The 72,089-nt window shown below is 38.8% G+C and overlaps 1 protein-coding gene across 1 annotated transcript; it reads right to left on the minus strand.

Moving 5' to 3' along the window:
• Positions 1-40,696: 40,696 nt before the first annotated feature.
• On the minus strand, positions 40,697-45,025 carry LOC107830599 (uncharacterized). The gene is made up of 2 exons (XM_016658218.2): positions 44,442-45,025; positions 40,697-42,756 (listed from the first exon to the last, which is right to left on the minus strand). The coding sequence occupies exon 2, from the start codon at positions 42,502-42,504 to the stop codon at positions 41,737-41,739; it is 768 nt and encodes a 255-aa protein (XP_016513704.1). The 5' UTR covers positions 42,505-42,756; positions 44,442-45,025; the 3' UTR covers positions 40,697-41,736.
• Positions 45,026-72,089: the final 27,064 nt, after the last annotated feature.

Raw genomic sequence — 72,089 nt, forward strand, 5'->3', positions numbered from 1 at the left:
CATGGCCAACTGTACCAACGAAGAATGGCAAGAGCATACAAAAAGAAGGTACGTCCAAGGAAATTTGAAGTCGGGCAATTAGTACTGAGGCGGATCTTGCCTCATTGGGCTGAGGCAAAAGGAAAATTTGCCCCAAACTGGCAGGGACCATTTGTAGTAACCAGAGTGTTGTCTAACGGAGCATTGTATTTGACCGATGTGGAAGGAAAATGTGTAGAAATGGCCATCAATTCCGATGCGGTCAAGAGATATTATGTATGATTTCTTTATTTTCTGAATGTATTTGTTTGTATTTGGCATATCTTAAAGATTGAAATGATGAAGGCATTTTGTCCTGCTACCCAAACACTCTTATCCCTTGTTATCCCTGTTGAGCCTTACTTATTTTTCATACCCCTCTTTCGGAATCAGCGGCACTATCAGAGAACACAGGTGCCGAATATAAAGGAAAGAAGAGAAAACAAAAGGAAAGGAAAGAAAAGAAAAGAGAAAAAGAAAAGAAAAGAAAGAAAAGAAAAAAGAAGAAAAGAAAAGAAAAAAAAAAGAGAAAAAGAGAAGAAAAAGGAGAGAAAAGAAAGAAAGAAAATCAACACAACAAAAGTTAAATACAGTGAACTACGTTTGACTTGATCCCGAAAGGGTACGTAGGCAGCCTTACTCCGAGGTTCAGTCATGCCAAAACAAAAATCCAAGAAATCCCCAAGCAAGAAACTGGGGCAGAAGTTGTGATTGTTATAAAAGTTGGATTCCGAAAGTTGTAATTTGAACCCATTCGAATTGTTTTGAGCCTTTTATACCTCTCTTTCTAACCCCATCCAAAAGCCTACATTACGGTCCAAAGAAAGACCTTTTGATCAATCTCTAAGAAATGCCAGGTCGAACAGGTGACAGTAATTCGTATCAGTGGCGACACTCTGGTTCAAACAAGAAAGAACGAAAGCAAAAATGAGAGAGTCTTATCGGTGAAAACCTTCACGGGCACCGTAAGGCGACGGGAGCTGAGAGAAAAATAAACGAGAGAGTCTTATTGGTGAAAACCCTCGTGGGCACCCTGAGGCGAAAGTGAGTTGGAAGATACTTAAAAGGCAAAAGGTTTGTGGGTAGAAGAATGTTTCGAAGTACCGCAGGAGAACAAGGGTAAGGTTTGGGTAATTCAAACAATTGATGGAAGTTTTGGGCAACAAAGTATGGCAATTGAAAGCTGGTTATTTGGACAGATTGGGCCGATTAATCCAAAATGCATGTTATGACCATGGGTACCAGCTGTCTCGCTCAGATAAGTTTCTTTTCCTTCTCTTCTTAAAAAATAGTCATCTGGTTGTGGATTCTTCTTATCCTTAACTCAAAAATCATCGCATTTCATTTTTCTGTTGAGGGCTTTTATTTAGCAGAGATATTCCAGTGCTAGTTTTGGCCAAAGCGGGCAGAAGGGACTTCAGAGCTCACTACCAGCTTCCGGAATTGTAAAGCACAACGTGGTCAGAGCATGTCAAAAACAACATGATGTAAATGGAATAGGGGAAGTCGCCGAAAGTTGCATCGGCAGAATATTTGGGAAATGTTATGGGAAATGTGAAGGTTCAGGCAAAAGGGCCGGAAAGATAAGACAACAGTATGGGTACAAAAGCATTCAGGTAGTCAGAAATTGGGGGAATTAACGGATGTTTCATCGGGGAAATGATTGGGGAATGTCGTGGGAAAGGCAAAGCTCAAACAAAAGGTCAGAAAAGTAAAACAACAGTAGGGGTGTAAAACACTTAGGTCGCTGGATGTCGGGAAATTTAAAAGTTGGTCAGAAAGTCAAGCGGTTCAGAAACAGCATGTGGAAATCGGTCAACACAAAGCAATGCACGGGAAGGATTTTTCAGCAAAAATGCCATCAACTAACCACCATTTTAAACTGACAAAATTTTCTTTGATTGTAACAGGGGCAGAAAGTTAGTCATTGAAAAGGGGAATTGCAAAGTGCGGTTTGATTGAATACAAGATAATCTTGAAGTGCATAAGGAGAATCGAATTTGATTACAAAGTTGGCATGATTAGAACAAGTGTAAGTTGTCAGGACCTTCCTGGATAATAGGATGTAGTTCAGATACCCGAAAGTCAGGAGTCCGCCTGGAAAACAGAGACATACATTTTAATTTTAGCAATCAGGAGTCCGCCTGAAGAACGGAGACATACAGTTTGAATTTTTTTTTAAAAAAAAAACAGTCAGGAGTCCGCCTGGAGAACAGAGACATACTTTTCAAGTTTGGAGTCAGGAGTCCGCCTGGAGAACAGAGACATACTTTTCAAGTTTGAAGTCAGGAGTCCGCCTGGAGAACAGAGACATACTTTTCAAGTTTGAAGTCAGGATGTCCGCCTTGAGAACAGAGATATACTTTTCAAGTTTGAAGTCAGGATGTACGCCTGGAGAACAGAGACATACTTTTCAAGTTTGAAGTCAGGAGTCCGCCTGGAGAACAGAGACATACTTTTCAAGTTTGAAGTCAGGATGTCCGCCTGGAAAATAGAGGCATTCAATTTCAAATTTAGAAATTAGGAGTCCGCTTGGAGAACGGAGACACACAGTTCAAGTTTTTGGAAGTCAGGAGCCCGCCGGAAAATGGAGGTGTTAGATATTTTAAGTAGTCGAAATTGGGAGCCCGCCTGAATAATAGAGGAGTAGTTTCAATTTTAAGTTCGGCAGTCAGGAGCCCGCCTGAATAACAGAGGAATACATTCGAGTTCGAGTTTATTTAAGTTCAGCAGGTTGGAGAGAGAGAAGAACATCTCAGTTAACCAGTTGAAATAGCAACAGGGAATTTTTAGCGAGAAAACACAAGACAATGAGGCAACACAAGACAACAAGGCAACAAGGAAGTACAAGAGCAAGTTTGAAGAATCTAGATAGGACTTTTGTAATTCATAGTTCATAGATTAGTCTAACTTCTTTTAATTTTACACGGTGTAATAAGGGAAGTCAGCAAGCAGCAGCAATAGCAATCGCAGTGAAATCACAACTCCCGGTAGTCCCAGCTACCAGACACTCCCGAACTACACTGACCTGATTCCTGTTTAGCCCAGGATATGTAGGCAACCTTTGAAGCAGGGTGTGGTAAAATTTTTCAAAAATGCTTCACAACGAAATATTCGAACGGGCAAAAATCGCTCGTATTTGCTCACTTATCTTTGCCCGAAAACATTTCATGTTTCCGAGCAAAGAGGGGCAACTGTGAGCACGTGAATTTTGCCCTATATATGAATTATTCCCAAAAATTCAAACAAAAATGATTTTTTCTCTATTTTGCAATTTTTGCGAATTTTGGTGTCATTTTTCTGATAATTATTTGCATTAACTCATATGAAAAATACAAAAATACGTATTTGCATTTAGGATCCAATTTCATATTTTAGGTTAAGTTGTTTTGGAACAAACATGAAAAATAACAAAAATGGTTCACTTTGGCGTTTTTATTGTTTTAATTGTAAATTCATCACGAATTAGCTTTTAAACAATTTTAGGCATTAATTAGTTTATTGTGAAATATATTAGGACTTCGTTTTAATTTTTATTTTTATTTTGCATCTTTATAAAAAATCAAATCAGAAATTAATACCAAGTTACAAAGGAGGGGAGGGTCTTCTTAATAAAAGACACCATTTGGGCTTTTTAAATCAAAATCCCCTGGCCCAATTCAGCCCCTATCCGCTTAACCCACACCCTAACTAGACCCGGCCTGCCTGCCAACCCATCCCTGCAACCCGACCCGTCCCATAACCGATTAAGCATGAAGAAGCAGCGGATGAGCCCTAAGTCCCAAACCCAACGCAACCCTGTTCTTCTTCTCCAAATCACTCGAATCCAACCCCAAATTCCAAGCGAGTGAGCCTGAATACCTAACCTGCGCGTTCATCTATCTCTCCTCCTACCCCAGATAACAGATTTCACACCAAAGATTCTCTTTTCGTTCACTCGCTCGAGTTTGAGAGAAGTAACGCGATTAGAAGGTCCTAGAGATGATACGTTGGATAAATGTGAGGCATCAGATTGATTTCGTTCAATCCGAGCCCTACATTCATCCGGGGTTCGTTTCATAAAAGGACTCAATCCGATTCTTTGAGAGAGAGGAGATTTTGGGAGAAGGAGACGGAGGTTTTAAAAATAGTCTTTCTTCTTCTTCTCTATGGTTAATTTTTAGCTTAGTTCTAGTCTACAAAATATACACAAAAAAATAGTTTGAGTTTTTCTTTTTTCGAGTTAAATTTTATTTTCTCTGTCAAAATTGGAGAGGAACAGTTAGTGGTGAAGCGAGTTTAATTTTCATTCCAGTCTGAACTTTGGTTTTAAAATGGAACTCGTTTGAGAATTGCTGAGTTCGTCGTTGTTCGAACTTCGTACTTCTACTCAGTTGCTACTGATTTGCTGTTCTTCGAGCTTTGATCTGCCATCGGGTTCCTGAGATAGTTTTTTGGAGTCGAAACTATGTAATCATCTTCGATTCTATTATTAAAAGAAATTAGAAATTTCAGGTTCGATCTTCATCTCTCTGTTCTGGCGATTCTGTTTGTTTTAGTGCTTTGAACTATGTGTTTCTGTCTCGAGTGCTCTGTTTGTGCTGGGATCGAATCTCGTGTTGAATGAATTCATTCTCGGCAGTGTGATGTATTTGAGTATTTTCAGCTAGTTGAAGTCGATTTTGAGAGGTCGTTTTCCGCTTATATGGTTTAACTGTTATTATGTTATCGAGTTTTCATTTGAAGTCCAGATTTCGTCGATTCCAAATAGTTGTTATAACTCGGTCAGTTTGACAATGGGAAATCACTCCTGCCTTGTTAAATTTGGAAGATGAATCATAGGTTTTCTTGGTTTTGAACATGACAACATGAATATAAACGTTGCATTTGAGCTGATATTAGTTTCTGTCGAAATAGGATCTCACGAGAAGTCTGCTAGAAATGCCTAAATCATTTTGTCTGTCTATGTACGCTTCCCTGCAGCTGCTTACTTCTGAAACTGTTGTCAGTCATCTATTGGAATTCTTCCCTTGGCATTCGAGTTCTCTGAGATGCTAACCTGTAGGTCATGCGTGTCTATACAAGAATAGGTTAATTAGTCATTGTTCACATTGTCCAGAAATCCATGATACTGCTTTTTGCATGCCTTAAAGTGCTGAAATGTGACGAAATGGGTTTTGCTAGATTCTTTTAAGATATGTTGCAACTCTTGGTTTAGAATGAATTGGAATGAATCGATCATTTCCTTTAGTTTGCAGCCACGAGTCAAGATGTTCAGGTTTAGCTTAAGCTTCAGTTCTCGTTCATAGATTTTTCTTGATGTTGGTTAAGTTCTCTCTGTTTGGTCCTAATTGGGTGCAGAGTTCTTTTTGCCTTGTTTTGCAAAAGGGGTAATGAACCTGGTGTTCTCATGTGCATATGGATAAATTGAAGGCTTCTGTTATAGTTTTAGGGTCATCATTAGCCTGCGTGCAGAAATGCAATTGTTTTGTAATCACTGAAATTTGGGTTTGGGAGTATGGTGACACATTGCTTGCTATTTAAAGTGCATGAGTCATGTTGCTTGTCGTGCTCTCTAAAGTCGTTTTGCCTGATTTGATCCGAATAACTAGTATGAATTGGTATTTGATGATATGCTCCCATGTACTGAAAGTTATGATTCCGCAGGGGCTGGGGTGTTTGAATGAGTGAACTGAATAAAAGTTTGTCCTTACATCTCAGAGAGGAATTATTATGTTAACATCCATGTTAGGAATGGGATGCGAGTCAGATATTGCTAATTGTATTTAGTTTCAGATTTCATCTTGGCTCAAACTTCTGGGAAATCGTGAATTCAAATGGACCGCGGGTCTGCTTGAAATGAATTGCAGACTTTGGTCATACAGACCAGTACGCTAAGCCTAAGGGTTATCTGTTGGGCCTTGGATCGAGATTAGGCCTTTCCTTAAAAACCTTTAGCCTTCATTCTGTTAGTTTCCCATTGTAGACTTGAGTGTCTTTTAGTTAACAAATAGTGGTCTTTGTTCGTTTTCGGGTAATTCGATTTAATAGTTCGGGGTGCGCCGTGCCGAATGAAATCTCAAGTTGCATGGCTCTCATTTAATTAATCTTGTTTATCCTTAGAACTCGAGGTGTGCCATTTAGCAAATTCCATGGCCCTCACAAAGTGCGAACGCATAGTTGCTTTAGACATGCTCTCAATAAAATTACCTTCCTAAACTTGGGTGCGCATTGATGCGACTCAAATCCAAATCTCGACGAAGTCGAAATGTGTTGATAACCACGGGTGCATTGATTGCGACGTGGTTCGAAACACGTTTTCACGACGTCGCAATTCTTTTAAAAAATAATTATAATAAAAGCGGTGTAAAATTAAATAAAAGGCATATAAGCTAACATGTATTAAAATCAGATAAAATCAAATACAACAGTTAAGCGACCGTGTTAGAACCACGGAGCTCGGGAATGCCTAACACCTTCTCCCGGGTTAACAGAATTCCTTACTCGGATTTCTGGTTCGCGGACTGTTAACAGAGTCATGAATTTCCTCGGTTCGGGATTCAACCGGTGACTTGGGACACCATTAATCTCTCAAGTGGCGACTCTGAATAATTAATAATTAAATCCGGTTCCGATTATCCTTTAATTGGAAAAACTCCTTCACGCCCTTCTGCAGGTGTAAAAAAGGAGGTGTGACACCAAGGACTCCCCAGAAAAATGGAGTTGTGGAAAGGAAGAACAGAACCCTTAAGGATATGACAAGAACAATGCTGATCGACAGTGGGATTGCTAAGAACTTCTGGGCTGAAGCTGTCAACACTGCCTGCTACTTGGTTAAAAGGTGCATGATCAGGTCTCTCCTGAACAAAACCCCTATATGAGTTGCTTAATAGAATGAAGCCCAAGCTGACTCACTTAAGAACATTTGGGTGCAAATGTTATGTTCTCAACAATGGAAAGGATCAGCTTGGAAAATTTGATGGGAGAGTGATGAAGGAATCTCTTTGGGGTACTCTTCTCAAAGTAAATCCTACAAGATATACAACAAGCAGACTTAGTGTGTTGAGGAAAGTGTACACGTAATCTTTGACGAGTCCTATACCTCCTATGAGAAAATCAACAAGGATGATCAAGATGGAGATCCTTTTCTAGTTCCAGGTGAAGTCATTGACATGACAAACGAAAAGGCAGACATGATGAGTCAAGTGAAGGAGCCAAATGAAGACAATGCAGTCTCCTCCTCATCAGCCGAAGAGGAACCAGGTACCACAATTACAACCACTGAAGCTGAAGAAAGGGTGGTTGATGCAGTTCAAAGTACTCCACAGGTAGCTGAGAGGAAAATGCAAGGGAATCAGTCAGACTTACCCAGCTCCTCTACAAATGAGGCTCAAGTGCCCAACTGGAAACACAAAAGCTCCCATCCTCTTGATAACAAAACTACCCCTCTGGATTCAGGAGTACAAACCAGATCAAAAGCCAAAAATTCACTTGTCTTCTTAGCTTTTTTCCCAAATAGAACCCAAAAATATCAAGGAAACCTTAAAAGATGCAGACTGAATTACAGCCATGCAAGATGAGTTGCATCAGTTCGAAAGGAACAATGTATGGCACCTGGTACCAAAACCTTCAGATCGAACAATCATAGGAACCAGGCGGGTATCTAGGAATAAGCTTGATGAACATGGAAATACTACAACGAACAAGGCTAGGATAGTTGTTCAAGGTTACAATCAGTAGGAAGGAACTGATTATGATAAGACTTTTGCTCCGGTTGCTTGCATGGAAGCTATCAGAATCCTAATTGCCTTTGCATCACATATGGAATTCACTCTGTTCCAAATGGATGTCAAAAATGCATTTCTAAATGGATTTCTTAAGGAAAAAGTCTATGTAAAGCAACCTCCAGGCTTATGTCATAAACACCCTGAATATGTGTTTAAATTGGATAAGGCACTCTATGTGTCACGACCCGAATTTCCCACCTTCGGGAGTCGTGATGGCGCCTACTAGTGAAAGCTAGGCAAGCCAATTATTCCAATTATTTAACCTTTTTCATTTTTAATCCCTTAACAATTGTGAGTTAACATTTTATAAACAGCGAAAATAATAATGCGAAAGAATGAAATGTAACAATTTAAAATAATACCGATACAAATACATAAACATAGGCTACCCAGAACTGGTGTCACAATCTCACAACCTATCTAAGAATACTACAAATAGGGTCCGAACAAAATAGATACATGTTTGTCTCTAAAATAGTAAAGCATAGAAGAAAAACTAGATAGGAATGGGACACCAAGGGCTGCAGACACCTGCAGGACCACCTCGGGTCGCCTGATGGACTAAAGGCAGTAACCTTACTGTGGTCTAAAAGCTGCAGCACCAGGATCTGCACACAGTGCAGAGTGTAGTATCAGCACAACCGACCCCATGTGCTGGTAAAAGCCTAGCCTAACCTCAGCGAAGTAGTGACAAGGCTATTACAAGACTACAAAATAAACCTGTACAGTTATATTATATACATTAATTAATAATGACAGAAACTAGCAGTTGAAGATGGGAAGGGGAAACATGCTACGGGGAATATCATATACAAACAAAATCTCAATAAAGAAGTGAAAGGAACACGGAAATTCAACTGTAAGCAAGAATAAGGAAATCAAAGACAAGTGCACGACATCACCCTTTGTGCTTTTACTCTCGTCCTCACAATAAGAATCAATATAATCGGCACGACATCACCCTTCGTGATTTTACCTCACATAATCATGACACAAAATTATCCTTCTTGCATTATCACTCATATCATGGCACGACATTTTACATCATGCGGCACGACATCACCCTTCGTGCTTTACACTCTTCCTCACCCAAACAACAATCACAAAGCAATTTGGGAAAGGGAATCAATAATATTACAATAAAATCCCGGGAAGGGAACAATAGCATAACAACAATATCCCGGCAAAAGGAAACACTATCATGAGTAATAACATCCCGGCAAGGGAGATAATATCAATAGCAATAACAATCCGGCAAGGCAAACAATGTCATAAACCTCTTCTCTTTTCCACAATTAGTTCACAACTCAATTCTTAACTTGAGCCAATGCTCTACAATGTTCAATTACCAATAATACTTCCACAAGCCTTGTTCAATAATAGAATTCATCATATAAAGCATGAACAATACGAAACGGAGTCACATTAGTCATAGTATAAGACTCACGGGCATGCTTGACATCGACGAAAAGATACATTGTCACCACACCTATATGTCGTACTCAACAGTTAACACATAGCAAATAAGACACAACTCTTAATCCCTCAAGCTAAGGTTAGATCAAACACTTACCTCAATGCCACGAACACAATTCAAGCCTCAACTACCGCTTTACCTCTTGTTTCCACCACCAATTCGCTTGTATCTAGCCACAATTTACTTAACGATATAAATAAATGCTAAATGAATCAATTCTAATGCATATAAATAGGTTTTCTAATGTTTTTCCCAAAAAGTCAAAAATCGACCCCGGGCCCACATTGTAAAACACCCATTTTCCCCCATGAAAACCCTTGATTTTGAATTGAAATCATGTGAAAAGATGTTATAGATTAAAGAAAACGAATTAGAAATGACTTACAATCGATTTGAAGAAGAACATTTCTTTGGAAAATCGCCCAAGAGAGCTTAGGATTTGAGGAAGTTTGAAAAATGAAGAATTTTTGTCTAAGTTTGATTTTACACAGGCGCAGATATCACATTTCCGATGTCATGTTCGCAAATGTGAACTCGCAATTGAGGCCAAAGCTTCGCAATTGCGAAGGAAGGCCTGTCTCTGCTTTCTTTGTAAATGCGAACAACTGTTCGCAATTGCGGTGCCTGCTAAGGTCGCATTTGCGACATGAGCCTCGCAAATGCGAATCATCGCAATTGCGATGTTTCTTCGCAAATGCGAGATCGCAACTGCAAGCCAGGCTTTGCAATTGCGAAGCCTGTAGACCTGCAACACAACATCAGTTTTCCTAAGTCCAATTTCACTCCGTGGCCTATCCAAAACTCATCCGAGCCCTCGGGGCTCTAAACCAAATATGCACACAAGTCTAAAAACATCATACGGACTTGCTCGTGCGATCAAATCATCAAAATAACATCAATAACTATGAATTAAACCTCAAATTCATGAAATCACTCAAGAACATCAAAAATTCCAATTTCTCAAATAAAGGTCTCATTTATACTAAACGAACTACGATTCTTATCAAACTTCACAGATTCAACTTAATTATTATATAAGACCTATACTGGGCTCCGAAACCAAAATAGGGGCCCGATACCATCAATTTCAAGCCACTTTTCATTTCCAAAAACTCTTATAATTTCAGTTAAACAATTTCTTTTAAAAATTCATTTCTCGGGCTTGGGACCTCAAAATTCGATTTCGGGCATATGCCTGAGTCCCAAATTTTACTACGGACCCTACAAGACCGTCGGATCACGGGTTCGGGTCCGTTTACCAAGAATGTTGATCAAAGTCAACTTTATTCAATTTTAAAATCCATTTTACTTAGTTTTTACATAAAAGATTTCCAGAAATGCGCTCGAACTGTACACGTAAATCGAGGTGAGACAAAAAAGAGGTTTTAAGGCCTCAGAACACAGAATTTTCTTTCAAAACGAGTGCCTTTTGGGTCATCACATTCTCAACCTCTAAAACAACTGTTCGCCCTCGAACGGACATAAGAAAAGTACCTGAGTCGGAGAAAAGATGGGGATATCGGCTCCGCATATCGAACTCGGACTCCCGGGTAGCTGCCTCGTCAAGCTGATCTCTCCACTGAACACGAACTGAAGGGAAACTCTTCGATCTCAACTGACGAAGCTGTCGGTCTAGAATAGCTATCGACTCTTCCTCATAGGACAAGTCATTGTCCAACTGGACAGTGCTAAATTCTAATACGTGGGATGGATCGTCGTGATACTTCCGAAGCATGGACACATGAAATACTGGATGTACGACTGATAAACTCGGCGGCAATGCAAGTATGTAAGCCACCTCTCCCAGTCGATCAAGAATCTCAAACGAACCAATGAATCTAGGGCTAAGCTTGCCCCTCTTCCCAAATCTCATCACACCCTTCATAGGCGACACCCGAAGCAACACCCGCTCGTTGACCATGAATGCTATATCACAAACCATATAGTCGGCATAACTCTTTTGCCTGGACTGAGCTGTACGAAGCCTATCCTGAATGATCCTGACCTTGCCCAAGGCATCCTGTACTAGATCTGTACCCAACAACCGAGCCTCTCCCGGCTCAAACCATCCAATCGGCGACCGACATCACCTACCATATAAACCCTCATAAGGAGCCATATGGATGCTCGACTGGTAGCTATTGTTATAGGCAAACTCCGCTAAAGGAAAGAACTGATCCCATGACCCTCCAAAGTTAATGACACAAGCTCGGAGCATATCCTCCAAAATCTAAATAGTACGCTCGGACTGCTCATCCGTCTGAGGATGAAATGATGTGCTCAACTCGACTCGTGTGCCTAACTCACGCTGAATTGCCCTCCAGAAATGTGAGGTAAACTGCGTACCTCTGTCCGAAATTATAGACACGGGCATGCCATGAAGACGAACAATCTCCCGGATATAGATCTCAACTAACCTCTCAGAAGAATATGAAACTGCCATAGGAATGATATGTGATGACTTGGTCAGCCTATCACAATAACCCACACTATATCGAACTTCCTCTAAGTCCGTGGGAGTCCAACAACGAAGTCCATTGTGATACACTCCCACTTCCACTCAGGAATCTCAATCTTCTAGAACAAACCACTAGGTCTCTGATGCTCGTACTTTACGTGCTGACAATTCAAACACCGAGCCACATATGCAACAATATCCTTCTTCATCCTCCTCCACCAATAATGCTGTCGCAAATCCTAATACATCTTAGTGGCGCCCGGATGAATAGATTATCGGGAACTATGAGCCTTCTCTAAAATTAACTCTCGAAGTCCATCCATATTAGGCACAAAAATACGACCCTGCATCATCAAAAATCCATCATCTCCAACTGTAACCTGCTTGGCACCTCTGTGTCGTACTGTGTCTCTAAGGACAAACAAATAAGGATCATCATACTGCCGATCTCGGATACGCTCAAATAATGAAGAACGAGCGATTGTGCAAGCTAACACACGACTGGGCATAGAAACATCCAACCTCACGAACTGATTGGCCAAAGCTTGAATGTCCAAAGCAAGCAGTCTCTCACCGACCAGAATATACGCAAGACTGCCCTTACTGGATGACTTTCTACTCAAAGCATTGGCCACCATATTAGCCTTTCCCGAATGATATAAGATGGTGATATCATAGTCTTTCAATAGCTCCAACCACCTCATCTGCCTCAAATTTAGCTCCTTCTGCTTGAACAAATACTATAGACTCTTGTGATTTGTGAACACCTCACATGACACGCAATACAGATAATGCCTCCAAATCTTCAACGCGTGAACAATGGCTGCTAACTCCAAATCATGAACTGGAAAATTCTTCTCATGAATCTTCAACTATCGTGAAGCATAAGCAATGACCTTGCCATCCTGCATCAACATCGCACCAAGTCCAATATGAGGTGTGTCATAATAAACTATATATGGCCCTGAACTTGTGGGCAAAACCAACACCAGCGCCGTAGTCAAAACTGTCTTGAGCTTCTGAAAGCTCGCCTCACACTTGTCCGACTACCTGAACTGGGAACCCTTCTGGGTCAACCTGGGCATTGGGGCTGCAATAGATGAAAACCCCTCCACAAATTGATGGTAATAGCCTACCAAACCCAAGAAACTCCGGATCTCTATAGCTGACGCAGGTCTAGGCCAGTTCTTGACTGCCTCTATCTTCTTTGGATCCACTTGAATACCCTCTGCTGATACAACGTGACCCAAGAATGCAACTAAACTCAACCAGAACTCGCACTTCGAAAACTTAGCATACAACTGACTGTCCCATAAAGTCTGAAGAACCACTCTCAAATGCTTCTCATGCTCCTCCCGGCTGCGGGAATAGATCAAAATATCATTAATGAAGACTATCACGAATGAATCCAAGTAAGGCTTGAACACTCGGTTCATCAAATCCATGAAAGCTACTGGGGCATTTATCAACCCAAATGACATCACCAAGAACTCATAATGCCCGTATCGAGTGCGAAAAGCTGTCTTAAGGACATCGGATGCCCTAATCCTCAACTGATGGTAGCCAGATCTCAAGTCAATCTTCGAAAATACCTTGGCACCTTGAAGCTAATCAAACAAATCATCAATCCTCGGCAATGGATACTTATTCTTGATTGTAACCTTGTTTAATTGCCGATAATATATACACATCCTCATCGATCCATCCTCTTTCTTAACAAACAATACCAGTACACCCCAAGGCGAGATACTAGGTCTAATAAAGCCTTTATCAAGCAAGTCTTGCAACAGCTCCTTCAATTTTATCAAATCAGGCCGGGCCATATGATACAATGGAATAGGAATGGGCTGAGTGCCTGGAGCCAAATCAATACAGAAGTCAATATCCCTGTCGGGCAGTATACCCAACAAGTTTGAAGGAAATACCTCAGGAAACTCACGAACAACAGGCATAGAATCCATAGAAGGAACCTCAACACTAGAATCACGAACATATGCCAAATAGGCCAAACATCCCTTCTCGACCATACACCGAGCCTTCATATATGAGATAATCCTACGGGTAGAATGACCAAGAGTCCCTCTCCACTATAAACAAGGTAAACCCGGCAAGGCTAAGGTCACAGTCTTGGCATGATAGTCCAAGATAGCATGGTAAGGTGATAACCAGTCCATCCCTAATATGACATCAAAATCAACCATATCCAGAAGTAACAAATCTACTTGAGTCTCAAGACCCCCAATCACAACTATACATGAATGATGGACATGATCTACCACAATAGAATAACCCACCGGTGTAGACGCATATACAAGAGCACTCAAGAAATCACTAGGCATGACCAGATACAGTGCAAAATAAGATGACACACAGGAGTATGTAGATCCTAGATCAAATAGAACGGAAGCATCTCTACTACAAACCAGAACAATACCTGTGATAACCCCATCGGAAGCCTCAGCCTCAAGCCTGGCTAGAAGAGCGTAACATCGGAGCTAGGCCTACCACTCTGAACTACATCTTTGGGACGACCTCCTACTAGCTGGCCTCCACCTCTAGCGGCCTGACCTCCACCTCTAATACCTATATCTCCACCTCTAGCACCTCTACCTCCACCTCTAGCTGGTTGAGCGGGCGGTGGAGTACTCGGTGCTTGAACCATGGCACGGGAACCCTGATGTTGAGAGCTGCTCGGTGCTCGAGGGTAAAATCTAGCAATATGCCTCGTATCCTCACAAGTATAACAAGCCCTCATCTACTAAGGCTACTGACCCTGACGACCTGAATAACCACTCTAAAAGCTCTGGACCGAAGGTGCACTGATAGAAGCTGGCGGTGCACTGCAGGACAACTGATCTGAATACTGCATACGATAACCACGACCACCTGGAGCACCGTGAGAAGCCTGAAGTGTTGAATGAAACGACCTGGAAGGATGGCCCCTACCAAAAGAATCCCTGTCTCCAGATAAGGCACCACTGAACTTGTACGAATGACGAGGCCTCTTGTAAGACTGCTGACCACTTCCCTGCGATAGAACAATCTCAACTCTCCTGGCCACATTGGCCGCATCCTGAAAAGAAATCTTGATCCCCGTCTCCTTAGCCATCTGCAATCGAATAGGCTGAACGAGTCCCTCAATAAACCTTTTTTCTCTCTCTCAGTAGGAAGTATAAGAAGAGCATGACAGACCAAGTCAATAAATCTGGTCTCGTACTGAGTAACAGTCATATAACCTTGCTGAAAACGCTCAAACTGCCTCTGATAGTTCTCCCTCTAAGTGATAGGAAGAAACTTCTCCAAAAATAGCTGAAAGAACTAATCGCAAGTCAAAGCCAGTGACCCAACTGGTCTAGCCAAACAATAATCTCTCCACCAAGTCTTAGCGGATCCAGACAAATGAAAAGCAGCAAAGTCGACCCCATTGGTCTCCACTATCCCCATGTTCCAAAGAACCTCATGACAGCTATCCAAATAATCCTAGAGATCCTCAGAAGATGTACCACCAAAAGTAGTAGTAAAAAGCTTGGTGAACCTGTCCAATCTCCACAAGGCATCAACAGATATAGCTAGCCCCTCACCGGTCTTTGCCACAACACCAGGCTGAACTACCCTAACTGGCTGAGCTGTTGGAGTCTGAAACTGGGGAGCCATTTGCTCCGGAGTGCGAGTAGTAGGAGTCTTGACTCCTCCTCCAACATGAGAGACGGCTAGTGCTACAGGAAATAAGCATGTCTGGGCGACACTCTCCATAAGGCCCACAAGACAGACCATAGCATCCTAAAGTACCGGGGGGGCGATGAACCCCTCTGGGACCTAAGATGGTCCTGCTGATACTGTCTGGGCTGGAACCTCATCGTCAAACTCAACCTGAGGCTCCGCCGCTGGTGCTGCTGCTCGAACTCTAGGCTGAGCCCTGCCTCTGCCTCGGGACCTAGCACGACCTCGACCTCTGCCTCTCGCAGGAGTTGCTACTGGGGGCTCGGGCTATTGGTTAGCTGATGAAGCGGTACATGTTCTTACCATCTGTGAAAGAACAGAGTGGAAGTTCAATTAGCATTGAAAAATCAAGTCACACGGCAGGAAAGAATAGATGTGAAGTTTTTCCTAACTCTGAAGCCTCTGGGATAATTACAGACATCTCTGTACCGATCCCTCAGACTCTACTAAGCTTGTCTGTAAAAGACCGTTCCATGTATGAAAATAGAGTAAGAATACCTTTTGAAAAGTTAGCTTATTGTAGTACGAAAGTTTTCTAAGTTATAAACAGCTAACATTGGTTATAGTACAAAAGTTTTCTGAGATGTGTAGTTTGGCAAACCGTCCCTTATGGTTTGTTGAAGCCAGCCCCTTTGTAGGAAAGCTTTTGCAATTATAAGCAAATTAATTGTTTGTGTAGCTTGGCAAGCCATCCCTTATGGGTTGTTGAAGCCAACCCCTTTGTGGGGAAACTTTCGTATCTATGATTTAGTTTGCTTTCTTGGAGTCTCTTGCTCTATTCCTTATACAGTGGTATCAGAGCCAGCCCATCCTTTCGGAGGGAGAAACAGTTTACTAGATATGTCTTAGTCATTTCCGTCATCCTCTTCCCTTGCAAAAATGAATATGTACCCTACTCTATATAAAACCTTATCCAAAAAATATGATTACCTCTATGAAGTAGATATCCTACCCGATGAACAAAAAGTATCCTCCACTGAACTACCCGTCATAAACCCCTACTCATCTTTCGCCAAAAAATCATTTGCACCCTAGACCCAAATTCGTTCCTTAGTCCAGCATAGACCAAAAGGAGTCAAAGAATATGTTGCTGCCTCAAAACTTGACCAACATTCTATTCTTGCCACTCGAGAGGAACAATTTATTACCCTTTAAATCCTAGATGATTTTCCTATACAATGGAGAAACCATGGTTTTACCCATATCCATTTTGGTGTTATCCGAATCGCTTTAACATATCACGGAAGAAAAGGTCAACCTGTTGTTGCTCGACTTTCTCTTTCAGATACAAGATACTTAGAGTACCAACATGCAAATTTAGGTACTGCCGAAGTTACCCTAAATGTCGGTACAGTCTTCATAACTATCTTTCCAAATTTTAACATGTCCCTTTATGACCCGTACCTAACCGAAGCCCTAAAAATCCAAGTCCAAATCTAGGGAGCCCCACAAGCCAAAGATTCCATCCAAGATACTCTTCACCACCAAATAGCATGGCGAGTCCAAAATCATGCCATGGATCTCTGCCTTCCTGGAGGAAAAAAGGCTTTACTATTGAATATTGATGCTATCCAAGGAAACACCATGTGCACACAAATACCCAGATAAATTTCCAGAGATGAGCTTGTCAAAATCCTTCATGATTCCTGGATCACAAATTATGAAAAGTTAAGGTAACTGGAAGAATCTCTACAATCTGGTGAGCCAACTTTTACCAAAAGAAAAGACAAAACCGTTTCCATAAGCTTTGACCATTCCCATCTCAAAAAACCCAATAAAACCATCTTCTCTTTCCAAATGATTCAACCTAAAGATACAACAGATACATACCCTGGACTTGACAGAGAGTTCTTTTGGATTATACAAAGCATCATGGAAGAACATGACTGGTGTCAACAATTTGACAAAGAAGGAAAAAGAGTTTGGTGGTTCAAATGCCCCTTGACGAGACACTGCCCTTGGGATCTTGGTTGCGACTGCCAAGACTGTTTAGAAGATCCAATTGGAGAATATGATGAACACCACCAGTGTCATTGGGAAAGGTTCGGCCTCAACGAAACCAAACCAAAATCCAAGAAAAAGGGAAAAACCACTGAAAAACAATTTCGAGCCAAATATGAAAATAAAGATCCTTCAATTAGCTCATTAACCCGTCCAGGCAAATATGAATTTCTTGTCAGTTACAAACCCCAAGAATGGACAAAATTACCTGAAAAATTCACTCCAAGTTGGGAGGATAGTGAAACCATGCCTAAACCCAGATCACCATCAGCTCATACCCAAGAATCCAAAAAGCCACATGAACACAAAATTTCACCAACTCAAAAAACCTCAAATACCACACAACCACATATATTCATGCTAAGTCCTTCAAGCTCCAGTCATACCCAAGATTTTCCTTTCACTTCAACCTTTTGAAAAAGAGGGTATAAGTCATGCTCCAAAAATTTCCAAGAAAAATATAGTGCTACCTACTGGAGAAAAATTCCCAATAAGTCGCATCGAAACAACAATGAACTGGCAATCAGAAAACTCCATCTTCCAAAACAAGGTGCTGAACAACATTGGCAACACCATAAAGAACGTGGCCCATACACAAAACAAAATGATGAGCAAAATGGAAACAATTGAGAAAAAGATGGAGCAGACATCGCCTCACCATGCCGGACTAATCAAAGCCTTGGAACTGATGTTGGTAAATTTACAATATGAGATTTGTCCGCTGGGAACTTCACTTTTCCAATTTTTTCAACAACAACAAAAGGAGACGATTTCCATTAGAGAACAAAGTCAACTTTTGAGAAATGACCACTTTGAGCCGCAAAAGACCCCAGTTTTCCCCTCAAAACCCACCGTCTTCCCTATGTCTCCATAAGCATATTCCCTACCTAAATTAGACAACACCTTGTCTACTTTTCCATCGACCTCACAAAACCCAATCTCTTTCACCCAACCCTGAAAAGAAGAACATGATTTTGATATCGCAAAAATGGTTTGGGAAAGGAAAAATGCCCCTGCAGCCCAGAAACAAACCAAGAAAAGGTGAGACCAAGGAGAAAGTTCAAGAGGATCGAACCCCGAAAATTTGATGATTTCTGATTAGAAGGCTCCAAACCTCTATGTCTCCCAACCAAGATACATATCAGAAGAAGATACTTCATGGTCGGAATCTTTAAATTCATCAGACGATGAAACAATGGAAGATAGTTCTCAATCAAGCAATGGATCCACAACAAACTCTTCCGAAGACGACGATCCCCCAATATTTGTAAACCAGCCAAGAGACCTATAAATTTCTGTAGTAGATGAGGAACAAGAAGGCATGAAAGATGAACCAATCCCAGAAAGAAGATATGAGCCCATGGCGTCAAAACCAGTTGGAACTAGTTTCCACACTTTCACCTTAGATGACGTCAAGGTTTCAAAATGGCCTCAAAGGATCCAAGACTTCTATACTTGGATGGTGACCAAAAATTTGGTGGAATGGGAAAAGTATATCATCCTTTCAGAACTCACTTCATGGTTTACAGGAATCCTCAAAGATTGGTGGAACTCACTTGGATTCAAGACAAAAATATTTTTCTTACTTTCCAAGATTTTTCCTTCAACATCAGGATCCTACATGAAGTTTTCTGCGGAGATACTGGCCAAAGACAAGAGAAAATGCGAAGACAACTCTTCGAGATAAAGTGTGTCATTCGACAAAAATGACATTGACAGGCATTTTCAAAAAATGGCGAAGATATACTTCGAGATCGGTGGAGACATCAATCTAAAGAAAGCCTTTGTCTCTTCCCTTCCAAAGTTGTTGGCAAGCCAAACCATGACCATCATTGAAGAAAAGGTTCAGTCCATAACAATCCCACAAATTGGTTACATAAGGCAAACCATTTTCGTCGCATTGGATAACATTTGTCCGAAGCGCTCTACCCTAAAACAAATTATCCAACACAATCTAGCGTTTGACAAAGCATGCCGCAGATCTGATCTAATCACCAGATCAGGAAGTTTCTGCCACACATCTAGGCGACGGAGAGAGTTCAGGAGGTTTAGATGGCCAAGAATTCTAGATGGGAAATCAAGGTCCAAGAGACGCAGAAAATATTTTAGACGTAGAAGGCTAGGAAATTTTCACAAGAAAAATAAATGTTTTATTTTCCACAAGATTGGACATTTCGCTAAAAACTGCCCCCAATCGAGAAGATCTGTTAAACTCCTTGAAGAGATTGAAGATTACACAGGCATACGTCTCGGAAAAGAGGAGGACCTTGAATCCATATTCTCTGTAGATGATGAACCTAGTGAAGAAACTTTATTCTCTCTTGATATCTATGAAGATCAAGGCAATGATCACTACCAAATTTTAGAACCAGTGATCGAAGCCCGAGAGGAGATCAACACTCTCGTAGTCATTGCTCAAGTAGAACTCAAAGTCTATTCATCCAAATGGGATAAACCAACTCGAGTTATTGCTTTCATCGACACCGGAGCTGCTTCATCACTCATAAATCCTGTTGTTCTCCCTGAAGATCAATAGGTGCCACACTTTAAGGATTTTAACACTACATCAAAGGGAATCCTGACTACCACTGTCATCACAAAACATCCCCTCACAATTGAGTTCTTTCTAGGATTGAAGTACAGAACCAAGCCGATAGGGTCTGATGTACCAGAAAAAGATCTTATTGTTAGATTTGACATTTACAGACAACTTAAAGATCAACTCCATATCAAGGCTAACGGGATAGCTTTTAAGAAGCAATTCAAACCCTATTCTGAGATTCCAAGGCTATTCCAAATCACCAATGGCGAACAAATCAAAGAGATTGAGCAAAATCTCATTGAGCATTCATGTGTTGAATCCCACAAGGATTTCATGAAGAAAGGGAATTCCCATTATGGAAAAACAAAGAGTTTTTATCAAGCTCCCTTTCAAGAAAAATGAAAACATCAATCCAATAAAGGCCAGTCATTCAGGCATGAATCCAGATCATCTTCAGCTTGCAAAGAAAGAATGTGAAGAACTTTTGGTATTTATCTAATAGAGCCATCAGATTCACAATGGGCATGCGAAGCATTTTATGTCAACAAAAGAGCTGAGCAGACAAGAGGAAAACTCAGGTTAGTCATTAATTACCAGCCACTTAACCATTTCCTCCAAGATGATAAATTCCCCATCCCAAATAAACTCACTCTTTTCTCCTACACCAAGGCCAAATATTTTTCCAAGTTTGATTTAAAATTTGGATTTTGGCAATTGGGAATCCACCCTGAAGAAAGACCCAAAACGGGATTTTGCATCCCCGATCATCACTTCCAAATGAAAGTCATGCTCTTTGGGTTAAAAAATGCACCCTCCTTGTTCCAAAAAGCCATGATAAAAATATTCCAGCCTATCCTCCATACCTCTTTAGTTTACATTGATGATATTCCAGCCAAATTTGCTTCGTCAATTTGAGGCATTGGTAATACAGTACGGAATCATGCTCTCAGCAAAAAGATGGCTCTTGCTCAAAAAGAGATTGATTTTCTTGGAATGCATTTCGTCTAAGGTGCATACAGTCCAGGACCACATATATGTCAAGAACTACTCAAGTTCCCCCATACCAACCTCATAACAAAGCAGATCCAACAATTCTTAGGTGTCGTAAAATATGTAAGAGATTTCATCCCAAATATCTCTACATATATTTCTCCGCTCACAGAGATGATCAAGAAAAATGCTCCATCATGGGGAAAGAAACAAGATCAAGTAGTTAGGGAAATAAAGGAGATATCTAAAAATTTCAGGTCCCTCTACATCCCTGCATATGGAAAGAAGATACTGCAAACTAATGCCAGCAATGAATATTGGAGTGCTGTTCTATTTAAAGAAAAAGATGGCCAGAGGAAAATATGCGGATACGCCAGTAGAAAGTTCAAAGATGCCGAGCAACATTATCACTCCACTTTTAAGGAAATTCTTGCAGTAAAGAATGGAATTACGAAATTCAATTTCTTTCTTATTCATACAGAATTTCTAATAGAGATGGATATGAAGGCCTTCCCAAAGATGATCCAGATAAATGCAAAAATTATTTCCAATCCTCAGATGGGCTCAATGGTTCTCTCCATACAAGTTTCAAGTCAAGCACCTGAAAGGAAATGATAATATTCTTGCAGATTTTCTATCCCAACCGGAAGAATTCTCAAAGAGATTTTCCCCAGCGAAGATGATGTCAAAGCAAAAATTAATCAGCCACATCTTCATGTTTTCAAATGTACTAGGAACAAGCTCATTGAAACTAACAGATCATCTACCGGAGTTGTTCAACATCATGGATCCCTTTGATCCATCAATTTTAATAGAAATAAGAACTTATTATGAGCTCCAAGTTTTCTGACAATATGGAGGATCCATTCTTAAGCCTTATGGAGTCAATCTAGAATATCCGTTCTGCCATATATTCATAGCTCAAGCCAAGGATTTTTGACAAGAACTATTATGGTTTTTCTGGAACCTATGCCATCAGTATTATATTTTCATGGAATTCAAATGCAACGTCTTCAAGGATTTTGATAACATTGCGCCAACTCTTAAAGTATTTTTACTATGGTTCAAACCTAGAAGATATTGGATAAAATGTTTCAACGATTCCTACACTGCAAAGGTATTCATGTTCCATAGGCCAGTGAAGATTATTAAAGGAAAAGTCCAGGTGCAAGCAGAGGCATCATTCTGGTGGAAATTTCCTATGTCCATTTTATCAATGGAAGAAGAATATAGCGAGGTACAAAGAATCCTTTTCTAACAAAATAGGTGCATCCTGAGAGAGATATGGCCAAAAGATTGGGCATGCTGGAATTATACCAACACTCATCCTCACTGGGAAAGAGTCCGGGAAGTAGCAAAAGAATATCAAACCCCATACTAAGTCATCCGAGAAAAGATCACTCACGACATTTCCATAATAAGGTTGCGAATTACATATCTCAATCCAAAGGAGAAAGAACATAGCGAAGAAGGACCATCAAGTTCCAGGCGTTACTATACAAGGTCTTTGAAAAGATGCCTAGAAGACAACCCTAAAATCAATGAAGGATATTTATTTTCATATTTGGCTCGAAATTGTTTTTCAGAGATTTTCCCCTTTTTCTTGGATTTTGGTTTGGTTTCATTGAGGCTGAACCTTTCCCAATGACGCTGGTAGTGTTCATCATATTCTCCAATTGGATCTTCCAAATAGTCTAGGTAGTTGAAACCAAGATCCCAAGAGTAGTGTCCCATAAAGGGGCATTTGGACCATCAAACTCTTTTTCCTTCTTTGTCAAAGTGTTGACACCAGTTATGTTCTTCCATGATGCTTTGTATATTCCAAAAGAACTCTCCCTCAGGTTCAGGGTATGTATCTGTTGTATCTTTGGGTTGAATCATTTGGCAATAGAAGATGGTTTTATTGGGGATTTTGAGATGGGAATGGTCCAAGCTTATGGAAACGGTTTTGCCTTTTCTTTTGGTAAAAGCTGGCTCACCAGATTGCAGAGATTCTTCCGGTTCCCTTAACTTTTCATAATTTGTGATCCAGGAATCAGGAAGGATTTTGACAAGCTCATCTCTAGAAATTTGTCTGGGTATTTGTGTGCACATGGTGTTTCCTTGGGTAGCATCAATATTTAAGAGTAAAGCATTCTCCTCCAGGACGGTAGAGATCCATGGCATGATTTTGGACTCGCCATGCTATTTGGTGGTGAAGAGTAGCTTGGATGGAATCTTTGGCTTGTGGGGCTCCCTGGATTTGGACTTGGATTTGTAGGGCTTCAGTTAGGTACGGGTCATAAAGGGACATGTTGAAATTTGGAAAGATAATTATGAAGACTGTCCCGACATTTAGGGTAACTTCAGCAGTACCCAAATTTGCATGTTGGTACTCTAAGTATCTTGTATCTAGAAGACAAAGTCAAGCAACAACAGGTTGACCTTTTCTTCCATGATATATTAAAGCGATTCGGATATCACCAAAATGGATATGGATAAAACCATTGTTTCTCCATTGTCTAGGAAAATCATCTGGGATTTGAAGGGTAATAAATTGTTCCTCTTGAGTGGAAAGAATAGGATGTTGGTCAAGTTTTGAGGCAACAACATATTCTTTGACTCCTTTTGGTCTGTGTTGGACTAAGGAACGAATTTGGGTCCAGGGTACAAATGATTTTTTTGGCGAAAGCTGAGTAGGGGTTTATGAGGGGTAGTTTAGTGGAGGATATATTTTGTTCATCGGGTAGGATATCTACTTCATAGAGGTAATCATATTTTTTGGACAAGATTTTATATAGAGTATGGGATTATTCATTTTTCCAAGGGAAGAGGATGACGGAAATGACTCAGACATATTTAGTAAACTGTTCCTCCCTCCGAAAGGATGGGCTGGCTCTGATACCACTCTATAAGGAACAGAGAAAGAGACTCCAAGAAAGCAAACTAAATTATAGATACGAAAATTTCCCTACAAAGGGGCTGGCTTCAACAACCCATAAGGGACGGCTTGCCAAGCTACACAAAGAGTTAATTTTCATATAGTCGCAAAAGTTTTCCTACAAAGGGACTGGCTTCAACAACCCATAAGGGACGGTTTTCCAAGCTATACAACTCAGAAAACTTTTGTACTATAAGCAACCTAGAGCTCTGATACCAACTTGTCACGACCCGGATTTTTCACCCTCGGGAGCCGTGATGGCGCCTACTAGTGAAAGATAGACAAGCCAATTATTCCAATTATTTAACCCTTTTCATTTTTAATCCCTTAACAATTGTGAGTTAACATTTTATAAACTGCAGAAATAATAAAGCGGAAGAATGAAATGTAAAAATTTAAAATAATACCGATACAAATCCATAAACATAGGCTAACTAGAACTGGTGTCACAATCTCATAGACTATCTAAGAATCCTACAAATAGGGTGCGAACAAAATAGATGCATGTTTGTCTCTGAAATAGTAAAGCATAGAAGAAAAGCTAGATAGGAAGGGGACGCCAAGGCCTGTGGACGCCTGCAGGAGTACCTCGGGTCGCCTGATGGACTGAAGGCAGCAACCATACTGTGGTCCAAAAGCTGCAGCATTGGGATCTGCACACAGTGCAGAGTGTAGTATCAGTACAACCGACCTCAAGTGTTGGTAAAAGCCTAGCCTAACCTCAGCGAAGTAGTGACGAGGCTAGGACAAGACTACAAAATAAACCTATGCAGTTATATATTATACATCAAGTAATAATGACAGAAACTAGCAGTTAAAGATGGGAAGGGAAAACATGCTACAGGGAATATCATATACAAACAAAATCTCAGTAAAGAAGTGAAAGGAACACGAAAATCCAAATGTAAGCATGAATAAGGAAATCAAAGATAAGTGCATGGCATCACCCTTCGTGCTTTTACTCTTGTCCTCACCATAAGAATCAATATAATCGGCACGGCATTACCCTTCATGCTTTTACCTCACATAATCATGACACAGAATTATTCTTCGTGCATTATCACTCATATCATGTCACGACATTTTACATTGTGCAGCATGGCATCACCTTTTGTGCTTTACCTCACAATATCAACACGGAATCACCCTTCGTGCATTAACACTCTCAAAATCATGCACGGAATTACCCTTCGTGCTTTACACTCTTCCCCACCAAACAACAATCACAAAGCAATTTGGGAAAGAGAATCAATAATATCACAATAAAATTTCGGCAAGGAAACAATAGCATAACAACAATATCCCGACAAACAGAAACAATATCACGAGTAATAACATCCTGGGAAGGGAGAAAATATCAAAAGCAATAACATATCGGCAAGGGAAACAATATCATAAACCTTTTTTTGTTTTCCACAATTAGTTCACAACTCAATTCTCAACTTGAGCCAACGCTCTACAATGTTCAATTACCAATAATACTTCCACAAGCCTTGTTCAACAATAGAATTCATCATATAAAGCATGAACAATACGAAACGAAGTCACATTAATCATAGTATAAGACTCACGGGCATGCTTGACACCGACGTATAGATACTCATCACCACACCTATACGTCGTACTCAACAGTTAACATATAGCAAATAAGACACAACTCCTAATCCCTCAAGCTAAGGTTAGACCAAACACTTACCTCAATGCCACGAACACAATTCAAGCCTCAACTACCGCTTTACCTCTTGTTTCCACCACCAATTCACTTGTATCTAGCCACAATTTACTTGACGATATCAATAAATGCTAAATGAATCAATTCTAATGCATGAAAATAGGTTTTCTAATGTTTTCCCCAAAAAGTCAAAAATTTACCTCGGGCCACATGGTCAAAATCCGATTACCCATTTACCCATGAACTCAAATATATAATTTGTTTTGAAATTGGACCTCAAATCGAGGTCTAAATCCCCAAAATTTGAAAATCCTAAGTTCTATCCAAAACACCCATTTTCCCCCATGAAAAACCTTGATTTTGAATTGAAATCATGTGAAAAGATGTTATAGAATAAACAAAATGAGTTAAAATGACTTACAATCGATTTGGAGAAGAACTTTTCTTTGGAAAATCGCCCAAGAGAGCTTAGGGTTTGAGGAAGTTTGAAAAATGAAGAATTTTCGTCTAAGTTTGATTTTACATAGGCGCAGATATCGCATTTGTGATGTCATGTTCGCAAATGCGAACTCGCAACTATGGCCAAAGCTTCACAATTGAGAAGGAAGGACTGCCTCTGCTTTCTTTGCAAATGCGAACAACTGTTCGCAATTGCGGTGCCTGCTAAGGTCGCATTTGCGACATGAGCCTCGCAAGTGCGAAAGTCTCCCTGTACCAGCACTCAATCGCAATTGCGATGTTTCTTCGCAAATGCGAGCTCGCATTTGCGAGCCAAGCTTCGCATTTGCGAAGCCTGCAGACCTGCAACACAACAACAGTTTTCCTAAGTCCAATTTCTCTCAGTGGCCTATCCAAAATTCACCCGAGCCCTCGGGGCTCCAAACCAAACATGCACGCAAGTCTTAAAACATCATATGGACTTGTGCATGCGATAAAATCATCAAAATAACAATAACTATGAATTAAACCTCAAATTCATGAAATCACTCAAGAACATCAAAATTTCTAATTTCTCAAATAAAGGTCCGATTTATACTAAACGAACTTTTATTCTTACCAAACTTCACAAATTCAACTTAATTATTATATAAGACTTGTACCGGGTTCCGAAACCAAAATACGGGCCGGATACCATCAATTTCAAACCTCTTTTGTATTTTTGAGAACTCTTATAATTTCACTTAAACAATTTCTTTCAAAAATTTATTTCTCGGGCTTGGGACCTCGGAATTCAATTCCGGGAATATGACCATATTCCAAATTTTACTACGGACCCTACAAGACCATCGGATCACGGGTCCGAGTCCGTTTACCAAGAATGTTGACCAAAGTCAACTTTATTTAATTTAAAAGGCCAATTTCCTTATTTTACTTAATTTTCACATAAAAACTTTCCGGAAATGTGCCCGACTGCGCACACAAATCGATGTGAGATAAAAAGAGGTTTTAAGGCCTCGGAACACAAAATTTTCTTCCAAAACGAGTGATGACCTTTTGGGTCATCGTAGTATGGGTTGAAACAGGCTCCTCGAGCTTGGTATGAAAGACTGTCAAAGTTTCTCTTAGAAAATGGTTTTACAATAGGAAAAATTGATAACACCTTGTTCCTGAAGAAATAAGGGAGGAACTTGCTCATCGTTCAGGTATATGTTGATGGTATCATTTTTGGGGCAACAGCTGATTCACTGTGTGAAGAATTTGCAAAACTCATGGGAAGTGAGTTTAAAATGAGCATGATGGGTGAGCTGAATTTCTTCTTGGGTCTTCAAGTGAAGCAGTCCACAAAGGGTACATTTATCATCCAGCAGAAATACATCAAGGAACTCCTGAAGATGTTTGATATGGAAGCATCAAAAGTAATTGACACTCCTATTACTACTACTACTCAACTGGTTATAGATGAATCTGGATCTCCTATTAATCAAACCATGTATAGAGGCATTATTGGGTCTCTTCTCTACCTTACTACCAGCAGACCTGATATTGTATTTAGGATGGGGCTATGTGCAAGGTTTCAGTCAAATCTCAAGGAATCTCATCTGAAGACTGCCAAAAGAATTTTTAGATATCTTAAGGGAATACATGACCTGGTCCTTTACTACCCTTCAGGTGATAATTTTAATCTTATTGGGTATGCTGATGCTGACTACGCAGGTTATCTTGTGGACAGGAAAAGTACTTCTTGAATGGCTCACTTTCTAGGATCATGTCTCATCTCATGGGGCACGAGGAAGCAAAACTCAATGGCTCTTTCAACAACTGAAATAGAATATGTTGTTGAAGCTTCTTGCCGTGCTCAGCTCCTATGGATCAAACAAAAATTGGAAGATTTTGGTGTCTACATTAACTGTGTGCCCCTTCTATGTGACAACTCCAATGCACTCAACATGGCCAAGAACCCGGTTCAACATAAAAGAACCAAGCACATTGATGTGAGACATCATTTTTAGAGAGACAATATGGAGAAAGGGCTTATTTGTATGAAGTTCTGTAGTACAGAAGACCAAATTGCAGATATATTCACCAAAGCACTAAGTAGAGAGTATTTTGAGAAAAATAAGGCTGGAGCTGGGGCTAATAAAGCCTAATTGAGAACCTGATTCCCATCAGTTGGCTATGAAAGTAACTTTCAGGTAACATTAGCTAAAGTGTTTTCCGACCAAGTCTAACTCACTTCAATACCGTTGCAAGTAGACACGCATGATGATTATAGAAGCTGTAGATGCACTGCATGGGTGGCTAAAGAGGATTGAAATTTTCAAAGACAGGTCAAGAACCTGGTTCTTGTACCACATGTTAGCAGTCTTGTGCTTTTTCATACATATCTTAAAAGGATGCAAAAAACCGAGTGCCAAGTCATTAACCTTTTCAGACCCTGTATGTCACGTCTTTTTATTTCAAATCCATTCATCTCCCTCTGAAACGTTGCAACTCCCCACAAAACCACTGTTGTTTTAGAATCGATTTCTCTCTCTCCCTCATAATTATCTCTTTTTCCATTAAAACTCACTCTTTTTTTTAAACGATCATATCCTTCTCTTCAGTCTTTCTCCAAAACTCTCAACTTCATCTCAGCCATGGCTGAAGATCAACCAATAATCCCCTCCTTAGGTGAAAACCCTAGAGAAAACCCTTGATTCCACTCTTCTAGTGAAACACCTCTCACCATACCCTTTACAACCACCACTGTAGAGGATACTCATAAACCTGACTCTCCTACACCCTCTATTTCTCCAGTCACTCTCTCAAACCTCTCTCCCCCTCCAAATGTTGAGAACTCAGAAACCCCAAAACTCGATAACCCTTCATCTTTGATGGAGAATAGAGTAAAGTTCCATAGGTAGTAGAGGTCTTAGAAGTTAGTATTGATCAGTCTATAGTTGTTCCCGTGTCTGCGTTTGTGGCATCCATGGAGTTTCAAGAGAAAGAGGCCATAGAAAACATATTGCCCATATCTGGTGATGGAAGAGTGTATGGGGTGATTTCTTCTATGCCAGAGCCTCAGAGGAATGAGACACAGTGGTCAGTGGAAGAAGTAGATGTGGTGCTCTTTGAAAACTCTATACTAGTAGAAACTACTGGGACCTCTCGTGAAGGACCCGACCCCTCTCCTGAGGAAATAGGTCAAAGACCCTCTTCCCAGGTCAGTTTCGACCCTGCTCCTTCTCCACACTTTGATGTTGAGCCCTTGGAAATTTTGGCTCCTGGTATGAGGTCTAGTGATGAAGAAAATCAATATAATGTTGCTTTGGATGTGTTCATTGCCAAGAGGAGGCCAGTAACCACTCTTGAGCCCTCTCCTAAGCGACCTACCACTAGGTTGCAGGCAAATGTGGCTTTTGAGTCTGCCTTGCAAAAGAGCAAAAAGAGTAGTAAGAAGAAGAAGAAGAAAAGGCTGGTGAAAAATGGAGAAGTGGTATGTGACAAGATCATTCCTGTGGTGGAAGTGGATGAGGAAGCAATAGAGGAACCTAGTTCCTTGGTTAAAAGGTCTCAGAAAAAGAAGCAATTTGCTTTAGAGAAAGGTGTTGCAACGCCAAGTTCAAAGTCAGTGAGAAATTGAAACACGTAGTGGATGAACAGTCCTTGTTTGATGAGGATGTTTTAGTAAAGTCAAGTGGAAAAGGAAATCGAGTGTGAAGTCTGGGAAAAGAAAAGTGGAAACTGTGAGGAACCTGATTCTGCAAAAAGAGTGAAGCATGAGAGTATGTCTGTTAGGGAACGATTGAGGTGCCAAAAGGTACCGTGGGGTCGCACTTTTGACCCAGAAATCTTTGAAATGGCCGGAATGAGACAAATAATATACATGGTCGAGTTTCAATAGTGGGGCCATCTATTCAAGGTAGATGTGCCTAAAGTCTATAAGGATGAGGTCCAAAGTTTCTATGCAACCCTCTTTCCTGTTGAAACTGATCATGTTTGTGCTTTGGTCAATGGAGTTGATATTGTGTTGGATGCTGCTTTGCTTGGGGATATACTTAAGGTCCCCGTTGATGGTATGTCCTCTGTCAAAAATGTGTGTGGGTCAAATTTTAGGATTTCTATTGTGAAAGAAGGCGTAGTCCAGCGAGGGTAATGGGTCCACAAGAAAGCTCTGCTTCCCGTTTATCAGCTGTTATTTGAGTTGGTAAACAAGGTTCTTTTACCCCGTGTTGAGAGAAGGTCCATCACTTCCAAGTCTGACTTGTATTTGATGGAAGCACTGGATGGGTTCAAAGTTGTAAACTTGCCAGCCATCATGATTGAGCACATGCAAAATGTGGCAACTTTCAAAGATGGAAACCATGGTCTTCCTTATGGATTCCTTCTCACACATGTCTTTAAGTTCTTCGATGTGCCTTTGGGAAAGCCTAGGATAGGGACTAAGAAGCAGACCTTCTCCCATACTACCTTGGAGGAATGTAAATGTGTTGAGAAAGGAGAAGGGGTAGGAAGCACTTCGACAATCTCTCAGCTTATCAATGCTCAAAACAGTGTTACAGAGAAGACTCGAAAGTTGAAGGCAAGGAATGCCATACTGGAGAGTCAGTAGGCCCAAGGGGCACCAGGGTCAAATGAGGAGATTACTCAACTCACCAGAGAAAATGCAGATCTCATGCAACAAGTGGAGAACCTGAAGGAGAAACTGCTCGCAGAGCAAATGTCTGCCAATGCCTGAATTGATCTCGTTCTCAACACCCTTGCAACAGCCTCTAAGCCCTCTCCTTCTAGTGTCCCCTAGGGAAACCTTTCAGTGACCAGTTTTTTGATAATCTTTTTTTTTGCTTTTGATGACTATGGAATTTGTTTCTTTTTGTTTTTCTTTTATGGTGTGGATGGAATGCACTTGTACTGCTCCCGCTGATAACAATCCAATTTCTGCCTTTGCTGTAATGGAAAAGGCTTATGTTTTATAAAAACTATCCTCTTTTGCTGTCTATTGCTTATGTTTCTCTGCTTCTCTTTTCTATCATGTTGTGTGCACATATGTGGCATAAGTTAGCTCGACTAGACTTCTTTATACTGATTGCTTGCTTGTGTATTTTTAATGATGCCAAAAGGGGGAAGTATAATTAAAACAGGGATCTGTTTAAGGGGGAAGCATAAAGTCAGGGGGAACTTGTGAAGTTCCTATTACATCATCTAGCTAATTTTACTCTAAACATATGTTATTAATTTCTAGTATGTCATCATCAAAAGGGAGAAATTGATGGGTTTACAATACCTTAGCTTTATGTTTTGATGATCTAACAAACTTACTGTCAAAAAACCAGATAAAGAACCTGACACACTTGGTACACAACTTAAATCAACGGACTCCAGCTAATATGAGCTGCTATGACTTCAGAATATAGAGAATCAACACATGGACCTGATACCATTGTGTTTCCCTAACAGCAGTACGAAGTCAACTGTCTACAGCTGGAAAGTGACTGCCTGCACTGTACACAGAAACAGTGCAACACAGTTTTGCAGTCACTTCTCATTTGACCTCTCAAGTGATTACATCATTCAAGTGATTCCATCCATGTTGTATTAATATAAAACATTACAACAAAACATCACTTGAACACTTGAGAATTCATTCAAGCATTCAATTCTCAAGTTCATCAAGAACAAAGTTTAACACTACTACAGACCAGTTCCTAGAGCTAGTATTTTGTATGTCCTTAGTTGAGTTGTAACTTTGTAATTGTTCTTCATTGTAATTCCTACTTTGCTTATCTAGAAGTGGTACTTAGGAACCCCTTGTAAAACCATAAACCCTTAGTGTTTGTGTCGTGACTAGAGTTAGTCATGAGTTGAAGTCTTTGTAAAAGGTGTATTGCAAAGTGGCTTGTAATAGGTGTATTATAAGTTAGTTAGGGATTAAGAGTTTAATTCCTAGATTGCATAGGTTGTAATCTAAGGTTGCTCATAGTGAAGTTGAAATCTTACCAGTGTAGATCGTGGTTTTTTATCCCCTTGAGCAAGGAATTTTTCACGTAAAAACTTCCTATTTTATTTACTTACTATTTTATTAGCATTCTCAGTGGAATCTCATAGAGGACCTGGTCTCTATATAGTTTGGTGGACTCATATATTCTATCAAAATCGGTCCATTTTTTCTTTCCACTCTTCGGCCATGGCCTTGATTTCGTTCATCTCGGCTTGAAGTTGGTTGATCCTGTGAACCTTCTGCTGGACCTGCAAGGTTTGTCCATCATTCACCATGGATAACTCATCATTGCTAACTTCTAAAATCTTAACCTGTTCTACCAGGTCGGCATGCTCTTTCTGAGCCGCATCCAACTCGGCCTGAAGGCTCTTGATAGCTTATTCGTGTTTCTTGCTGAGAAGCTTATACGCGTCCCTCTTCTCGGCGAGCTTCTTGGCCTCGGCCTCAAGCTGGTTAACCTTAGCCTGATACTTGAGAAAACTTTCATGGTGAAGAACTGAGGCCTGCAAAAAGATAAAAGAGAGAAGACATGAGGGACATTAAGAACTTAGTCAGAACACGAAAAAGCGTAATGACACCTTACAAGTTCAGCGCCTGCTACGCTTCATTGAACAAGCACGGCACATCCACCTCGTTCATTTTTGCCTTGTCTTCTTCGGTTACTAGGCACCGGAGGTAGCTCATTACTCCAATAGTGGCAGAAAGAACCTGGGCATCCTTCGGGATGGTGATAGTTAGACCTCCTACGGCCGAGATCCACACTCGGGGCGGGGAACCTGGTGATCAATTTTGGGCTCAAGGTTAGCCTGTTAGCTTCTGAAGGAGGGTCCTTCCTCGGCACCTCCAAGTCGCGCAACCCGGAGGAGTATTCCAGAGCGGTCGAGTCCACACCCTCAAAAAAAGAACAAAGGGGATCTTCCGCTCCCTTGGCCCCTTCATTGCACCACTGTCTCACCGCTCGGGCCTCATTGAATATGGACTCGGCAAATGAAGGTGACCTGATAATGTCTATTACACCGGGTGCCTCCTTCGGGGTATTACCAACATCCCAGGAAGTCTCGGCCCTAGCCTCCTCATCAACCTACCTAATCTGAGGTAGATCGACCATATGGATCTCCTATTCAACAGCCACCTTCTCCTCGGTGGCCGTTGGTCCATGGGCAATGGAAAAATCATTCTTCTCGGGCTCATCCCTGAGCCGGAAGAGCGAGTCCGAATCGGGCACGTGAGAGCTGGAGTTCTCATTTGGTTTACGGGTCAACCTTCTCTTTGTTTTCTTCTTCTCTGAGCTCGGGGAGCTCGGACCTTCCTTTTCTTCTTCTCTCCTACTGCAGCAGAGGGACCGTCGGGTAGGTCCTCGTCCCCTACTGCAGACCTGAGCTCAATGATCCTAGACAAACCTGGAGAGGGAAAAAAACAAAGGAAAGAGGGTAAGTACGATGCTAAGGGGAAAAGCCAGAGGTTACCTTTTCGAGGAAGGGTCCTACCATGAGAACGGGCTTCCTAGTGTCCCTTAGAGAGTTTGTGCCATGAGCTCGAAATAAGACATCTGTGAGAAAATGCGCTCGATCCACTCCTTGAGCCGATGGATGGCGTTTGGGACTCGAGCAAGCGCTGCACTATAGCAAATATCGATGAGAAAAAGGGAGATAAAACATAAAATCAATATTTAAAAGAAAATTATACTTATGTGATACGTTCCACTTCTTGGGGAATGGCCTAAATTCGGTAGGGATCAAGTTTGCACTCACCCGGATAAAACATCCCTGCCAACCCTGATCCCAGTCCTCATCAATGCTTGAAAATGGGGCTTTGCTAGCCCGGCGTACGAGCTTTATCAGTCCCTCCCCCTCCAAAAGTTTCAGGACCGTACAAGCGGAGTATATGATCGATGGTGAACAAGCAGGAGTTGATTTTGTTCATAAAGAATCGAAGGAGGATTACAATCCTCCACAACGATGGGTAGATCTGACCGAGGCATACTTCATACCTCCTACAGAAGTCTAAAATGACCGGATCCACCAGGCACATTGTAAAGAGATAAGTGTAAACACTCAGATATCTTTCGACATGGGTAGTAATGGCCTCCTCAGGGTTGGGGATCACTATGTCCTTACCTACTCGGTTGTAGTCCTTTCAATCTTTGGGGAGGAGATTTTCGGTGATCGAGCATATATATCTCGATGCCTCCTCACGCCGACCCTGCACCGGCGAGGGTTTCTCAACCTTAAAGTCATCGGCAACCAAACAACCCCCGGGAATGAACATTTTCAAGAAAGGTTCAGCGACCGATTCACCAGTAGCTGCATAAGTAGCGGACATCCTAGGACGACCACATCAGGAGCGGTCTCCTCGATTTTGATGGTCGATTGTGAAGAAAAGGAAGTAACTTTTTGTGGAACACTTTTGAAGGTTTTCGCCATTGTTATATGGGAAAAGTTTGGAAAATATAAATAAAGGTTGGGAGATGAAGGGTAAACGCTTTGTTGAGAGAATCAAGTATGCTGGTAGAAAGTAAATAAAAGCTTGTAATTTGCTGAGAAATCTTGAAGAACAAAGGTACAAATGTTGGAGTATGAAGAAAGGTAGTGATATCTTGGAGATTCGAAGAAAGAAGCTTGGTCAAAAGTAAAAAATGAAGGAAGGAGGGAGTATTCATAGAGGCTTTGCGGCGTTTCACGTCCAGTGACAGCCTACATGGCTGACATGCATTTGAATTTATTATGACGTGACTGACGGGACGTTTAGGATATTTTGTCGTTTCTGTCACGACGTATTGAAGAAGGAATCGAAGAGCTCATGTCGTTTCTCATCACCTCCATAAATTTACTCTCCGAGAAACGAGAGGACTATCTGTATACGGGTGAAACCGAGCCCATGGGGTGCCTCGATTTTCGATGAAGTAAACGGAGCAAGAAACATGAATGCAAGGAATCGAAATCGAGGCAAGGAGTCCCTCGGTCCGAGGTCCGAGCAAAACACCTGCCCTCGGGAGTATTGGGGTCGTGGCCCCGGGTCCGGTTCAAACCCCAAAGGCCTCAGAGATCATTACAAGACGATCGAGCAAGACCAACAAAAGGTCGTGATATCCGCGACAAGTCGGATATCATGGCTTGAATCTCGGTATGTATCGGCAGAGAACCGGTGATTAGTTAAACATAATATTTTTACCTTTTATGGAATTGTACTTAGGGTAAAATTTCCCTACTATATAAAAGGGGGTCTTATTATTCATTAGACACATTGTAACATGCATATTAAGGCAATATACTCTTATTTTCTCTATTATTAATAGTACTCTCTTTTGTTCATAAGTGCTTTATTATTGTGAGTCCGAGATCGAAGGCAGGTATCTCATTAAAGCTGTTATCGAGTCCGGAATCATCCATCTTAAGTGGTTTGACAATTCATTACGTCCTTTATCTGTTTAATCTAACGCAATCTATCATTTGTATTGAATTAATCCGCATATCCTTAAAGCCACATATAAATTCAATCGTTATCCGTTTTAGAGGGTAAACAATTTTGTATTAGAACTATCCCCTCGAAAGTGTGTTGTACATGTATCACAAGTCATGTTGTACACAAATTTGTAAAAGAATCTAATATTATTCAAACAAAATTTTGAATAAATAAAATACAAGTTTCTATGAATGATCGGTGTGGATTGTCATATAGTAAATTATTTGTCGAGCTCAAAATGACCTATGAAGATGAACAATCCAAGCTTAATTAGATACATGTGGATTTTTTTTATTTTTTTTTTTGAAGGTTTAAAAATATAATGTACCACTTCTTTATAGACATATTCCTAATATATGGTTCTTTAATACATTTCGGCTTGAGTGTGCCATATGAAATCTATGCTCAACTATATGAACCTCATATTTCTTATTGACTTTTTTCTTCCTTCTTTATCAAACATAAGGGGAAAAATATCTTCGTCAAATCCTCACACTCTAGTATGTTACTATGATCTTCTTCAGCGCCATACAATTAGCTATCTTAACTTTGTCCATTAGTAGAAGACTTTCGATTTGGATTGCAAAGGAAAAAAATTGGCATGTTGAGTGTCATCCATACTCTAAGTACACTTATTCTGTTATTTATCATTCTAACATGAGAAGTTAAATTTCTTGTTCTTTGCTTCCTTGAAGAGCCAATAGCAATTTCTTTTGCGAAATTGATGCATACTACAAAGAAGTTGACAATTTTTTCTTAAAAACTTAGAAACAATTTTAAGATTACTTTCAAGGGTTCATTTTACATTCTAAAATATGGTACTACAAATATCTTTCAACGTCCATTAGGAACATGGCTGAATCCTTAGATGGTTAAGATAATTAAACCTCACTTGATCCCAAGTGTTTCTTTTCTTGGTTCCTAGGTACTGAAATAAGTAAAATAAAGTGTTCCATGAGTCGAAAGATGTATTTCTTTTTCCACTTTGAAACTACAAGGTGCATAACAAGTCACCTCAAAGTCATTATCCGGTGAATGATAGTTTTGTCATGACTTGTAACTACGGGTGGCAAATGAGCGGGTCAGATCGGATCGGATATTAGCGGGTCAAAACGGATAAATTATCTGACCCGGCCCGTATTTGGAAAGGGATTAAAATGGGTTTATCCGGTGGATAATATGAATATCCATATTATCCATGGCTTCTTAAATATGATCACTTATGAGAGAATTCCTTGTCTTCCAAACTTTGAGGAACTCCAATTTGAGGCTTTACAATGTAAAAGTTAAACACATTAGTTATCCATTGGTTAACTATTTTCTAAGTGGATAATATGGTTCTTCATCCATATTCGACCCGTTTTTAAATGGGTCATTATCCAACCTATTTTTTAATTGATAATATGGGTGGATAACTATTTTTTTTAACCATTTTGTCACCTCTACTTGTAACTGATGATGCCAACTCCATTAATCAATCGATTAGTTCAAGTTTCTAAGTTAACTGCAATTTAGTTCTTCAGCAGTTTACTTCATCTTATATTAGTGTCTAAAATAACAATAATGAATTCTTCCTAGAGACAAGGGTTAATAGGTTCATGATTATGAAATGTTGGAATGTCATGGTATGTTAAAAAGAGAGGTCCTATCTTCATAGCAAGCATTCAGTAACCTAGGGTCTCCTTTATAGTAAGGCTCATAAATGAATTTTGCCAAGAAACAATTTTTTTAATTCCAAATTGCTATAATTTACAACATGTCCTAAGTGTTTATTTTGGAAATAGGGTTCACATAGTGATTCCATTCAGTCTTAGTCCATCCAGCTGTGGTGAGCTATCTACTAGTTCATGAAGACGATATCAGTTTCTACATATCTTTTGATTTTTCAGAGTTGTAATGTATTTAAGCTCTGCCCAAACCGTTGCACTAGTACTTTAGAGTTGCTCTAACTTAGTTATTTGGGTAGTTGTAGATTTCCACTGAAACAATGTATCTTTGTTTCCATATTTATATTATGACATTTAACTTTTTGTTGCTTTTATCATTTTTATGTTATTGTATCAGCATGCATATATAGAGAGTTCGCTTGGTGGGGCAAGTGGCTCGTGGGGTGCCCTATAACAGAACTGGGTGTCATAATTTGGGTCATGATAAATTTGGTATCATAGCCTAGGTTTAAAGTCCTTAGTGTCATAGAGTAATAACTTAGTAGTCTTGTTTATGGATATGTTGGATCTCATACTTATAAGCGAGAGATAGAGGCATTTCAGGAAAGTTTCCCTTCTCTCAGTCTTCTCTCGTCTCATAGATCTTGAAGTAGGGATAATGATATTCTTTATTTTCCCTTCGTACACGACGTTTGGGAAACCCCTTTCCATAATCGAGAACCAGCAATAAGGATGTCACGCAGAAGATGCAAGGAGACTCAAGAGGTAAGAGACAAGTCTGAAGGACAAATTGAGTTTAGTATTAGCTGTCAGCAGAGGCAAAGCTACGTAGCTCCGAGGGTGGTCCTTCATCGAAAAATTACATGGTATATATAGGTAAAATATTAAATTTTAGTGGTGTATAACATATATATTGAATACCCTTTATCGGAGATTTTTTTTTACTTCTTTCAAGTTTGAACACCCTAGATGAAATTCCTGACTTCGCCACTGGCTGTCGGGGTTAGAAGATGTTATGCACGTGTTACTATACAAACATGGGAGACTCAGAAGACTGAAGTTGAGTATGATAGATAACATCTTAGTATGTCACTTAATTCACTGGAAGCAATGGCATATTCAGTTAAGCGACAATTTGATCAACACGGTCAACAGTGCCATCGACGAGACTACTTCAATATGAATAGTAAAGCTGGTTCTTGAGAAGTGTGGGGTTGATCACATGGATCTCCCTAAGTAGAAGCAGATATGGGAGGGGTAGCAACACAGTTACAGATAAGACCAAAATCTTATGGCATAAACATGATAGCAGATTACTATAATTCATGGAGGAAAAGCATTTCAGTTCAGCCAGATCAGTTGACCATATGCAGACTATTGAGTATGTTATACATAGAGATCTACGATATTGACATTGCAATAATCACGAGTATCATAGTAGGATCATCAGATTGATCCACAGCTACATTATGTTCCAGTTTGGGTCTTTGATTGTGATTTTATCTTTCTGAGCACGAGATAAGCATTTACCTTGAGATGTCTAAGACGAGAGGCCTATGTCGCATGGTAGACAAAGGATGCGTCCATAACAAAAGATAGGGCACCTGCGCCGCATTCAATATAGTATGTATAGGTAATACTTCTAATACTAGATTGAAAGCATAAGGCATATGGATTGACACGACACTTATAATGTAAGATATAGAGCTCCACGCTGCTAGATAAAGAGCATAACATGTTTGCCTTTATAGCTAGATTATCCCAAGAGCATACTTTACATGACAGTTACTAGCATATTGAGCTAATGCTCAGCACAACAGGGCATATTTGCTGATACAGTCATCAGTATATATGTTGAGCGCGAGGCTCAGTACAGCAGGACATAATTTCCATTACAGCCAGTAGAGTGTAGAGTGTGAGACCCAACATAGTAGGGAGTATTTTCAATTATAGCCAGTAAGACGTTGAGCATAAGACTTAGTGCATCAGGGCATAATTGTCGTTGCAGTTTGAGTAAGACATGGACTAAATAGACTTGTATGCATCATTGAGTACAAAGATCAAACATAGAGAATGTTTGATAAGTTTAAAGGTAGGCGATATGATCATCATGGAGTATGGATGTTTGGTTCCTACTGTTGACTTGACCTGCTTTACGTTTCTTATGGGATGAATATGAGAAAGATAGCCAGAATGTTAATAGTTGGCATATTTTTCATGAAAGAAGAAGGACCTTGACTTCTATGTTAAGTTGTTATACTTTAGTGTGTTATGGTCGACTAATAGCTTGTTTGGCCAAGCCGGAGAAACCAGCTTATTTTGAGAAGTTTTTTTTTTCAAAAGTGCTTTTGAAAAAAGTATTTTGAGAGAAACTGCTTGGCTAATCGCTCTAAAAAGTACTTTTGAGCAATAAGTTGTGTTTGGCCAAGCTTTTAAGAAAGTGCTTTTAAGTATCAAATTACGAATAAGGACATGAATATATTTAATTAATAGTTAATATTATAAGTAAATAAATAATCTCAAAATTTTGTTTTTATGGGCAATAATTAAATCTTTTCATTTTATTTAAGTAAAATATGAAAATATAATCAAAAAGTACTTAATTCTGTTAATATAAGTTAAATAAATTAAAAATCATTCAACAAATATAAAAGCATTCTCCCCTAAAGTCACTATATATTAGAAAACTATGGTATATACTATTTTTTGTTAAGGGTATTTTTGGTAAGAAGAAAAGTCAAAACTGTTTCTGCTTTTGGGAAAAATCTACTTTTTTCTGCTTCTCAGAATCCCAAAAGCACTTTTGCCCCCAAAAAAGCTTGGTCAAACACCTTAAGTTAGGAAAAAAAGTGCTTTTGAAAAAAGAAAACAAAAAGCACTTTTAGCCTCCCGGGAAGCTTGGCCAAAGAGGATATAAGTCTTTTGGGTAGGTAGGGTCATAGTTCTAGACAGAGAAAGATTTGTGACCCTAGTATAGGTTGTTAAGCTGACAAGAAAGTCAGCTTAAGCATGGGATGGCCGGTTTCATCAAATTGGAGCTTAGCCTCATATGGAAAAATTAGCATGGTCTAGCCAGTTTTCGGACTGGTCATTCAAAAATAGTCAGTGTTTACCAAGTCAATGGAAAATAGTCACTATTTTGCTGCAACAGAGACCGGTCCAGCATAATATACTGGAGTTCGGTGCACCTGTGTATGAACTTCCAGCATATTATGCTGGACCGGTATACTTTGCTGGCTATAGTAAAATATACAGGAGATTGGAGCACTAGTGCTCCAAACTCCATTATATTATGATGGACCGGTATATTATACTGGAACTCCAGTATATTAGACTGAAGTTCCAATATAATATACTGGAACTCCAGTATATTATGCTGGAGTATTTTTTTTGATTTTGAACAGTGTATTCGTCTAGATTTATCTTTACATGAAAAGTAGCTAAATTTCGATTACCTTTGAAACTATGGCTATTTTTGAACGACCACTTGTAAATCTGGCTATTTTTTAATTTATCCCCCCTCATATGGGAGAGAGTTCATACTTGCCAAGAGTGTTTGGGAATTCTTGGGTATAGACAACCTATGGTCAGTTTTTCTGGATTTGAGGGATCGAGTGTTCAAGCTAGCATTGGTACTTCTGTCGTGGCAAAGAGGAACAACCTTACAAATATCGAGAGTAAAGCCATGTGATAAACTCTAAGGAGAAAGTTCTACCTGGATCATGTAGCATGATGGTGCAAGTTAAGTTTAGATATGGGTCGTAGATGGATCCTGAAGAGATTGAAGTGGTTCAGCAGTGAATCAGACCGCCACAACAAGTAGAAATGCACAATCTTATGTATTTAGCCAGATATGACTGTCATCATTTGAAGGAGTTCACCATCGCAACATCTTTGAATTGATCGACTTAGAGAAGTGTTCAATTTTGAGGAACAATTGAGTGTGAGTTGAGCTTTCAGAAGTTTAGGACCATATTAACAATAATCTCAGTATCTGTATTGCCTAAAAGTTCAGAAATGAGGAAAAATTGACCTCACTTCTAGGAGATTGAAGGAGCATGAGGAGAGTTTTTTCCGATTCACGAGTAAGAAGATGACAGCACTAGTTTGGCATCTGGCCAAGTAAGGCATCAAACAGATCGCATGAGGTTATAGATAATCCTTAATAAAAAGGACTAAGAGATAGCAACGAAGATCCGAGTTGATATACAGTTTTCTAACAATGTGGTTGCCCCATTTCTAGCTAGAGAATGATACACGAGATATTTGCAGTAGTTGTGTTAGTTGGATATGAGACGAAGGAGATTGCAGATTATGCTATGAAGCTTTTCTCTGGTTCAGTGACACTCTACAGTAGAACATAAAACTTTGCTATTTCTAGACCAAGGCTTTATCCTGTACCTAGTAATGACAAGGAGATTTCACCAAATTCCGTAAGATTGTAAAAATTAAAGACCTATACCTGCCTACGCATTGACATGCTTCAGAATGCCAGATGGTTTATGTAAAGAGATCGCGTCTTTGTTCAATAGATTTTGGTAAGGGCGAGATGAATGGATAAGAAAGTTGTATCTACAGAAATGGGAAAGGCTTTAACACTGCAGTACTTCTAGCTTCGTGCTATATTAAGTCCACAAATCAAAAAGTTTAACGAAGCCCATATCCTCGTCTGACTCCTCCACCTTCTCCTCCTTGGATTCAGCTGAAGCACCACCTGCAGGAGCAGCAGTGGCAATAGTACCTCCACCAGCGGGTACAGATATTGCGAGTTTTTCACGTGCAGCAGCAATTAACTCAGTGATAGCCTTACTCTTGACTTGTGATAGCAGTAGCTCTATCCTATCATCATCGTCACCTTCAGCTCCAACACAGGGTAAGATGTCCTTCAAGTCATTGGCGCAAGGAGACGTATTGCCTCCCAAAACGGCGAGCACATAGGCAGCTGTTACCTTCACTATTGTGTCAAAGGAGTGAGAGGAAGCTGCTTTGAATCTGCTATTGACATCACAAAGCTTGCTTGCAAGTTGGTAGCATGAGTAAACTTCATACATTGCGTATTTCACCTCCTCCTCCGACAGAACTGAAGACGATTGCCAGTTAGCACGCATTTCACCATTATTAATGATAGGTCTCTTAATATGATCAAGCCCAGCTTCAACCATCAGATCTTCTAGTGTTCCAGTAAGAAGCTTTGGCTTCATAAGAATCTTAGCACCCAAATAACAAATATCCACGATTCTGTTACATTCCAATTTTATCTTGCTGCGACTTTCGGATACATAAAGAGTAGATTTATGGCTTATGTTTTTAGGACCTACAAAAGTGATACTTTTGTCACTCAGGAACTGCATAAGAGAATCGGGGATTGCAGTGAGATCATCCAAGGCCATCATGTGCCTAAATTGAATAATTAGGCACTGCTTCTTTACACAAAGCAGCAGCAAATCTCCTCCATTTACAATATCAATTCCAGCAGCTGGATTTGGATACTTCAATTCACCCCTTAGTTTGGAGATGCAAAGGTTTAGAATGGCTACGCGTCAACAACTCTTGTTGTTATGGTGGCACCACCCATACTGACATAGCAAGGGCTCATTTCATAGAGCCAAGGTAGGGGCAACAGCTCTGACATTTTCACCGGTTTGCTGTTCATTACTGATTACTGTTAAACGGAATATATATGAAACATAAAGTACGAAAAAAATAAAAAGACACTTTATCCATGGGAAAACTGCACCAGAACCAGCAATGTACATACATGAAACTTAAAGTAAAAGAAGCTAAAATACTCAAACAATTGAGGAGCTTCGAATTTTTCATATTCTGAATCCTTGTTATTCATCAAATGATACTATATAACAAAGATAATAAATTTTCCTGCGACTTCTCAATCTCGCAAGTTTGTTAGGTGCACTACATCTATCATGTCGAAGTGAAAATACACTAATAAGTCAATTCATTTGCAGTCCCAAATCCATTTTTTTTTCCTATTCAAAGATCAGCCCTCGCCCTCCCCCTAATACTACACTTAAACAAAGAATTCGGGATATTGGAGTGAACAAGACAGAATAATGAAAGTAGATCACCTCAATCAAGATTAATATAGTATTTATAAAACAGTAAAGAAAGCATATCAAGATTGCATTAGATGCATTTCTGAGAAAACCTTATCAAGAGGCAAACCAGAACATACTTCTTCAAAGGATTCATACAGGAACCTCCAACTTTGTTAAATGGAGGCGTAGTTGACAGAATTGAACATCCAAGTTCAATCTGTCTTGACAGAAAGAAAAGAAAGTCATACTCCCTCCGTTCCAATTTATGTGAATTGTTTGACTGGGCACGAAGTTTAAGAAAAAATGAAGACTTGGAATTTGTGATCCTAAACAAGTCAAAAAGGAGCCCAGAGTATTTGTGTGGTTATAGAAGCTTCTCATTAAGGGTACAATTGTAAGTTTAAACTAAAAAGTTAACAAATTTAGAAAAGGGTCACTCTTTTTGGAACGGACCAAAAAGGAAATAAGTTCACACTTCACATAAATTAGAACAGAGGGAGTATGTTTTATGCTTTGTTACATATTGCTTCTAGCATTTAATTTTGTAATAGCATGTAATCTAATCACTAGTTATCGACCATAAGAGACAAGTGACAGACAACTTATCAACTTAGCACTTTGCTTTTCAGTTTGTTATGAGATTTATCAAAGACTAGAAGATGCAAGAGAAACAAAGCACACCTATTTATTTGTGTCAACCACAGTATACAGTTGATGGGCCCAATGTGAAACAATATACTAAAAAACTTAAACACATAACTATTAAAATATTCCCAAAACTTTTAAAACTTAACTATTAAAATATTCTAATTCTTGACATTCCAACACTAATAGCAACATTCTAACTTTCTGTAAGCAAATAGAGAAGAAAAGGCAGATGTCTTTAGGATTATACGTCTACTCTACTTTCCCAATTATGTATAATGGCAAGAATATGGAAAATTTGACTTAAGCAGAAGACACTGGCAGTATGATTTTCTTTAGGCATCAGATGCAGCCCACAGCAGAGAGATTACACTAGACCTAAAGCTCATAAATACAAACAAAAAGTATCTCTAGTAAAATAATACAATGCGTGCAGTAGAATGTAATACGCACGTACAACAGGCAAACAAAGAGTTGATCCATATAATACTCATATTTGCAACTTGCAATAACTCCATTTCCAGGGCTAAAACACAATGGCATCAAGAATATGGAATTTCTTTCTTTCTATATGAAGAAAACAAATGAACAACACAGAAATGCTGAAGAAACGAAGGAAAAACAAGTACCTGTATTTAGGGGAGAAGACGAGGGTTTGACGCCGGTGAGAGGATTTCAAGCGCCGAGGGTTTTGCTTTACTAATTCCGATACTTTTTCACCCGCTAAACTTGTTTACACTGGGCGCTAATTATTTTGGAAGTTTAACTCATTTTTTATTGAGAGAGTTGCACGTGTAATCAACGCGGTGAGATAAGCAATCACAATACTAATGCAATCAAAAAACTAATTAAGAAAATAACTAAAGGAAGCTATAAGAGGTTCTGGCAACCAACTCTGAAGAGGTCATTTTCCTGAATTCTTATTCCATTTATTAAATTAAATTAGATCTCAATTATAAAAAATAAAATTATCCAAAATGACTTAAGACAAAAATAGTTTGACAACAAGAAGCAGCAAAGCAGGAGGTCAGGCCTTCATTCCCGAATACGGAATACCTCATGCTGTAATGTGGCGGCTGACCAAACTACTACTAGTGCGGATCTACATAGGGAGGTGGGGGTGGCACGCCACTCGGTTAAAATTTTATATACATACAGATATTTTTTTCCAGAAAATCGGTAATATTGAGCTAGTGGCACCTTGTTTCTTACTCCTATACAGCTCTATTTGTTTCTTCATTTATTTAAATTATATATTTGCTTCCTTTTTCTTATCCAATGTATCAAAAATTGTATTTGAATGTGATTTTACTCTTTTTTTATTCTCATCCCTCTTATAATGTTATTTCCCCCTTAATTTTAACCCTTATCCCTTTGCTTGTGTTGTTGATGGAAGGGGTGCATTTCCCTCATTGAAGTTAACTTTTTCTTGTATGTTTTGATAGAATTATAAATAAGTTGCAATTTGCTTGTTGCTATGATTTAAGTATGTTATGTTTGAATTGAAAAGGTAAAATTCACTTTTTAAGAACTTCCGTTTGAATGTATTTTTTTATTTTATTCAATAGAATTTGAATCAGCAGAAACTAGATGAAAACTGAACTAAATTAATTTCAATTTAATGATCAAATGGTTTATTTATGAACTAAAAACCTTGTAAACCGAATAACCTAAGACGTACGGATTGAATTACAATTCAATTTCCATCTCTAACTAAAGAACATGAAAGTCAATGGCACCTGATACCTTGCATCCGCACCTTTGAAATCCTAGATCTGCATCTACTGTTGCTACGACTATTATTATTATTAGACTTAACAGCAATCTTTTCGAAAAATTAAATCCGAAGAGCCCACATTCTTTTCAATAAGCATTTTGCTATTACTGAAAATAAAATATTGAATAAGCCTCAAACACAGAAGCACTTTCACGCCCAAATCCATCAAAGCATCCTTTAGGCCTTTTATTAATTTTTTTATTTGAATAAATAAGTTCAAATAAAAAAAATATCACTTAATCATAACGGTAAGAAGACCTTACCTAGTAGAAAATCTTACTCTCAATCCTTACGAATGTCATGTTGCAAAAGCAACGCCGCCGGTAAAATGTATTTTCCTTTTAAACAAATTAAAGTGATTTCTAATAGCCAAGTTTAAAGGATGAAAGTTCATTTTATCCAAATCTGTGTTTGCCGCAGAGGTACAAAACCAAAGATGAATAAAGTTTAACCAAATAATCCTTAAAGTGGAACACAACAAATCTTGTGGCATAAACCATCTGCCGCAACGCCAGCGCCTTAATCTGCCACTTTATTTTCTAATTATTTATCAGTTATGCATTAAAACTAATCCCAATAATTTAACATGATATAGTCTCTGATACCAATTGTTAGAATCAAATTACTTTAAAGACGAACACCATCATCTTTTACCTAAGACCTATCATGTCAAACCATCAACGAGTGATACTTGTCATCTTTGCAGTTAGTGGTCTTCCAAATCAAAACGTAGGAATTGCACAGATGGCGGCTCTCACTTTTCCAACGATGAGATATTAGAAAAGAACCCTACGTCTGATTTGGGGATCATAACCTTATTTATAGATGCACACTGTTTATTTAATTCTAATTTAGCTCATCATTAAATTAGAAATTACATCCGGATATCTACACATGAGACTCCACACTTTAGGAGATGTCTTATAGACCCATTAACTTTAAATCTTAGAAGATCACTTTTGATTTGGATCAACCTTTTAACAATACCAACCAACATACAATTATCTTAATATAAAATATATGTGCAAGTCCATAAACTCTTACAATATCCCACTTGGACGACACATATATATGTACATATAGCTTTATAATTGTATGTCACCATATGAGCTCAAAAATATTTACTATCAAAAAATAAAATACCTCCGATCAATCATGTCCATCAATCATGCCAATATTGGACCAATGCGGCTTTTATTACTTTTTTGGTAACTAAACAAGTTTATTTACCAAGTAATATTTACATAGTATTTCTCTCGCTAGCCTGATCTGAACATCAGTCCCAGATTCAGCTTGACTTCTCATTCTTGTTCCTCCTAACTACTATATCTGTTTTTACATATCCATATGAACAGTATGGTAGTATTTTAACTCTAATAGCTTTCCCTTCAATCTTTATTTCATGTTCCCTCGACAATGAATTTCTTGTACTAGTTGTCGAGTAATTGTTTTAGTACTCCTCTGTCTTGCTTGAAATATTTGTGTATTCCGCTCTTGTCATATATATTATATACTTCAAGCTAGTGCCATTTTGTAGACTTCTGCTTTAAAACTCCTTCCTTTATAATGTCTTTCAGCCCATTCCAATTCGTATAACCCATTCCAATGGCTTTTATTACTTTTATTGTAACTAAACCTTCCTTGATCACGAATACCAACATAACCAAATGACATAGATCAAGTACGGATGCATAGCATAAAAATTACATGCAATGTGATACAATCATGCCTATTTTTAACTGGTCCAACTAAAAAACAAGTCAAAGTGAAAAATAAACTGAATTCTTTATTTCTGCAGGAATAACCTCAACTATCCTTAAACTGAAACCATAACCTGAAACCAAATTGTGTCTATAAAGAAAATTCAAGAGGTTGCAAACTCAAACTGAAACTGAATATCCCTAAATAATATGATACCCGTATAAGCAATATGCTCATGAAGATCTTGGGTGGTAGTCCCTTAGTAAGTGGATTTACAATCATGGAGTTTGTACCTATATGCTCTATAGACACCAGCCACTATGAACTCTTTATTTAACAACTAGGAACTTTATGTCAATATACTTTGACTTTTACCGAACTCCTATAGTTATTAGAATACAAGACTGTTAACTTATTGTCACAGAATAACTTTCGTGTTCTTTTAACTTTATTCATAGATTCGCATCCAGTGACAAAATTTTGCAACTGTATTCCGTAATCAAATGCCACATAATATGCTATAAACTCAACTACCATGGTGAAAAGAGCTATGAGTGTTCGTTTAACACTCTTCCTTATATATCTCATCAACTAAGTATGTAGCATATTATATTGGCATCTGGCAAAGTCGGTATCTAAATACCTTATATCGTTAACTTTTTTGACTTTCTTTATGTCAGAATAAAAAAGTATATGTATGTTCTTTGTAAGTACCTTATGAACCTTTTGGCCTCTTTTCAAAGATAAATTTCTAAGTTATTTAAATATCTGCCTAACATCCCAAAATTATATGCAAATATTCAATTGTCACGATCCAAAATCCAACTAGTCGTGATGAAACCTAACCCAATCCATTAGGTAAACCAAATAACAGTAGCATAATTTAATGATAATGATAAGAATAAAAAAGTGAAATAATTGAATTTATGCAACTCCCAAAGGACTGGTAGTACAAGTCATGAGCCACCAGGACTTATATTTACAAAACTAAAATGAAATAATTACGACATCTGTCTGGAATGTGCATGAACAGAATTCGAATCTAAAGCTACCAAGGACAAGTGATAGTCATAACTGGAACTTGAGTACATCTTCAATGCCAGCTCCCTCCATACACAACAGCATCAACTCCAAGATATGCACACAAGGTGTAGAAGTATAGTATAAGTACAACCAACCCCATGTAATCAATAAGTATCCTAACTAACCTCGGCGAGGTAATAACAACAAGAATTATAAATGATATAGAACAAATATATGATCAAATCAAGAAAACACAAGTAAAACCACCTTGGTGCTCATAATTCTTTGTTTTAAAGTATTTTACTCAGTCAATAGTTCAGCATATAAGGAAGGTATGTGAATAAATCAGGTAAACAGTCAAGGATCACTATCCGCGTGTACACCATTAAGAGAGAAGCATGAGAGGGTGAATCTAGGGGGATGAATCAGTATCCACATTCAAGCATGACCAATTCAACGCGCTATCAGCCCGGCGTGAGCACATGCTCAATATCATAATTCGCACGCGTGATCACAGGCTCAATATCAATCGCACGGACAACTCACGTGTCGTGATATTAGTATCTAGATCCGCATGGATAACTCACGTGCTAATAATCAAAATCTACCCGGTGTAGTCACAGGTTCAATATCACAATCCACATGTCGTTGTCATAGGCATAATAACATAATCCGTCCGATGTGGTCACGGGCATAACAACACAATCCACCCGGCGTAGTCCAAATCATATCACACAAAAGCAATTATACAAGATTACATATATGTAATAAAGAAATAAATATTAGATTTCATGCTCCTAGACTGGTATAATGACATGCTAAAGTGTAGGCGTGTGCAAAGTGATCATAGCTCAAATCGGCAAATTCATAACAGAAATAGCAATTTTCAAGTTTATTCGGGGAATTAACCTCTATGCAACCTCAACATGGCTCAAATAGTTCACAACAATATTAAGAATATGAGAAATAGTATAGCTTAAGGCTTAACAGTCAATTATAGGCTTATCATGCCTAAGCACACCCTAGCAAGGATAAATATCCCGGTGCTCGCACATGGGCTCAATCCCCACACATGTGCAAACTGATAGTATGTAGCTATCATAAATAACTCTGACAACTAGTGATTCAACCAAGTTTAGACAAGATACTTACCTTAAGCAAGCCAAAACAAATACCGAGCAAGCCAAACAATACTCTAGAAATGCCATCCCGCACAAATTGACATCCGAACGGCTCGAAACTAGCCAAAAGCAACTCAAAATCATCAAATGATGCCAAAGGAAACATACAAATGATAAAGATCGAATCGTTAATCAATAACTCAAAGTCAACCAAAAATTTAAACCCGATCCGCACCTCGAAATCCGACAAAACTCATAAATTCCGATAACCCATTCAATTACGAGTCTAACCATATAAGTTTCATCTAAATCCAACCTTAATTTCATGTTCAAAACCCCATAACTCATTCTCTTAAGTTCAAGTCAAGGTTTCCCAATTTTTTCTCTTCAAATCCTTGATTTAGTTGTAATAATCCATGAAAAAATAAAATATATAATCAAACAAAGATAAAATTACTTACCCTCAAGATTCGAGTGTTTATCCCTTCTAAAGCCGCCTTACTTGTGCTCCAAGAACTCAAAGTGAAGAAAATGAACTCAAAATCCCGAAATTTGATGTTTTAATGCACTACCATGGTCCTTCTTCACGCTCGTGGTCTCCAACCTCGCGATCGCAAGAATGGCTTCCGTGATCATGATTCACAACGCCCAAACAGCAATTTGCTCTTTCCGAATGCGACCCGAAGTCTGCGATCGCGATGCACACCCCAAAAATCGAAGAGTACGACCGGCGCTCAACCGAGTAAACCCAACTGAGCAAGCCTGTTAGATTTCATTCTACCCAAACTAATTCATGAATAAAGAGGAGATGAACTCCATTAATCATACTCTTGTAAATATTTCATTAACAACTTCTATTTTATTTCCATTAGCAGTTTCAACCATAGTGTCCAAAACATTACAATTTTTATAGTTATGATGATGAAAAATATATTTGCCAAATACTAATATTTCTAATTTAATTTCCAATATCAAATATCACCCACAACCTGTCTACGGAGCCTCTAAATACCACTGAATAGTAATATAGAAATGCTGGCAACAAGGTTCCGGCTATACCTCAAAATACAAAGTACATGATAAACAATGGTACAGGACCCCGAAATGAAGTGGGGCTCACCAAGTCAGCTGAAAAGAAGATGCGTCATTAGCTGCGACCAACACTGCCTACTATGGAACCACCTAAATCCATTTAAAGACATAGCTCCCCCGGCAAAAGGGACGTTAGTGTCGTCAAATAGCACTGGTATGTATAACAAAACACCATCTCATTAGAAAAAACAACCATACAAGAACAAAGAAATCATAAGGGTTCAACAAAAGCTTTAAACAATCACCACATCATCAAATAAAAGGAATCACATAACTTTCACATAATTTCCAATAGCTTTAGGTTGATACATTTCATACCGTTGCACCATCATTTACAATACCACCGCTTTCTTGCACGGAGTCCGATCACGGCCCGATCGGCTAAATCATCTCATTTGAGACGTATACCTCAATCACAATTTTATTTTCACTTTCCGGTTTCAATATCAGCATAATACCACCATGTGTGAGGCAGAGCGTCCGATCACGGCCCGATCGGCTAAGCCGTCTTACCAAGACGTTTTCATTTTTTCATCAATAATCTCCTGTCAAGTTTATATCACACATATCAATTCATCGGCATTTGGGGCCACAATTATCTCATCATACTTGGCACTAGGCCACATTTCATAATTCGAGCGCTTTTCCCCCACATTTCACATCAATATTAATTTCAACAACAAGCCATTCAATCCAAGATGTCAAGTACACATGAGAGGAAATCATGATTCATGGGCATATACAATATTTCAGAAATCATACACCTCAAGTTCATTAGCAATGGAACATTAAACACAAAGAATTCTTCCAAAAATGAGGGGACACATCAAACCACAATAGGAATACACATCAAAGTCATAAACAAGCAACTACACCAATTATTCTTGAATTACTCTTTTCCAATCACGACAATGTACAATTTCAACATCGGAGCATGTAACAACTCGGATCACATTGGATGTACTTATAAGGCAAAACTTTATCTCGAACCGCCACTTATGGGTATAAATTGTGTACAAAGCCTTTAGGACACTTTATTATTGAAATCATTTATGGAAGGCAGAATCAAGGCTCATTTCATAATCTGTTTCATATTTTCTCATGTCATAGGCATCACCAGGAACAATTATAACTCAAGTTCTCGGCACGGTGGCCACACTCTATTTCCCAATTCATTTTATTTATTTCAAACATCTTTATACATAGACGATTTCACATAATTTGGCATAACAATCTCAATTTAAACTTGACTTAAAATCTAGGCATTTTAGCACATTCTTCACATATCCTCAATTTACCAAGAATAGCATATTGAACACATTGAGATACACCTTTCACATATATTCTTGCAATACCAATTCCTTTGAAATAACAAGTACTACATCAATCAAATTTCGAACTTACTATATTTGCATGGACACCATGGGAGCTCAATTTCTAAGAAGATGGTTTTTTAGCCATACATACCTTGTTTAAGCTTTCCTTAAGTTACTACAATGCACCAACATCTCTAGCAGTAATAATCTATAAGGAGAAAGCGAAAATCATTAATAATTTAGAAAGATTTCCCATGGTGTAACTCTCTTAGGAATTTCATCAAACACCTAATCATGTGAAATAGACTACAAGGTTCTACAATGGAAATTCCTTCTTCCCTCATCCAATTTCATTAAGAACTACCCAAAATAGTTCATTAATCCCACATACCATAGCTTAGTGTCACATGCATGGCCTATTTCTAACCCCACACTATATTTTTGGATTCATAATCTCATATATGAAATATTAGAAGTAGGACTTACCCGGAAGATAGTGAGCTAGAGATTAGCATGCTTGATTCTTGAGGGTTTGTGCAAGATTGATGATTAGGAGGCTAGGTTCCCTATTTATCTCTCTAAAATGCTCTCACCTCTCTCTAGATTTAGTGTAAAATAGTCCCAAATGAAGCTCCAAAGCTTATTTATCAAAGTGGGTTCGTATTTGAAAATTTCCAAAAATGACCCCCGAAGTCAATTATGTGGTGCAATTATGCTATAGCATAATCGAAATGTGGGCAACATTATTGCAGCATAATCATTATGCGATAGCATAATCGACAGCATAATCAACATGCGACATCATAATGTTTTGCCCGACTCTGCTTCATTATGTGATGCATATGCGGTCCACATAGTCGTTTTGCGATCGCAAAATTGGTCGCAAATCCAACCTTTGGCAATTTGATCATAACTTTGTGTAGGAATGTTCAAATGATGAACGGTTTAAAGTATTAGAAACTAGACTCGAAGACCTTTCATTTTATAGGTTTTTCATCATATAAAACCTTATATATATTTAGATATGCTCGTTCAAAGTCTGAACTTGAGCTAACTCATTTGGAATTTTAGCATATTATGAAATTTTCTAATTTGACTTAGACTTAGGCCTCTCTTTGGACCCCGCATTACTTATTATAAGACTTATACACTTATTTACTATATCCAATTCGTTTACATCATATTTATAGCACATAAAATATTATAATTAGCCTACCTGGCACCCCGAAATCCTAAATTACTTAGCAAAATTTTCCGGGGCCTTATATTCTCCGCCGCTTAGGATTAGGATCATTCGTCCTTGAATGAGAAGTAGAGTCCACCCCAAACACCTTAACATAACCTATCTCTTTCCTAACCTAGCTCAAGTCCCTAAATTTTTCGAAATTTCGGTAGCATCTCCTTTGTAACTAGGCCTATCTACCTGCCAGAGAACCACCAAAACCATCCTCACAACTCATCCACAACTCGACAAAGCACCACAATGTATATATCCATAACACTAATCTCAGTATTACAAGCACTACATTATCATAATGATACTTGAACATGGACTGCACATTTTTAAATCATAACACCTATAAGGTACTTTTCAAATCAAAACCAATTGTTATACAATCAAGCAAAAATATTTTCTTTTCACGACACTTTCGACCTTCAAGGTGGCCTCCTCGACTTACAGGCTTTGCCATAACACATTCACGGAAACAACCCCAACCTCCAAACTTCTCTAACAAGGATGACAACTAGATACCTCGCATAAGCTAACTATCCATTAACTTCACCTTCAATAATTTCCACCTGAATGATATATAAAGTATCTCCAACTACCTTCTTAGACATAGACATGTGAAAACACAAAATATATGGGGAACAACTATGGGGAAACTTCATACTCCTAGTGTGGCCTAATGTGAAATACACTTATGCAACTTTTATTATCAACTCACATAACATCTTCAAGGGAAAACATTGAGAATAACCTGTTCACCCTCCTAAATTCTAAATCTCAACGCAACACCCACACTAAAACTTTGATGACCTTCAATGATTGTACTAAGATGTGCTATCATGAATTGACCATAAAATTATCTATCGAATATATGTGACCACACAGTGATAGCCATTTGACATGTTTGGACCTTCAATACCTAATAGATTTAATGCAATGAGGAATAACATGGTTCAAGATTGGGCTAAATTATCCAAGAATTCATTAATGTGCTGAGCAAAGTATTTCATGAGGTTATATGCTAAGAGACACGAAGATTACTACTAACAATACTGACATGGTTAATCATTGTGATGACATCAATTATTAGACAAATGAGGCATAGGGGTAACTAGGACATTGGCAATAGGAATCATTAAGGAGGAATATTCAAGTACATGACCCAGTCGTCTCCTGGAGTGTAGGGAAAATCAATTTATCAAGAATGAGAATACTCTAGCACCTTGAATTCGATATGGGTTTAAAAAATACATGAAGTTAAATTACACTCCTAATGTTAACTGACACAAGGAATCTATGCCACAAGCCTATGAGGATGAAAAGAAGTTGAACACTTATGAGATTATCATATTTCAAACAGTTTAACCCTTTTTGATAATTGATCCTATATGAGAGAATTAAAGATACGACCACTTGTCTTCCAAATCAATACGCTCATGATACGTGCAAAAATCTGAAGGCATCTAATCTCAACCTTTCACGAGTGAAACCACATAGCTAGGACATCTTAATATTGAGACGAAATCATGTATTGGTTAGAGGGGTTCTAATGGTTAACATGATGCTCCGGGGAGAAAGACAACTAAAACTCCTATCCACCCAGGGAGGTGGAATGCCAAGGATATCAAAACTCCCTGCACATGACAATGACATAGCCAATGATTCTAGAAATCGAGTGTGTAAAGACAACTGAACCCAATGAGACAATATACAATAATCATGGAAGGTTTACAGATGTTCATAATGAGTTCTCCATGGATTTTGACTTGTGAAATACCCAGATACTAATGAAAGGCAGAAAAACATGAGAAACATGCGTTGTGCTATGATAACCCCCAAAGGTGCGCTTGGTCTTGACAGAGAGCCTAGTAAGGGTCCTTATGAGAAAGGAAGTGTTACAATGACACATAGAAGGATATGTTCTCTTATAGTTATTGAACAAGTGTTTGGAAACTAGCACAATGAATTCACTAACTAAGGAACACCATTAACGCATGTTGTGGAGGTATAAAGAGAAAATAAATATTTGTTATGAGCTGGACATGCTTCTGCTATACTAACTCCCAAGCTGCAATACCAGACCACTCATGGGTGATCACCATACTAGGAATAAAGTGAGCTACTTACTGCGAGATGTCCCAAGTGGACATGAAAGTTATTCTAAGATGGAGACACAAGATTTTCCTATGACGGAGATGTGAGGATCTCAATTTTTCAGAGAGACTTTATGCACATGGTGACCATTTCGATTGACATGCACTCATATGATAGGTGCTGATGTATGCTCCCATGTTACTTGACAGTGAGAAGGTTTCGTGATGATATTCAAAAGAGAGTAGAGTGACTGTTCAAACCATAGAAGCCATATACACCATTGAGTAAAACAGTGACTCAAGAAGGATCGCAACACTGGGATGCTTTACATGGAACTTGACACCACATAGGTAAACTTTACGACGGTGCATGCATAGGCACAAATGAGAAGATATTGTCCATTTAAATATAAGGATCCTGTAAGAAAATTTTCAGGTATAGTCCCTTGTTTAGAATTCTAGGAAAGCAAGTGGGAAGTATTAATAGTGTTATAACTCAATTCAAGAACATAATTATAGAACTTAATTCCACAAGTGAATGTAAATAAGAGAATTGGTGATAGAGTGGATTCACGAATAATACGTCTCATTCAAGGAGTAGGTTCATGCAATGTTTTGTGACTCAACATCTTATTAAGACCACGTCTATGAGAACTCTTCAACATGGAAGTACATATACAACAAGTAGAAATTTTGTGTTGTTCATATTGATGTACTAAGGAGTGACTTACCTGGTGACTTTAGGTTGATAGGGCAATAGCTTAATCGATACCCCTCAACTCCACATTCCTAACGTACGTTGCTAACAAACTGTTATACTACATGATTTGGTGGTGCAGAGACATTAATAGGAACAAGGGTACTCCCCTTAGCAACAAGTTCTACCAATCCCTCCATGGCTCGATACATTCTTCTAAGTAACTCTTGGGCAATCTCCCTCAGATTCAAAGGTGGGGTCATTCCCTCCTTACTGCTTCAAAGTCATAAATTAATCATCTTGAGATAAGACATAGCGAGGAAATTAGCTCCTTATCTTGAGTGCTACCGCACGATCTGGAGTATCAAAGAAGGGTGATATTCCTAAATGTCCAAGTAGCCTCCTAATTATAGATGTGGTCGACAATACACAAATAAGAAGGACTCTACTAGACGCGGCTCCGAGACATCCTAGGACACTTTAAAACCTTAGGCTATAATACCAAGTTTGTCACGCCCCAAAAACTGAAGAGCGCAACCGACGCTCAACCGAGTAAACCCGACTGAGCAAGCCTGTTAGGTTTCATTCTACCCAAACTAATTCATGAATAAATAGGAGATGAACTCCATTAATCATACTCTTGTAAATATTTCATTAACAACTTTCATTTTATTTCCATTAGCAATTTCAACCATAGTGTCCAAAACATTACAATTTTTATAGTTATGATGATGAAAAACATATTTGCCAAATACCAATATTTCTAATTTAATTTCCAATATCAGATACCATCCACAACATGTGTACGGAACTTCTAAATACCACTGAAGAGTAATATAGAAATGTCGGTAACAAGGCTCCGGCTATACCTCAAAATACAAAGTACATGATAAACAACGGTACAAGACCCCGAAATGAAGTGGGCTCACCAAGTCAGCTGAAAGAAAGATGTGTCACTAGCTACGACCAGCACTGCCTGCTATGGAACCACCTACATTCATTTAAAGACATAGCGCCCCCGACAAAAGGGACGTTAGTGTCGTCGAATAACACAGTATGTATAACTAAACACTATTTCATTAGAAAGAAAAACCATACAAGTACAAAGAAATCATAAGGGTTCAACAAAAGCTTTAAACAATCACAACATCATCAAATAAAAGGAATCACATAGCTTTCACATAATTTCCATAGCTTTAGGCTGGGACATTTCATACTGTTGCACCATCATTCACAATACCACCGCTTTCTTGTGCGGAGTCCGATCACGGCCCGATCGGCTAAGCCGTCTCATTTGAGATGTATACCTCAATCACAATTTCATTTTTACTTTCCGATTTCAATATCAGTACAATACAACCATGTGTGCGGCATGGCGTCCGATCACGGCCCGATCGGCTAAGACGTCTTACCAAGACGTTTTCATTTTTCCATCAATCATCTCCTTTCAAGTTTATATCACACATATCAATTCATCGGCACTTGGGGCCACAATTATCTCATCATACTTGGCACTAGGCCACATTTCATAATTCGAGCTCTTTTCCCCCACATTTCACATCAATATTAATTTCAACAACAAGCCATTCAATCCAAGATGTCAAGTACACATGAGAGGAAATCATGATTCATGGGCATATACAATATTTCAGAAATCATACACCTCAAGTTCATTAGCAATGGAACATTAAACACAAAGAATTCTTCCAAAAAGGTGGGGACACACCAAACCACAATAGAAATACACATCAAAGTCATAAACAAGAAATTACACCAATTATTCTTGAATTACTCTTTTCCAATCACGACAATATACAATTTTAACATCGGAGCATGTAACAACTCGGATCACATTGGATGTACTTATAAGGCAAAACTTTATCTCGAACCGCCACTTATGGGCATAAATTGTGTACAAAGCCTTTAGGATACTTTATTATTGAAGTCATTTATGCAAGGTAGAATCAAGGCTCATTTTATAACCTGTTTCATATTTTCTCATATCATAGGCATCACCAGGCACAATTATAACTCAAGTTCTCAGCATGGTGGCCACACTCTATTCCCAATTCATTTGATTTATTTCAAACATCTTTATATATAGACGATTTCACATAGTTTGGCATAACAATCTCAATTTAAACTTGACTTAAAATCTAGGCATTTTAGCACATTCTTCACATATCCTCAATTTACAAGGAATAGCATATTGAACACATTGAGATACACCTTTCACATATATTCTTGCAATACCAATTCCTTTGAAATAACAAGTACTACATCAATAAAATTTCGGACTTACTATATTTGCATGGACACCATGAGAGCTCAATTTCTAAGAAGAGGGTTTTTTAGCCATACATATCTTGTTTAAGCTTTCCTTAAGTTACTACAATGCACCAACATCTCTAGCAGTAATAATCTATAAGGAGAAAGTGAAAATCAATTAATAATTTAGAAAGATTTCCCATGGTATAACTCTCTTAGGAATTTCATCAAACACCTAATCATGTGAAATAGACTACAAGGTTCTACAATGGAAATTCCTTATTCCCTCATCCAATTTCATCACGAACTACCCAAAATAGTTCATTAATCCCACATACCTTAGCTTAGTGTCACATGCATGGCCTATTTCTAACCCCACAATATATTTTTGAACTCATAATCTCATATATGAAATATTAGAAGTAGGACTTACCCGGAAGATAGTGAGTTAGAGATTAGCATGCTTGATTCTTGAGGGTTTGTGCAAGATTGATGATTAGGAGGCTAGGTTCCCTCTTTCTCTCTCTAAAATGCTCTCATCTCTCTCTAGATTTAGTGTAAAATAGTCCCAAATGAAGCTCCAAAGCTTATTTATCAAAGTGGGTTCGTATTTGAAAATTTCCAAAAATGACCCCCGAAGTCAATTATATGGTGCAATTATGCTATAGCATAATCAAAATGTGGGCAGCATTATTGCAGCATAATCATTATGCGATAGTATAATCGATAACTTGTGTAGGCAATTTGCTTGGTATCTGAACCATTTCTAGCAATAAACAAAAGAACTAAAAATGTAAAGAATATGATATAGGGCTAGCTGTTAAAATAAACGGACAGTGCATGGTTAAAAGTAGACGGAGACTAAAATTGATAAGTTTTTGAATACTTAAAGGACTAAAAATGGTAAGTGCATATTTAAGGGACTATCATAAACCTGCTCTGAAAGATAAGGGACGATTTATGTCATTTCCTCTATTTCCCAGGTCTCTTTTTCTTTTTTCTCTTTCTCATATTTGTTTTTTTTCTTTTGTCAAATTCATGTGACTATGACAAAAAGTCAAATCATCTGTCCAAAATAGATCTTAACGATATTTTGATAAAATTAAAAGCGTCCTTAACCCATTTGCCCAAAGTTAGACCCAACCCTCGATTATTCCCCTTCTTCAACCATCAGCTTTAAAGCTTTTGAATTTCGTCTTCTTCTTCTTCTACAGTCTTATTTATGTAGTATAATTCCACTTTAAATTAGAGTGTAATTGTTAATCTTGAACCCTTTCTTTTATTTCTCATTTACAATTAACATTTTAGGATCCTTGTGTGATGCATAATATTTAGCATATTTCCCGTCGTAGTGAAAAAGTTACATTGGTAACTCATGGAGCATTGATAATCTCGTTCATCATTTTTATGGGTGTAGATTCTATAAGGTAAGCTTGCATGGAGTGCAATATCCACGACACATAAGAGAGGCAACTCCTGATGATGTTGAAGATGAGCACATTTCGGAAACGGTGAGAATCCTGAGATTGGGCCATATCTCACGGCAAGACCAGGCCATGACTGAATTGAGACAAGTGTTGTCGGGTGCTTCTAACAATGCGAATGGTAGAGGTCTAGTTCCTCCTGGTGCTCCCATAAACCAAACAGTGCAAAGGGTCGATAACAACACCCTGAGGGGTGAGGTCGGCTTTGACGGGGCCGGGATCGGTGGTGGATCTAGTAACAACAACGGTAACGATCCTTTTAAAACCGAGGTCATGCGGTTTATGAGGGAAATAAGCACCTGAATGGACCAAATTCCGGGCGCACTGCCAGTGTTGAAAGGACCGGACTCAAAGAAATACACCTAGTTATCGTTCAAACCGAGCACGTCACCAGAGTTAATTCCGAAGCGGTTCAAAATGCAAGAGGTATAAAAATATGACGGGACTTTAGATCCATAGGAGCATATCACTACCTATACAACGACGGTGAAAGGAAATAACTTAGCTCCAACGAGATTGAGTCGGTCCTGCTGAAAAGGTTTAGGGAAACCCTCAAGAAGGGGCCCCTAACATGATATTCGCTTTTACCCGAATTGTTAAGGGAATCCGAATTTCTACGGGAGTTCGTGACCAGGTTTCAGAAGGAAAGGATGCTACTACCGACCATGACAAATGAATGGGCGGCTAAGGAGTTCACTAAAAGGTTGAACCCGAGAAGCTCCGACGCTTCCCAAAAACTAAAAAAAGCCTGCCGAGTTCCAGACAACTATATGGGCAGATGTCGACAACCGTTACGAATAAAAAATAAGAATAGAAGATGACCAGCTTGGCTTCCCGTCATCAACCAAGGGTCGGATCGAGTAAAGAACAAGAATAAGTCGAAGAATGATTTTGACATAGATTGGCAATCTTCTAACAACCATTTTTTGCCCTACGAAAGGGCCGAAGGATATGGCAGAGGTTTCCAATCGGCGGATAGGCTCTCTCCCGATATGAGAACTGACCGCGGCCGGAATAACAGGTCATTGCAAGACAAAGAGATATCAGGCACCCAAGATTCCACCTACCCCAAGTTATCTGAGTATAATTTCAATGTTAGTGTGGTGGAGATGGTATCGATAATGAGGAACATTAAGAAAGCATAGTTCCCGAGGTTGATAAGATCCGATCCCAATCAGAGGGATCCCAACCTATGGTGTGAGTATCATAGGACAAAAGGCCACCGGACTGGGGATTGCCAACATCTGTGCGAGGAGGTGACAACGTTGCTGAAAAATGGCCATCTCAGAGCGTTCTTAAGAGATCAATATAAAAATAAATACGGCCGCAATCTAGATAACGCAGAGCCCTCGAAGATAGGAGAAAATCCCCCTCGACTAACGATCAACATGATTTTAGGGGGGGAACGAGATCAATGGTGTAACTTTTTCAGCAGCAAAAAAGAGAAAGGTATTGGTGACTCATAGAAAGAGACTCCGCGAAGTCACTGAGGACGATATCACCTTTACAGAGGAAGATGTCGATGGACTTCTACTATCGCACAATGATGCCCTGGTAATTTATCTTAACATTTTAGATTTTAAAATTAATCTTGTTTTGGTGGAACCAGGAAGTTCAGCCCATATCATTCAATGGAGAGTGCTGGAGCAAGCTAAGTTAATCGGAAGCATCATTCCAGCCACAAAGCTCCTCGTCAGGTTCAACTTAGCAAGCGTGACAACCCAAAAGGAGATCATGCTGCCCATGAACGCCAAAGGGGTTATGAAAACTACCTTGTTTAAAGTGGTAAATGGTGACATGGGCTATAATGTAATTCTTGCTAGGCCGTGGCTACACGTGATGAAAGTTGTGCCGTCAATAGACCATCAACCTTTGTTATGTTGGAGATTGTGCAATCATTGAATGGTTTGCATGTTAATAACTTATTGCATTACATGAGTAAGATTAGCTCTAAAACCTGGGATTTGCCATTATTTCTTATTTGTTTCAATCCTTTCCTTAGTAAATTATGGTTATTCATTCTCCTCGATAGTTATTATGATTTTTGTTATATGTAGATGTGTTTTTGGATGGCTCTGTGTGAATTGATATGTTGGATCAGACTGTCGTCGCAATAATATTATGATGAGGATCTCTTGCTCACCGCAACAACAATATAGCCATGGTATCGGGTTACCGCTGCAACGATATTTGTATCTGTTTGATGGGGTTGGCGCCACAACGTATGTGTTAGGAGATGTTGGTGTTTGTTTGTGATATGGGCTTTCTTTGTGGGCTTTGGTTGTGTTTATTACAGATATCGTTCCTTTTTTGTTCATTTGAGCCGCTGAAAAGGGGTTTTAGTTGTGCTATTTATGAAACGCGGTTATCATTACTAATATCGATTTTGTTTTTTTACTATTTTCTGCTTTTGATTCTTGTTATTATTACTGTTATCTTTATTGTTGTTTCTGTTGCTTATTATTTGCACAGGTCTTTATAATAAGTGTCTTGTCATAGCCTCGTCACTACCTCGTCGAGCTTAAGTTCGATTACTAAGTACATGGGTTCGGTTGTACTCATACTACACTTCAACACTTCTTGTGCAGATTCTGGTACGGATCCTAGCATTATTTAGAGGGGACATCATTTGGATATTAGGGAGACTTGAGGTAGTGCTGCTTTCCCATCCGCAGACTCTGAGTCACCTTCACTCTCGTTATTACTATTTTTCCTTGTATTAGACAATACTATATTTTATTTCAGACTACGTTTATAAACACTCTTAGTAGCTCATATATTTGTGACACTAATCTTGGGATAGTTGATCGTCTATGTTGGATTAGAGTTATTATGTATTTCCTGAATCTACTTTTATGTTATATTATCATTATGTTGTTAATTGTTGGTGTCTTTGTCTTATTTACTGTTATGAGTTGGCTTACCTAGCAAGCGATGTTACGCACTATCACAATCTCATTCGTTAGGATTTTGAACCGTGACATCTACATCAATCTAACTCAAATCACTGGTCATTGGAAATTTTTACGTAGCAGATAAGCTTCCTAGTTCCATAGCCCAATTATCCTCTTTAAATAACATAGAGAATGACCCCTAACCCTAGCCATTTTCCCTGTATCGTTTGTGGTGCAGTCCTCCAATGCCCATAATAGTGTTTATATTTTCAAAAATCATAGTAAAAATAGCACGGTATAGTCAGTTTTCGGACTGATCATTCAAAAATAGCCAGCGTTTATGAAGTCAATGTAAAATAGCCATTATTTTACTGCAACAGAGACCGGTCCAGCATAATATACTGGAGTTCGGTGCATCTGTGTATGAACTCCAGCATATTATGCTGGACCGGTATACTTTGCTGACTCCAGTATAATATATTGGAGACTGGAGCACCAGTGCTCCAAACTCCAGTATATTATACTGGACAATTATACTTGCTAGAACTCCAGTATATTATGCTGGAGTTCTAGTGTACTTATGCTGGAACTCCATCATATTATGCTGGAGTTCCAGGATAAGTATGTTGGAACTCTAGCATAATATGTTGGAGTTCAAGCATACTTATGCTGGAACTCCAGTATAATATACTGGCGTATTTTTCGGGTTTTGAACAGTGTTTTCGCTCAGATTTATCTTTACATGAAAAATGGCTAAATTTTGATTACTTTTGAAACTGAGCTATTTTTGAACGACCAGTTGTAAATCTGACTATTTTTGAATTTCTCCCAAAATCATATTTTTCCAACATTAAGGGATCATTTGGTTCGAAAACAAGCTAAACATGAATTAGTAATGTAGGGATTAGTAATATATAAATTAATAATGATGAAATTATTTATTGTTTATGTGTGATTCATCGTACTAAAATTGGATATAAAAGTTATTTTTTATGATATTTATTTATTTATTTATTTATTACTAAAAGGTTATGAGCTTACAATTATATCCTTGGATACTTTACTTTCATATACTTCTAGGAAAAAGACAAGGATACATTTGTCCTTTTGTTGTTTTGTTCATGCATAAGCTATACATAGATTAGTTATTCCATGTTGATAGTGGTATAAACTATAAAGTTATACCAAAATTCGTATATAACTTTATACAAGGAAATAACTATACATGGATAAAAATATATGCCAAACATGAAATAAGTATAACAATGCCCTTATACCATAATTATTCCTTCCTATACACCATATCAAATGACCCCTTAGTGTATCGAGGAAATCGCAGTGTTCAGTTAGACAGAGTTTCACCTCATGACCTTCATATACTCTAAGTAAAAGCACCATCAACATAAGTAATCCATTGCTTCTCTTTGTATTTTTGTTTTTACCAAGCACTTTAAATCTTATAACTTTATATATCCGTTTTTCTTTCTTACTTCTTCGATATTCTCCAACTATTTGTTTGTTTCTTATTTATTATTTGTTGTTTAGTTTAGCTTTTAATTTTATACATAGCAAAACTTTCTAAAGGTTAAAGAAAATAATGATGATAGAAAAGATTCCGTTTTAGTTTACTTAGTCGACATATGGATGTCTTTGAGTTGAGAAGAAAAAGGAACGTAATCTTTATACGAGAAAGCTTAGTTGGTTATTAACTTTTGATTGATTATCTTATTTCGTGATTGTGGTTTTCCCAAGATTATTGGGCGCTAGGTAGGGGTGTATAAAAGAAACCGATAAACCGTACAACCTATTAATTCGAGTCAAATCGAGAAAATAAAATCAGATTATGGTTTGGTTTGATTTGGTTTGGTGTTGGGGAAAAAAACCCGACCATAATTGGTTTGATTTGGTTTTAACTAAAGAAAGTCAAACCGAAACCAAACCAACCCGACATTACATATATAGAAATATTAGATATATTTAATATATAAATATACTTATTGTGATGTAATTTATAAATGTTTCTCAAATTTTTTCATAATTTTATCTTTTAAGCTATTATTTCAAGGTTGAACTTAGAACTTTTGAATGTTCCAATAAGTTTTATAGCCATTAATATTAGTAACTTAAATAATGCTAACAAAATGCCAAACCACAATCACATCAATACTAATGCTAACAAAAGATATTCAATTCAATACTACGAACGGCAATGTATTGAATATCTATTTTTTGTTTTGCAATAATTTAGATAAAAATGCATAATCTATTTTTATTTTTTCTTTAGCGTTTAGTCATATAATTAATACTCCCTTATTAGTCTACCTATTTTAGCATGACTTAGTACTTTTAGATTATGTTTATTTTTATTATAGCTTTTTAATTAGCTATATTTATATTACATAATTTTATTGTCTTTATTGTTGAATATTTTAGAATAATGCCATGACACATCTCATATTTTGTATTATTTTCTTGAAAATTACCTTATATAGTTGTATCTTACTAGGATTAAAGAAATATCTAGAGCATAAATTATATGTTTTGTGCTACCAAGATTTTGCCGGAAAAAAAAAATCAAAAAAACCCGAATAATCGAGATTGAAAAATTTGAGTTTTATTGGTTTGGTTTGGTTTTTAAATTTAATAACCGGACACAATTAATTTGATTTGATAATTACAAAATCCAAACCAACCCGGCATATATACACTGTACCCTAGCGCTAGGTTGCTATCCATTTGGATATTTTAGTTGTTTGTTGTGGAAGCATTGATATTACAATGGTTGAAAGATTGCAATCTTGTTATCTTCACTGGTGAAAAAGCTACTGAGCAATGATTGCAAATTGTATTTTTAACCTTTTTTTTAATTAATAGGAGCAGCTCGAATTCTGAAAGATATTTTAGACAATTAGTTTAAGACGTGCTTAATAATTAGTATGCAATTTGTGATATTTATGTCTTGTTTTGTTTGCTTTGTCTTCTCCATCATCGAGCGGAGATTTTTGAAGTATCTTACAGGTAGTCGTGTTCAATATTTATAGTCCTTTTGCACTCCAAGTGCTCTAGTACCTTTATTTTAGTTTTGATTTACAAAGTTGGTATATTTTTCTAATCCAATAGAGATATTGAATTCACCCAAAATGTACATGGGCTAATTGTACCATGAAGCAAGTATTGGAATAAATTGGAGCGAGAACCACTAATGTGGATCCAAACTCCCTATCAATGATTAATATTTCATTTTTAGGAAAATGTAATTTTTTTTAATATTTATTTTATAATGCGCAAACGGATATTTTAAATATAATTTATTTTATTTAAAAAATTATGATTGATATGGGGTATACGTGCAACGCGCATATACTATGACTGGTACTATTATAAAAGCACGAAACTTCTTATCGAGATGTCGTTTCCCTTCCTACCCTTTTAAAAATAGATATTATCGAGCGTACGCACTACCTTTCCTAGACCCCACGGTGTGGGATAATACTAGGTATGTTATTGTTGTTGTATATTACGTTGGACATAATTATAATTTGATTACTTTCCTTATATTTAGTACTTTAAAATCAACTAAATTTTTTGTTATTAAATTTCTTATTTGAATATATACCAAATCCTAATATTATGACTTTTAAATTAATTTAAATTTTACCTTCTATAAAAAAGTTCTTTTTTGAACTAGGTAACATATTCTAGAAAATAGTTTTTGTCACACCAAAATTTATTTTAAAAATGTTGGATATATGAATAGTAGATTCTTAGAAATTATATGCCAAACCCTATAATTCTGTCTGTCTCATGTTGAGATGTAGTGCATTTTAAAATATCTGTTAAGTTCATTTTATCAGACTCTCAGTCTCAGAGAATGAATTGTGACAACTAACATATATTTTAGGGAAGCAAATATTTTGAAAGAAAATTCAACTTGCTAGAAATTCAAAAACTTTTGTTAGAAAAAGTCTTCTTCAAACCGAGAGAGGTAGATAAACATAGATAATTTTTGAACCCTACGCCATTCAAATGCAAATAGTGTGTACGGTTAAAATCGGGGCACAGTTTTTCCCGATTCCCCGATGAGGAAACAAAGGGGAAGCACGACTCGACGTGATTATAATCGAGGCCCAAGGATCCCTCGTATCGAAATCCGGGAGGAATGAACGATGTACTTGGGATCGAGCACGGTGAAGTAACAGACTCAGACCTAATATAGTTTTTGGACCTCGGAAAATGCAAAGAACAGTTATCCATGACGAAGTAGGAGGCCGTATAATTCGCCCTTAACCGGATATTACGGTGCAAATCCCGATGGATATCAACTGCGGATAAACCACCAAAGTTCTGTGGCCTCTCAACAGCTAAAGAAAATCTTGGTGGAGTACCCAATGGTCACCTGGGCAGACGTCCACAACAGATATCACTCGAAGATCAGGGTCGAAGACGACCAACTCGGGGCCCCTCGGGATCTGTTTACCCTATCAGAACCGATGGCAAATCTAAGAGAACCATCGATCAGGAGCCATGGCCGGTCTGAGATCGATATCAGCCGTACAACGCGGATCAGAGGGGAAGTGGATTCGGGTGCCACCTAACAAGGAACGGGAAGAGGAATGATCGAGGACCGAGCGGACGGGGCCTAATGAGAAAGAGTGGGTTGGACAGGTTGCTCGGGAGTAGGGAGGCACCAATATTATCGGAGTATAATTTCAACGTGGGCTCTGCAAGCATAATGTCAGCATAGGGCGCATCAAAGAGACCAAGTGGCCCCGACCATTGCAGTTCGACCCTGCCTAGAGAGATCCTCATTTGATGTGTAAGTACCACGACACTCACGGTCATAGGACCAATGATTGCCGACAGTTAAGAGAAGAAGTTGCTCGATTGTTTAGCAATGGACACCTTCGAGAATTCTTAAGCGAGCGAACCAAAAACCACTTCAAAAACAGGGATGCCAATAAACAGGTCGAACAAGAGGAACCTCATCACGTAATCAACATGATTATTGGGGGAGCCGATGTCCCCTAAGGGCCGATGATAAAATGCACTAAAGTATCTATCACGAGAGAAAAATACACCCATGATTACGTCCTGGAAGGAGCCATCTCGTTTAGCGACAAAGACGTGAGGGCATCGTAGAGCTTCACAACAATGTATAGGTAATATTTGTACTTATCAATATATCTCGGGTTAAACATTTATTGATTGATCCAGGTAGCTCGGCCAACATCATCAGATCGAGGGTCATAGAGCAACTGGGGTTACAATATCAAATCGTACCGGCATTCCGAGTATTGAATGGATTCAACATGGCGTGCGAGACCACAAAAGGTGAGATAACTTTACCGGTAAACACTGCCGGGACCACCTAAGAAACAAAGTTCTACGTGATCGAAGGGGATATGAAGTACAACGCTTTGTTCGGAAGGCCGTGGGTCCACAACATGAGGGCGGTGCCTTCGGCTTACACCAGGCACTGAAGTTTTCCACTTCGGGATGAGTCAAAACGGTTTATGAAGAATAGCTGGCCTCAAGGAAAATGTTCTCTATCGATGAAGTGATCCCGGTGCCCACAATTTCAACATCAAAAAGAGCAAAACCGACCAAAAAAGAAAAAAACTAAATAGAAATTAATGATACCGGCCTCAGCCGAGCTGGAAAAAATAGAAAGAGTGCGGAGAGAATGATGAAGACGATTACCTTGTCCCGAGATCATTCATAGCACCCGACGATGCCCACACCACCAAATTGACGGTCGAGGAGTTGGAGCAAGTTATATTGATCGAGTACCTACTAGATCGAAAGGTATACCTCGGTACGGGGTTAATCCCCGAGCTCAGGAAAAAACTTATTGATTTTCTTAAAGCTAACACCAATTGTTTTGCTTGGTCCCATCTAGACATGGCAGGAATTCCACCGGGGGTAACCACTCACAAGTTAAGCTTGGATCCGAAGTTCCATCCGATTAAGCAGACGAGAAGGCCATAGTCCGAGATCAAACACATATTCATCAAGGGTGAGGTGTCCAAAATTATTAAAATATGTTCCATCGGGAAGTTAAATTCCCTTATTGGTTCTAAAAATAAAATAAACTAGGATGTGTGTAGATTATAAGGATCTAAACGAAGCATGTCCAAATAATTCTTTCCCTTTGCCTAACACCGATCAAATGATCGATGCGGCAGCCGGACACAAGATACTCAGTTTTCTCAACGCCTATTCCAGGTACAACCAAATGAGGATTGACACGGACGATCTAGAAAAGACTTCTTTCATAACCAAATCCGGCACCTACTGCAATAACGTAATGTCGTTCGGATTAAAGTACGCCTGTGCCACTTACCAACGCCTAGTCAATCGGATGTTCGAAGAACAAATAGGAAAATTAATGAAAGTTTATATTGACGATATGTTGGTCAAGTCCTTGCATGATGAGGACTATTTGAAACATTTGCAGGAAACCTTCGACATATTGAGAAAGTACAACATGACTCTAAATCCGGAGAAGTGCGCATTTGGGGCTAGCTCGGGCAAATTTCTCGGATTCATGGTATCTAATCAAGGAATAGAGATCAACCCCGACAAATTAAAGGCCACAGAGGACATCACCGTAATCGACAATGTCAAGGTAGTACAAAGATTGATCGGCCAAATAGCCGCGTTGGTTCGGTTCATCTCGAGATCGTCGGATAAGAGTCATCAGTTCTTCTCACTATTGAACAAGAAGAACAATTTTTCCTGGATTTCGAAATACCAGCAAGCTTTGGAAGAACTCAAGCGATACCTATCGAGCCCCCCTTTGCTTCACACTCTGAAGGCAGACGAACAAATGTTCCTCTACTTAGCGGTTTCCAATGTGGCGGTAAGTGGTATCCTATTCCGGGAAGAAAAAGGTACATAATTTCCTATTTATTAGAAACAAGGTATCCTCACCTAGAAAAATTAGCGCTTGCCTTACTAAGCGCTTCTAGGAAATTAAAATCGTACTTTCAATGCCACTACATATGTGTCATGACCTCTTACTCGCTGAGGAATGTCATGCATAAGCCTGAGCTCTCGGGCCGATTAGTCAAATGGGCCGTAGAAATTAGTGGGTACGATATTGAGTACAAATCCCAGACTACCATAAAATCTCAGATTTTGGCGGACTTTGTGGACGACTTTATGCCGTCCTTGATACCTGAGGTCGAAAGGGAATTGTTGCTCACTTTGGGGACTAGCTTCGGGATCAGGACCCTATTCACGCACGGTGCCTCCAACGCAAAAGGGTCTGGTCTTGGTATCGTATTAAAACTATCTGCTGATAACGCAATTAGGCAGTCCATTAGAACTGTGAAATTGACTAACAACGAAGCCGAGTATGAAGCTATGATTACAGGTTTAGAACTAACTAAGAGCCTCGGGGCTGAAGTGATCAAAGCCAAATGTGACTCCATCCTTGTCATAAATCAAGTCAACGAAACGTTCGAAGTGAAAGAGGAACAGATGCGGAGGTACTTTGACAAATTGCAGATGACCCTATACCAATTCAAGGAATGGAATTTGCAGCACGTACATCGGATAAAAGTATTGAGGCCGATGCACTGACCAACTTGGGGTCATCCGTTGACTCCGATGAATTCGACTCGGGGGTAGTGGTACAGCTGATGAACTCGATGGTAGAAGAAGGTCACACCGAGGTAAACTCGATAAGTTTGACATGGGATTGGAGAAACAAATACATAGACTACCTGAAGACAGGAAAATTGCCATCGGATCCCAAGGAATCAAAAGCCCTGCACACCAAGGCTGCCAAGTTCAGCTTGGTCGAGGGGAAATTGTTTAGAAGATCCTTCTTCGGCCCACTAGTTAGGTGCCTGGGTCCTGGAAAGACCGAATACGCCATGAGAGAGGTCTACGAGGGCACTTTCGATAACCACTCAGGGGCAGAATCCCTGGTTCGGAAGTTAATCAGAGCCGGTTACTACTGGAATAAAATAGATAAAGATGCAAAAGACTTCATACGAAAATGCAACGAGTGCAAAAACACGCCCCAATGATTCATCAACCAAGAGAGATGCTTCACCCGATCCTATCGCCATGTCCGTTTATGAAATAGGGGAAGGACATTGTCGGTTCCCTGCCATGGGCGCCCCGTAAAGCCCAATACATACTACCCATGACCGATTATTTTTCCAAGTGGGTCGAGGCTCAGGCGTTCGAGAAGGTCCATGAGAAAGAGGTCGTCGACTTCATCTGGGATCACATAATATGTCTATTTAGGATACCGACTGAGATCGTGTGCGACAATGAAAAACAATTTATCGGCAGCAAGGTAAGTAAGTTTTTTAAAGACCACAAAATCAAAAAGATATTATCAACGTCTTACCACCCTAGTGGTAACAGGCAAGCAGAATCAACGAACAAAACTATACTCCAAAACATGAAAAAGAGACAGACCGATTCGAAAGTAAAGTGGAAGGAAATCTTGCCCAAAGTCTTGTGGGCACACTGAACGACTTCGAAGTTGAGTACCGGAGTGATCTCATTCTCTCTAGTATACAGATCAGAAGCCTTAATCTCGGTCGAGGTAAGGGAACCGAGCATCAGTTTCTAGTATGCTACCAAAATGTCAAATGGCGAGGCCTTGACCATAAGCTTGGAATTATTGGACGAAAGGCGGGAAGTCGCCCTGGTCCGGTTGGCCATCCAGAAGCAATGAGTAGGGAGGTACTACAACCGAAGAGCTAACCTTCGACATTTTCATGTCGGAGAGTTAGTGTTAAGGAAATTAACGCTACACACCAGGAACCTAAACGATGGGAAAGTGGGCCCGAATTGGGAAGGACCATATAGAGTTGCAGAATAATCAGGAAAGGCTTGTATAAACTGGAGTCGGGAAACAGTACACAACTACTAAACAACTGGAATGTGGCACACTTAAAGCGGTACTACTGCTAAGGTATGAGATCAATTCCCTTTTTAATTTCATTATGTTACAGACTAACATATGCAGATACTCAATCGAGGGCAAATGTGACTATTAGGTCTGAAAGAACGTGTTGTACTTTTTTCCCGTGAACCGATTTTTTCCCGAAGTGGGTTTTATGAAAGATTTTTAACAAGGCAATAGTGAAATGTGCTACCTTAGTTTCAAAGGCCGGCCTAAAATACTGGGTGCCATTACCCCCTAGGTTAGGATCTTTAGAAAGTGCTATTAATTAATATTAAAAGCCAAGGCTTGGTAGTTAGGATTCGTTGTAAAAGTCAAACGGTCAAACGAACCGTACCCATGTAGCCCACTCTAGCCATGACACAAGGTTTATGCGCCTCCGATTATGTATTCTACATACAAAACAATGAAAGGAATCTTTGCTTTCTTTATACTATATCACTACGCATTTCGCTCCATCGATGCATCATAACAGAATCCTAAATCCTAAATACCACAAGCTACCTCGACTCGGAGACTGTCGTCCGATAAAAAATTAGATGGCCCGGGCTACCGAATCTCGGAGGCACCGAGCCTATTAGGCAAGGACCGAACATGAAAGGCTACGGCCAACCTAAAATGGCTCGGAGACGTCCGAAGTCCGTACTC

This window comes from Nicotiana tabacum, chromosome 5 (genome assembly GCF_000715075.1).
Source record: "Nicotiana tabacum cultivar K326 chromosome 5, ASM71507v2, whole genome shotgun sequence".
Taxonomy (NCBI): Eukaryota; Viridiplantae; Streptophyta; class Magnoliopsida; order Solanales; family Solanaceae; genus Nicotiana; species Nicotiana tabacum.

Bases quoted from the DNA above. Each gene is read 5' to 3' on its own strand.
- LOC107830599 (XM_016658218.2), bottom strand. From the start codon at position 42,504: ATGATGGCCTTGGATGATCTCACTGCAATCCCCGATTCTCTTATGCAG.